The 72089-nt window shown below is 40.8% G+C and overlaps 1 long non-coding RNA gene across 1 annotated transcript; it reads right to left on the bottom strand.

Moving 5' to 3' along the window:
* Positions 1–2139: 2139 nt before the first annotated feature.
* LOC136791804 (uncharacterized) lies at positions 2140–36670 on the bottom strand. Its single transcript, XR_010834598.1, has 4 exons — positions 36473–36670; positions 5432–5481; positions 3989–4078; positions 2140–2185 (listed from the first exon to the last, which is right to left on the bottom strand). It is a non-coding gene; the product is annotated as an uncharacterized lncRNA (long non-coding RNA).
* Between the last annotated feature and the right edge of the window lie 35419 nt (positions 36671–72089).

The raw sequence follows: 72089 nt of genomic DNA on the forward strand, positions 1-72089 counted from the left end.
CTGCTTGGCCACACAGAGATATGGATGGAAGTTAAACTACAAAGGGATTAAATTTAAAACCAAATCCATGTCTGTTTTGAAGCCTGTCTGACCCTTTGCCTAGTACCCCTTTGTTTTTTTTTTTACTGAGGGGGTCCCTGGGAGCAAGGAGGTTGAGGCTGTGCCAGGGCCAGGGCCTGGTGCTGGAGGCATAGGGCCAATGGATTATTTGCATGTTCCAACTGGGAACCATCTTTTAGCTTCACTGACAAGGATCCAAGCATCCTTCTGCAGGCGCAAGGAGGGAAACAGTCCAGAGCTGTCCATCAGTGCAACCTGTTATTAAGTAATCTATTGCACAACGCTCCTCCTGCCATGCAGCTCATTTTCCTGCCTCTAATTTGCCTTTCCCAAACAGGCTGAGGATGCTAAGGAGTGGGCACTTTTTGATTTGACCTGTCTCCTTTCACCCCAAAGCATTTCTGCCATTGCTGCTTCCTCTGCAAACCCTCGCCTCACTCATTGCAGTGGGGCAAACAAAGCCAGACCCGGCTGTACTTGAGCGACTGCTGCCTCATCTTGCTCTGATCAACCAGTTGTGACAAAGCTTCACCTGGAAGCAAACTGCTTTGCTGCAACAGAGACAGCCAACGGTAGTCAAGAAGAAAAATTCTGGCTGCCTTTGCTGCCCCGGAGTTTGTTTCCATGAGCTACAGCAGCAGGTCTCTGTTTTGGGACCAAGTCCCAGCAGAATGGTGTCTCTGCTACCAAGGTTAAAACAGACAAAAATAATTCCCGAAATTATTTTTTTCTTTGTCTGTCTAAGCCTCTTTTTCCCTTTTTAGTCTATTATTATATCCCATCTACATCTAAACTGTTCCCATCTTATTAGATTCCCTGATTTCCTTTTCCCACAGTTCAGGATGGGAGGTGAATAATTTGACTTTACAACACATGCCTCTGCTGTTACAGACCCTCATAATACAAACACTCAAGGGAGCTGGACGTTAAGTAAGAATTTGAGGCAAGAATTGAAGCAGAAATCAAATACAGTCTCAATGGCAGTCTTTATCCCTCATACTTAGCCTAAATCAAGCAATGAGGTTAAAGTGACTCGAACTGTGGCATACATTTTCTAATAGCTCTGCAATACATCATCCTACAGGTTTGCTCAATAAACTGAAAAAGCTGAGTAGCATCTTATATGGTATTCTGTGGTAACAATACATGGATGCCCCTTTGAAAATGTGATATGTCTTCTTCAGTCATTCTAAGAACAGTAAATGTTTCATGTCCCAGGGTATGAATAAACTATTTGCATAAATTAAAAACAGACAATTAAATAGCTGGATCATATTCTGCATAGATTTCTGAGGCTGAAATCAGTGCTTGAGAAATGGTCCAAAATTCCACGATTGTTCACCAAATGGCTGGAGCTTCAAACATCTGGAATTTAAAACTTTTAACGTCTCTTCTCCATAAATTTTAGCCACCTCAAGGTCTTTCCACCACAACTACAACTTTCCTGACATGTTTTAGTGCTTGAGGTTAAAAATCACACTTTACCTCAGCTCTGTCAGGGTCAGATTTGTGGAGGGTAATTCTGTTGGACAAGATATCTTTGCGATTACTTAAAAATCTGTCACTTGGGGGAAGAAATAAGACTTTTCCACAACCCCTTTGAAGAAGAAGCCATTTAAGTGAACAAAAAGGGCTGGCTCAGCTTGCAACAGGGGAAAGAAAAAGTGAAGCTAAATTACCTAAACAGCATCTCAGCTCTTTGCAGCACGGCATTGTTTTGCAGCCAGATTAAGTGAGTAGATTAGAGTACTTGCCAGGGTTAAGACCAGTCACATCAAGACTTGAGCAAAAATTAGTGGGTAAGCCAATTTTCCCAGAAATCTCTAAAGACTAGCTCTAGGAATGATGGTTTTTCCATTCTACTTAGCACTCCACGGCACAGTTTCACAAAGCTTTTCACTCCCTCCAACATTTAATGGGTGGTATTTCCTATTTTGACTGGTACAGAGCTCATCTATGCATCTATTAATGTGTGCAAAATGTCTTTTGCCAAAGCCTCCTTTTCTCTCACCCTCTTCATGAGGCTGAATGGATAGAAGAAACGTCTTTGCTCTCACGTCGCAGTCAATACGCCATCTTTGCTTTTTTTTCAGCATTTCATGTGTTTCTTTTGTGAAGCTGCAGCCTATTTAAATTAAAGCAACAAGGTGAAGTGTTGGCATCTTAGTTCATGGTTCAAACACCTGAGTTCTTAGTATATATATATATAAAAAAAAAAAAAAAAAAAAAAAAAAAAAAAACAGCCCAGCCCCTAAGGAAAAAGATTGTTCTTAATGTAGCTGAGTTCCAAGAAAAAGTTGAGGTGTGGTCTTTCTGCAGAGAAACACTCAAAAATTATTGCCTCTGAGTCTGGTTAGGGTCAAATTAAGAGCTGCCATAAAATATGTTTGCATTGGTGGAGAGACACCCGGTAGCTTGTGCTTCTCTCATGTGTTACAGATGGCACGAGCCCAGAGATGTCCCTTACGTTTATTGAAACCAAAGTTTACTTTAAAGAAAACTTTGGTTATCTCTTGGCCGTGTAGAGTTTCTTTAAATTCTCCGTTGTGTTTGCTGTGGTGTGGGATGCTCATGGGCTGCAGCTGTGTCTGCCTTTTTTACTCCTTACCCTCATGCTTTCTCATCTCAGAAGGTGGACTACCCAAACAGATGCACACTGTCGAGAAGAATGACAACTCTGTGGCAGAAGACCAACAGCCCTGGGCTGAAGAGCAACAGCCTTGCTGTTTGTTTATTTGATTCTGGCATGTCAATGAAGACGTATCAGGTCTTGCTCCTACCCATTTTGTTCCTCCCTGGCCTTGGCCCGGGCGAGAGCTTGCATGTATTGCATGTGATGGCCCAAGCCAGGAGGTTTCAGGGAAGTTCCCTGCACGTCTTCTCAACTCAGAGAGATCCTCAGCTGCTTCTGAAGTCCTTGTGAAGTTGTGATGTTAACCTCGATGTCCTGGACAAATTCCAATGTAAGTAATTACAAACTGCCTATCTCATTTCAGCCTCTTATGTCAACTGCATGTAGTGTACTTTGGCTCTGAGATTTTTTCTCCATTTTTCAGTTCTAAACAGTTGCATAGCACTGCTTTGTGGAATTACCCTTCTTCCACCTATGGTGGCAGTTCAGTTTGTGATGCAAACTTTACACCATAAAGAAACAAAGAACAGATAAGTGTCTCCACATTCTCACAGTATATAATGCTCTTCAGACAGTGGATGGATGACTTCTCCACTAGGCTTCTCCCTCCTGACAGAGAATGGATGGGGGTGGGAAGCTGGCTGTCATGTTCCAGCTATTTTCATTTGATGGATGGCTCTGTAGTGCTGTTAGCAAAAGCCATCATTTAGACCTTCCCAAGAGTACATTATAGCACACAGTTGCCTCCACATCCGTGTCCAACCATCAGTCTTCTGCCACCAGATAACTCACAAAAGAAAAAGTCTGTCCCCTATCTGTTGGTGAATCAGTGTTTGTGATGTTCACCAAGTTCCCAGGATGAAGGGTGCAAGAGGGCATCTCAAATAGATTATGAATATTGATTTCCTGCAGCTGTTCAGCTACTGATGGATATACATACAGCAGCATGGTGAAGAAGTTAAACTGACTTTTTAGTGGTCCAAAAATTGGAAAAAAAAACACAAACCACTCTGGGTAGCAGAGAAACCTTCCATAACCCTTTCTGCTCTGCGTAGCTAACTCTGCCTTGCCTGCAGCAAATGGGCCCATCAATCTGTTTTATCACACCCCGATCATGCAGTGCTCTCAAATTCAGATTTCCCCCAGCTCTTAACATCTCTGACCCTCCACCAGACAGTACAGGAAACACGTAATAAAAAAGTTACTAGAAGCGTTCAGCACAGTAAATGTGGGGACATTTGTGCACCCTGAGAAAAACCACAGGCGCAGCTGCCTAAAGCCAAGACATTTACTCACCTTCAGATATTTATTATTCCTTTCTTCCAACCTACTTCCTCGCTGCCATCTGTCTCCAAAGCAGGAGTGCATTCCAGATTATCCTTGATGCTTAAAACACAGAAAGACAATGACACAAATGGCAAACTGTCTGCTCAGAGGTCATGGGCTTTTCTGTACATCTCTGCCAAACACCTAAACTCTCTGCCAAACACCTACTCCCAGTTTTGTAACATTTTCATAAGATTTCTTTAAAAATAAGAGGATGCTACTTCAGGCCTGCCTCTGAAAGGGAAGACTAAAAAAAGCCAAACATATTTCTGGTATTATACCACTAGAGCTAATGGTAGGTGACTTGGTAGGCAGGATTTGGTGTTGCTTGTGGTTTTGGTGAGTGAACACCTTCTTCAACACCTTTTGTCTCTGTTCTGCTGTGACAACCTCCATCCAAGCACATTGAAGTCTTCAGGATGTTTCTGCAATTGTACATCTTGCTTCTACTTCATTCCTTTCTGCTCTTTTTTTTTTTTTTTTATTATTTTTTTTCTGATTGATGTGAATCAGATCACCTTATAAGGTGTTAGTAAGAGCTGGTTGCAGAAAGGTTGGATTTCCAATTCCAGTGTAGTCTACTTTTGAAAGCTCACCCTGTGCAATTGCAGCTGCCCAGTTGATCATACCTAATTCAAGTGTGTAAATAAGGTAAATACACATACATAAATAGATAAATGGGATGAATTTTTCATCAAGGATGGGCAGCTGTGGTCTTTTTGGGAATCCAAATTTTCCTGATCTGCACTGCCTTATTTTGACCCACAGTGCCCTGACAGTATGACTTCAGTGGGAGATCCCAGAGTCAGAGCAGGCTGACATGTTAATGTCTCTGTGGCTTCAACACTGAAGGAACAAAGCTTTCAACCATGCTCTGTAATGTACTTACATGTTATTGCTGGGTAAGGCAGCACTTGAAGTAGTAAGCAATTTTGTTTTGTTACAGAGGAAATAAGGAGTCTGGATCTTTCCTCTCCCACATCCAGGCACCCCCACCCCTTCTCCCCATTACATTGTTGAGGCACTAAAGGGCATCCACATGAAATCTTACACTGAACCTGCTTCCTTTTTCCACTGCCATGTAATTTGCCACATCAATGCAGCTCCCACCCTAGGATCTGGAAATTCTGTGTCCCTTTTCAGAGATCTCCCTTTGATTTTCTTGGACTTGGCTGTGTTTTTAAGCCTCTCTAAGATAGCTGTACAGGAGCAGGAAATTCTGTAGACCCCACTCTGTCTCAGGAAGAGGAGAAGGAGCCAAGCTCCTATTAGCTCTTCCTTTTCATTTGCTAGCTTTTGGAAGAAAAAAAAAATTGTCAGACACAAAAGAGTGCTAGACATAAGCATTTTCATTTGACTTTTTTATTCCTTTTCCCTTTCTTATAGTGTTCAGGACAAAGGGTTTCCACTCACGGTCCATGCCTGGGTCAATAGCTGCTGATAGGCAGGCGGAAGGTTTCTTTCTGCAATATGTGGGAAAGCAGAGCATTTGTTAGCTCTAGACAAGTTTTCAACTTCAATGCATGAATCAAATACCTGAATCAAATTATTATTTGCAGCTGTGAAAATTGTGATCATGAAACCTGATTACAATTCTCCCCCCCCTCCCTCCAAGGTCAGTGACAATATACAAAAGACCTTCCCTTCTCTAAAGTAAATATTTCGTGGAACAAACATGACTTTTTCTCCGTAAGCTTTGTATGTCTGAGTGAAGGAGGCTGGACAGTGCCGGCAGAGTTCAGAGCTCATGGGAGGTCAGGACGGAGACGCTTCGTTCTCTAAGCAATTGGTCACTTACTTTTGTAGGCTTGTTTTTCCCTTGGCTGCTTTTCCCTCTCACCTCACTAACCGTTTCAAGACAACTGGTGCTAATCCCTAAAGGACCGTGTTTTGTTTTGTTTTTTAACAAACACACTTTTAATTTGACCGTGAGCCTCTCCACATCCATTTTCCATGCAGTGAAAGCCACATAATCCTCTACCTTCAGAGATTTTCACTTGCATGTAAACAAGCACCGTTGTTTCCTTACACGAGGTATGTTGCAATGATATACATCCCAAATGCAAACAGAGACTGCCTGCTTTTTGTTTAACTATAGTGCATATTTCAGCAGTGTAGGATGAGTTAAACTTTCATTCTCCAGCCAACAACCCATTACAGAGAATGCAATCTGAACCAGATGGGCCCAGGTCATAGTACTTAAGATCCCTCACAGTGAGATCCAATCTTTGGTTGCATCTGAAGTCTTACTTACCCATTTTCTGGAGTCAATGGATCTACTTGTTGGAGTAGAAGCAACTCAGACAAGTAAAACATTAGAGAATTAACTTTTAAAAAGTGTCTGTAGCTGTAAACTGCACTAGAAGCAAATGCTTTCCGTATGCAGACCATCTGCTGCTGCTGTGCTTTCCAGGCGGTCCTTGCTGACACAATGTCAGCTTGGTCTCCTGGTCAGGCTGGTCCACTGGGAGGCTGGAGACCTGGGTTCAACCCTTTGCATGGCACAGACTTCCTGGGTGCCTTAGGGAGTAGTAAAGGCAGATGGAAATATGGGAAGCATTGTAGGGCTGGAATTGCTGGGGCATACACAGGGATGTGTTGTGTGCTGCCACTGCTCGGAGCAGGAACAGCTTTCCTTTTATCCCGTCTGCCCCACAGCTCCCACCACGCGTAGGAGTGGGATATGGTGGCAGTGCTGGGACACAACAGGAAGGTAGAGACAAGGCCAGCATGGCATGGCCTTGACAGATGCCTGCAGGAACTTAATCAGAGGGCTCTGACAGTACACAGGGATCAGCAGTGGAACACATAGGTAGTAAAGCAGCATGATTAAACAGGGAGGAGCGGTACCACCTCCACTGCCCTCAGGGCTTTCTTGTTACAGAATGAAAGCCCCAAAGCTGCTTGTGAACTTGGGCCTTCGGATTGGCAATTTGCTGGGCTCCCTGCCAAGCCACTAGGCCAGATGTTCCTGACGTCGTTTGAAAACCACTGTCTCAGTCAGTAAACATCACATCAGTCCAAGCTCAAACCTGATTAAAGGAAACTTTGGATTTTCCACTTAATGAAGAAGGGGTGAAAGGTAGGAATGTACAAGAGATTGCTCTTAGCCAAGAACGAATCAAGAAAGTCAGTGTCTTTATTTCACTGACTACAACTACTGTGTAACTTCAGACATGGGGCAGCTTCAGTATAACGCGGTCACCGGCAAATCTAAAAAATGCTAGGTTTCAGTCAGAGGATCCTCCCAGAGTTCATTTGGTTCCTGAGGCTTATAAATATTCACATTTCTTAAGTTCAGAAACCTGGGCTGGAAAATTGCACCAGAACAAGCTGTCTGTGGGAAATTCCTGCACCTTATTGCTTCCATTTCTGATGCTACAAAGATAACTGCCTTCTTCATTGTCTACTTGGCATCTACTTGAGCCCAAACACATGCCAGAGAAAGGTATTGAAGTATTTTAGAATGACATAAAGGTTAACTGCTCTTTCTCCTTTGAAAACCTACATCAACCTACAGAGAGCTCTTGTTGGCTTTTGCCCCTCTCCAGCTCTTTCTCCTCTGCCTGTATCAGAATGACAGGGACTGGACATCCTTTCATGACAGCATTACTCTGAGATGATGTTGAGGTGGGCCCCAAACTGTGGCTTTTCTCCCATTTTTATACAGTCAGAAAATTAACACGCTATCAGGAGATAGAAGGCTACTCAAGCATTTGATATTTTTCCTGCTGTTGATGATATCATCCAGCAATAAAAAAAAAAAAAAAGACAGATTATAATTTTCAAAATAAGAACTCCATTTGAAGCACTTTTTCCCAGCTTATACATGGACATTCAAATTGTTTTCATCTTATATGAACATAACAAACTTCCTTTGTGTAGGACTTCAGGCATGGCTGCTAGGACACAACAATGTTCTTGTGATGTGGATCTCATGGCCTCTCATTGTGATACAAAAGCGGTGCATCAGATGGGGTGGCTGATCTGAAGTAAGACTGAGCGTCTTCATCAGATACTGCCTGAGAGGACACACATATATGCATATCCACGAAACACTCCCAGCAGCACTGAACGAGTGTTTACGAGTAGTATGCATTCTCACTAATCTGAGCAATGATCTGGAATGATATTGCAAGTTTGACTTTCTATAGGGCATTTTTTTGGTTTTGCTTTAAAGTGTATTTATAAATATGTCCCGGACATGGTATCCTCTATTTCTGAAAGACCATCAAGAGGGCTTTCCAGCTCTTTGCTGAATTGCCAGCAAGTGCAGGGGAAGTGGATTGTTAATGTTAATATTACACCTGCTGTCTGACTGAGCTTGCTGTGTGATAAGAAGTAGGGCTGCTTGACAGCAGCTTGGACCATATTGAAACAGCTTCAGTATTTGATGGGCACAGTGGGGAGGTGAGTAGCTGGGAAGGGCAGAAAGCATTGCTTCCCTTTGCTCTGTGCTGAGCTGAGACATCAGCTCTTCTCTCCTGATCTCTTAACTGTGAGCAATAGGACATGACAACGTGCACATGATTAACTGGTTTGTAATACGTGTCTCAGGTGCAAAGGGGGATGACTTCATCCACCTGACAAAAGCACAAATGTCTGGTAAAAAACTGAGGGGGAAAATGTCCCATGGGAAAGCTGAGGGAGGTGGGAAAAAAAAAAAAAAGAAAGAAAAAAAAGAAAAGTGTCATTGCTATGTGCTGCAGGGGCTCAGGAGTCACCACAGGAGCTGGTGTGAGTCAGGATAGGCTGCTGGGTTGTGAAAGGAAGGCGGATCACAGGGCCTGCCCATCTCACCGTACAAAACCAAGGAGATATGAGGCTTTGAAGCCCCCAGCACAGAGCCCCTGTGCTCTACCTCAAGTTGTGGCAGCTCAGGATGTGGCTGTCTGCTGGGAAGGTATCTGCAGAGACAACTGGGGGAGAAGATGGGGCTGCTATAGTACCTTGACCTGGCTCAGACCAGGCTGTGGAGCATCTCGGTGGTGATGCTGCTTTGAGAAGTTTCCACCCAAACCTTTATTTGTGCAGCTCTCCAGGGGCTTTTCTGCAGAGAGCTCTGAAATCCAGGCCAAAACAAAAGCTCAGAAGTGTCTCTTGAACTCAGACCATCTCACAGATACTTTTTTTGCCAGTTGTTTTGCTGAAGAATGTGTGTGGTTCCTGCTTGTAGGCAGGTACACAATTAATTTGGTAATAGCTCCACTGAAAAGTGTGGAGCTGGGAGAAGAGGCTAGCGATTACAGCTGTTTAGGTTTTACTCCTTTATAGAGGTAGATCATTGTGTAGACTTGTACTAGAAAAAGATCCTCAAAGAGTTGACTTGGCAGGAAAGCCAGGGATGATGATGAGGTGTGGGAGGGATGGGATGGCCAGGGCTCAGGAGGAGTGGGCAGACAGACTGTCCCCTGCCACCAGGGAAATCCCCATGCCCTGCTGCAGGCAGCCTGCCTAAGAGAAAAACAGCAACAGTGGCATCCCAACGTGGACTTAAACCATGAAAAAATATAAGTGATTTCCAAACACTCTCAAGGCTGGTAAGATGGCCAAGTGCACGTGACTGTGTTTGCACAGTCAGGCAGGTGCTGTTAGTTGTTATTATAGAGAAAAATCCATTTTCATGCTATTTCTATATATATTTTGTTTTATTTTATTTTCCCATGGAGGTGTACTTCAATACAAGAAACCCAGAAATGGAGGCATTAGGTAAATTATTGAATAATCAATTAATTAATTATTAAATAAGGGATTAATAACTTTACCAAATCTTGTGGAAGCCACAGGCTCTTCCACGGCAAGAATTCACATCCTTAATATCGGATAGCCCAGTGCAATATGTGAGTCTGTGCCTATATATATGAACCACTTTAACAGTAGAAATAATCTAATTCACTTTTATTTCACTACATGCAATGTGAAAAAAGTTCTTGTCCTTAAATGAAGTAGAAAAGCAGATGAAATCAGATCAAACACTTTGAGAGAGTTAAAAATTAGTGTAGGAACACTGGAAGACATTCGATGAGCCATTAAATGATTTTGTTCCTTCCAGTCTGTAATGGCCAAACTGATAGCAGAAAAGTAATTTATTGAACTACTTTGTCCTCCACTTGCACATGTGTGATATAAACAGAGAGATAATAAACAGCAGCTGGGGATCCCTTTTTTCATGCAAAAGGGAACTTGTTTGAAATTTTTCTTGCTCCCAACTTTAAAAACGTTTACTTTTTTCAGCTTAGGACAATTGCTTTCATAGTGCAAAACAACGTTAATCATCCTGAGTGATGGCACTGAGCTGGAGAGATGAAAAAAGCGTGGAAGCTCGAGGCATTTGCGATGGTTTAAACCAATCACTTGAAATCAGACAACGTCAGTTCAGTTTACTACACATTTTTATGTAAGTAGTCAACGCTGCTATTAACAGCTGGACTTCAAAGTTCGGATGGAGCGGGAGTCTTGAGGTCTGTGTAATGTTACTTCCCCCCCACACTCCGTCCATGTAGTCATTAACAAGAGTTGGTTTACATGAACATCAAGTGCTGATAAGGATGTCTGAGTATTGACACAGAAATTGCTCAGTAAAGAGAGCAATTTATAGGAAAGCCAAGTGTAAGACATTAGTCATGCACTATTAGGGGACAGCTAAGTTTTACAGAAGGATCTTTTGAACTCAATTGGACTTGAACTTAATAAAAGCAAATTCCAAAGGAGAGGTTTGCTTTATGTTGGCCAAACATATTAAACCAATATTGCTCTGTAGGTAATAATAGCAGTTCAATTATCCTAATTCTACCTTCATTGGAAATACAATTCTGAACAATGAGAGTTTAATTGCAAGCTTATAACTATTAAAGAAGGTTGGAAGTTGAAAAAGATTGTTTGTTAATATTTTACCTGCAGATAAATGAAAAATTGCAAAGAATAACTGTTATAACAACAAAGTGATTGCAGAATGCTAATATTTATTATATATAAAAATATATTTTATAAATTATATATTCTAATATAAATATTAAATACACATATATATTTAAAATTGTCTTCTACTGAGAAAAAAAAACAGCATAGAATTAAAGTCACATTTAATACTGAGCTTTAAAACAAGCTTAAGTACTTTTCACACAACAGGTTATTAACTTGTAGAACTCATTGCCACAGGATTTTATGGAGACCAGGAAAAAAAAAATAATTTGAAACTAGGAAAAACCATCCATTGGTGACTATTAAAGTCCAGATACAACCTCTGGAGCAGGAAACCCCATACCTGCCAACTGCCAAAAGCTGAGAAAGTCCAGAAGGGAAAGATCATTTAATATATCCTGCCTATTGCAATATTTTTTTTCAAGCATTTGCTGGTCTTTGGTAGAGCTGGGGTGGCAGGACAGACAGACATTTATTCTGACCTGGAAAAAACAGTCACTTTCCTATCACATGATGAGTGTTGGACTTCTCTTTTCCATGGTGTGAATAATGAGAGTGGGGTTTGTGCGTTATTTGGATTCAAGAAAGCTTTCCACCATCCGTCACCACAGGATGGACTAGTTTCTGTGATGGCATTTATTCATGCAAAGAGCAAAATCCACTGCTGCAAATGACTTAAAAAGAAGCTAAATCTCCTTGGCTCCAAGGGACATGGGAAAGGGATGAATTTCGGAGAGGGACCTCAGGCTTCTCGGAGCTGGGTACCATGGTACTGGGATGCTGCTCGCTCACTGCTGCTGGCAGCATCAAAGTGTGCATGAGTACGCAGGTTTGGCTTTTCAGTGTGACAGCACCTGTTAATTGTCCAGTTAGGTATTACCTATTAAACATTTACTGCCTATTTCCTGTACATGTCTGGTGGGGCTAGCAGGAAATTTAGAACAAATTAAGCGGCAGCTGTAATCCCTCAAACATCTAACAGCCCCTGATATTATAAAATATTAGAAATGGATGTCCCAAGGAACAGACACTTTTAGGGCAGCTAACTTCCCCTGTGTCCCCAGCCCGGCCAGCCCAGGAGGTTAAATTACTCAGCTGGTATCTCTCCGCTTACGCTCCCTGTCTCTCCACCCACACTTTTGGTACGTTTGATGGGGCTCTTTCATCCCCCCCCACTGTTCCCACACAATTTCACATGTGGTCTGAGTGGGGCACTTCCTGCCGTTAAAAAAAGCAAAACCAAGACCCCTGCAGAAACAGCCTGCATGCAGAACACCCAAGTTGACAGAGTGTGAGAGAGAAGGCCTAATCCATACCAGATGAGCAACAGCAATAGCCCTACTGAGCCAGGCCAAACACAGAGCAGAAGACAGAACAATCCTTTTCTTCCCCCCCTCCCTGTTCCCTCTTCAAGTGGACACTTCAAAACACTAGGAAAATATTCCAAGGAGCATGCCCCTAACTTTAAACCGATATTGTTTGGGTTAAGTTGCCTACCATGCAATGTTCTTTCTTCACTTTCAAAATAAACCGTAGGAAGCATTAATGCAAATACTATATAAACACACATTCATTCCTACATTTTAAAATCTGCCCTAGTGCTCAGGCTTTAGTTGCTGTTTAATTTGATGCGAGAACCAGATGTATCTTGAAATTGCAGATCTTCACAACCTTCTTACATGTAAACAGGAGGAAATCTGATCCATATCTGAGACAGAGACCTCCAGAGAGCAAGCTATCGAACCCTGCCGCTGGTCCCTGGCTTTTGGATGTGCTTATCGGTTTGATTTCATTTTAATTTCATGTTATCAGACTGAAGAAAGGAAGTGCACCAGGGCAGATTTTTTTGGATGCAGCTCAGTAAAAGCTTGTGGATTTTTTTTTTTCCAAAAATTAGTCAATTAGTTGGGACCCGTTAAAAACTCAATTTTTTCACATCAAAAAAGGAGAATTAGAAGTTAACCCATATTTCAATAAAAGAAGGGAAAAGGAGTGATCTGAAATTTAAAACTAGTTCTGATGTTTTCTTTAATGAATTTTAAACAAGATTTGGATAAATATAAACATGTAAAATGAATATATTTATTAACAGATATAATTATAATTATTTTAATAAAAGTTAATTTTTATTTTTTAAGAACATTTTCAGCTCAAAGTATTTTTTACTTCATTGAAAACATTTTTTTTCCTGTCAAAACATCCTATTTTTTAAAAAAAAATATTTTTTTTGTCTTCAAACTTGGACATTTTATGCAGCTCCAAAGTGTCATATTTTGGTTATAATGTTTTATGACATAAAATTCACAGATGGAATGGAAAAGTATCATTGGAAATTATTGGGGAAAAGGCATTTTTAATTGAAAGAAATCTCCTGAAAAAAATCCACCACCTTCCTGTTATGCTGTAAATTCAGTGCTGAGTTGGACATTTCAGACTTTCTTTAGTCGTTTACAGATGGATGTGTGGCTTTCAAAACTTTTCCTCCAAGCACAGGGTAGATGGGCAAGGCAGTGCATACCTCCTGGCACCTCTGGCACCTGGGGCTCTCTGGGGCCTCAGGGGAACATCTCAGTGTCTGGCCCCATAAAGAAGCTGTGGAGCAGCACTGTGGATCTCCACGAGATCTTTTACTTTTTGAAGACCCATTTAAAGCAAATTCAGGACTCTCCATACTAACACGGAGTGCAGAGATTGTTTTCGAGGATGCAGCATCCCGTTATTTTGTTAAGGGCAAATAATACAATGAGCATATCTGAAGGAAAAAACAAAACAAAACACACACACACACACAAAAAACTCAACCCTCTCTTAAGACATTAAGCCTCTATTTTCTGCAGTGGGTCAGAATTTCACCTCCTTCTCCAGCAAAATCCTGGCCTCCAGATGAGGCACGTAACATCTCTACGTCCCTCACAGGCCCTTACTTCTACAGGGCTGAATCTACTTTGATTACTCATGGATATGCCAAAAATGATGCATTCCTGCAGTCACCAGAAGGAGCTAAATAAAGCCTATTGGGTCACATATCCACTTCCAAAAGAAGTGCCTGAATATATATTTACACAATACTACACCCGATGACAGCTCCAGAGCTATTACACTCTAACAAGCAAGCGGCTCACACTGAAGTACAGCTTCGCTGTAAGTTCTTCACAACAGACCCAGTAACGATCCAAAATTCGCTTTCCCTTTCACATCCCTTTTCTGCTTATAGCCAAAAGGAGTATGAAAATTCCCCAGAGGAAGATCAGAAGCAGAGGCAAACAGCATTAATCATGCATAACGACGCCTGTGAGATGAAGTCAGCATGCTCCCTGCTCTCCCTGCCTTGAGGAGGACATTACACAAATCCGACCCTTCGGCATTGTAGCAACTCACTGAAGTGCCCCTCAAGGCCAAGCACTTGATTTATTTCCTGTTCTTGCTGCCTCAATGCTGGCATCTCGTGATGGCTCACTGCAACACTGCATCATTTCTTCTTTCCTCCATATAGACCTTTCCTCCTTCCCCTAAACCGCCCTTTTGATAGGGGAAGTCTTCCCCAGCCATGGGAGCACAGCTGCAGGAACGCACTGGTTCAGCCTGCTCATATGCCCATCAAAGTCATGTCTATTGAACAGCAGGGGTTACCGAGGTCTGTCCAAAACAGGTGGCCTCTTCGGGTGACTCGGTCATCCAATTCTGGCTCTGCCAGGGTTTGGAGGTGGTGGGAACAGCTGGGACGGGGAGATTAAACAGAGGAATTGGAGAAGATAGGACTGGCCATTGCATAGAGGAAAGCAATAGGTCTTCATTGATTTCAGTTTTATATCCACAGAGAAACAGGGTGATTAATTTTTTTTCCCCATCACCATTATGGAATAGGAGTCAGTTTCTTAATGATGAAGCAGTGCTTCAAGAAATATGTTAAAAAAAAGGGGTATGCAGATATTTGCCTAATATGCTTCTCCTATGTAAACTTGCAGCATGTTTGCCCCAGAGAAAGAGCATTGGTTTGAGGAGAAGGGGAGAAGGTCCTGTACATAACTGATCTATGTGGAGGAAAACCTAGAAAATCTCAGTAGTTCCTGGTCCTAGGAAAAATATCCCTTAAGTAAGGATGGACATTGAGCTGAAATCTCCAAACAGCCATTGTCATTGAAATTTTTCCACTTGATGTGATGACTTGTTTCTGTATCTCCTCTCTCTCATCTCTTTTCCCCAAATGTGGGCATTCTCTTGCTCCTGAAATCTCTGAAGACACAACTGTGGTCACTTGGCATGCTTCAGTATGTGATTCACCAAAACATGAGCCATGCATCAGGCCAGATATTTTACTGTAGATTTTGACATATGAAGGGGCAAGTTCTGAGATTTTTAAAGTATATAAGTCACTCACACAAATGGGAACAGATTTGTACCCTGAAACTGGGGCACTAAAATCTGGTCAGCTAAATATTACATACATACATGCATACCTAGAGTCCAACTTCTCTTACCATTGTTTATTGTACTATCCTACTTTCATGTAAAGAAGGAAAAAGTTCACTGGCAGTTGCTCTCTCCTATGAACAAAACCCCTATTCTACATTTTTAAAGCCTGCAGCTGAATAAACGAGAGAACCTGGCCTTTCTTTACAGGCAGGGGCTGTCAATATTATATGATGCTGGAGAAACACAGGGAGAAGTGAGTCAAGGAATGAAACACCAAGATTTTCTGTTTCAAATACCAAATGTCTGAAGCCAGTGTTAGGCTGTGCCAACGCACTGAGGAATGAGTGAAATGTGAAACATGATCTCCCTAAGACGCTGCAAGACATAGAGGCTGGATTCTCAGAGTGTTGCTATTAAAAACCCATTTGAAACTCTTGGTTCTCCTTTGGGAGGATAACAAGCAGAAAGAGTTTGCTGGTAAAGATTATATTTAATTCCATGTTTAGGATGCCTGGGCAGAACATCAGGAACAACAGTATTGCTTGATGTTTCTCCCTTGTTCAGCTTTCTGCAAGATTTTGTTGTTGTTGTTATTGGTTTTGGGGGCAGGGGGTTGCCTTTCTCCCTTGGGCGCAAGAATGGCTGAAACGTCATTAGCTGCAATAATTAATCTTTGCTTCTGTGCAGTTTCGAGAAGCAGTGGCTTTATTGAATAGCCTTCTATTTAAATGTAAGCCAGATGCCGTTCTCGTAGCCATCACAAACACAAACTATTAGTTTTAGTTCAGGTCACGGCCAGTTTAGTTATTTGAACTTCTCTAAATGGCCTTGCCTCCCAGCTCTCTCGTTCAGCGAGGCTGGAGCATGGAGTCTAAATAAGGCAGGTAATAGTAATTATTTTAAACTGAATTTTAAAGCCAGCGGAGACCCACATTACTTGAGAACTGGAGAAAGAACTGAAATTTTCAATTCAATGGTACTGAGATGCCAGACATTTATTTCTAACTTCGCATGTTTTAGCTCAGCACCAGTGTCTGCAGCACATTTACATCCATGGTCAGGTGGAGCAAGTCTCTGTGCTACAAGTGATCCCTCTGAAGTCAGGAGAACAATTTTGGGAGCCAAAAAATACCTCCACATAGTGAAGGCCATCCAGCTCAGGCCCTAGCAGTTATATAGCTGTATTTGCGTATCCCGTAGGGCACTGTTCATAATCCTTCTTAGGGTTTCATATCTGAAATTCACATACCTGATGGTAATTAATACAAACAATTTTGCTGGTCAAGGACCTGCCCCAGCAGCTCAGGGTGGAGCCTGGTTTGTGGGGTTAAGATGGCCAGCATCTGTCACTGCTCTGAAGCCTTCAAAGAGAAGGAAACTTGGTCTGCAAAGTGCGTCAGCAGCAGCCAGAAAAAGAACTGGTGGGGCATTTCAAAGTAGGAGAAGTAATTGCCTCAGTTCAATCTGTATTTTCTGAGTTCGGCTCATAAAACATGTAGTGTTTACTCCAAACTTGCTGCTTGAATCACAGGGTTTTATTTGACTGAGCTCCCGATGCCCCTCATAAATAGCAAGCAAGAGCAAGCAGCTGTACCCATTCATTTCAGCAAGCTTTCTTTGTTACCCAGTTCTTTTTTACGAGGCTGAAAGTATCTGTTTGTGTTTTCTTAGAAGTGATTTGATAAAAGAGAAAATTAAATGTTACAAGAAAACAAGAAGTAAAAATTAGCAAGACGAGCTTAAAACCAGGGGTAACGGATTTTGTTAGGCAGGATAATAGATTAAGCAAAAGACGTATGATTGAGGCACACAAACCTTTCTTCACATATCTAGCTGTTGTCATCCAAGGCAAGACATGAAGGAACGTCTTCACATCTTGCCAATGCAGGCTTGCAGCATGGAGCCAGTAGAGCTTGAAGCATGTGCAATATTTTCCAATTTCCTGATGGGTTCCATGCAACGCAAACAAAGTTTAACTTTTTGACTAGATCGTTAAAAGTGTTGGCAAGAAGGTGTCAGTCATGTCACTGAGCTGGTTGCTGCATCACTGTAATTGCTATTAATCGATAGCATCTTGGAGCTGTTTTGCTCAGCTAACAGGTTCCAAATGGCTTGACACTGAAGTGAAAACAAAGAGAGTTTTTTTTCCTTGTCTTCTTTTCACACTTTATACTGCACATTAAAATCTACTCTCTGGATCCTGATATCAGATAATCTGGGTATAATTAATGCCTGAGAACATTTGCCCCCTGCCTTAGTTTTACAAGAAGAAAATCTGATATTAAGATTCTTTTTGTTATTAGAATAAAAAAGAAAATATATTAAATTTTAAAGTCAATAATTGGTGGAATTGTAGTTATCTGGGTGTCAAATTCTATGGAGGATGGGAAGAAAAGGAAGCCCAGGGACTCTATCCTTAAAGCAGATTAAAATCCAAGTGTTCAAACAGTTACTTAATTGCTGTAACCCATTATTGAGATGAAGTGATTTCATCCTTGCTGTCCCGTGAAACAAGACCCTCAGCAACTGAATGGTGAGGAACAGATGGAGGGGTGTCAAGAATGATAAAAAGTTCCTGAGTATAAATATAACAAATAGGTTAACAGAAAGGAATGGCGCCATGCATATCATAAAACCCTGCTAGGCTTATCATGTTCAGATAAATCTTGATTTTGTAATGAAATAACATCAGAGCCTTCTGCTTTGGGTTTCACAGGTGATTAGATCACTGATGTATGTGGCAGGGGATAGCAGCAGGGAGGAGGAAACATTAGCAGGAGCCTTAAATGACCTCTTCTAGCTGCTCTTTGATACTGTGAGAAAAGCCCAGCCAGATCATTGTTATTTCATTGCCAATTTTGTGGTGGTGTCCTTCCAAAATTAGTTCAAGTGGAAACAAACTCACTGAAGCCTTTGCAAGGAGACCTGGTGTTGGTCCTGAAGGGGTGAGGAGCCTATCAGGAGAGTGGTACAGCAATGCTCATCTGTTGATTTTCCTGCTCTCTTTCCTGAGAGCAGGACTTTGCAGACCCTGGGAATTGTCTGCACAAAGTTCCATCTCCATGAGGTCCTCCAGCAGCATTGTTGAAAGACAGAATGATTCCCCCATCATTTCTGAGCTGGAACGACAGTGGCAAGCTGCCTTCTCATGGTGCTGTGGATAGGGAATGGCATGGTGAGTTCAGCACTTGCAATTCATTTCTAAATCCCATTTTCATCCTCCTTTTTTTTTTTTTTTTCCATTGTACTGCAAGAGTGAAACATTTTCTCAAACGAAAAATCTCCTGAGACAATGATGTATAAACAAGCAAGGCCTCCACGTAACAAGTGAGAAAAACATTAAATTTCATTTCCGGCAATGCACCTACCTATTTATCTTTCCTCGCACTGTTCCTTTTAACACAGAAAATACCCCTGAGCTTTTGAAATCCTCAAGGTATATTGGCAACGCAGAGGTCAGTAACCTGATCTCAGTGCTAAAAAGACACTAACAGTTCTTGAGGGTAAAGGAAAGCTCTTTAATGATTTTAGCAGATGAATCAGAGGAGAGGGGGAGGGGTCAACTGGTAAATCCCATACGACCCTACAAAAGATAACCTTTGACTTCTCCTGACTCTCTGAACTGCAGTGCCAGCAAAATCCTGAGTTCTTGTGGGACCAATAAATCCTTGGGTGTTCATATCAGAGATCCTATATTCCGGCTGTAAAACTTGAGAATCCCAACACAGCTCGGTAGTTAAAAGTCATCACTGATAAACCCGCTGGGCTTCATTTACCAGCAGACTGGTCTGTGGCACTGAACGGGGAGGAAAAAATCCATTTCTGCGCTGGAATTGCAAAATAACCAAAACAACAAATCTGTAGGCCAAGTTCTGCCCTCAGATATGCGCCAGCAGCTTGTGGAGAAGTCAATGAGCGTTGAGAGTGTTTATTTGAGGGCAGAAGCTGGCATCAAGCCCCCTCGCTCCATTTATTCAGGCATGGAGCACGATGCTGAAGGCAACCGGCCTGAACCATGCCCCAGCATCCCTCAGAAAATGAATTCTATTGAAAGGAAAATAAAGACTTGAAGCAAGTGGTGTTTGGGTTAGAAAAATCAAAAGATACTGCTATTTTTATTTTGAGGAACAGGCTGCATCAGCAGACAGCATGAGATGTTGCTATTTGGAAATACGTGTTTAAGATGAGTTTCCCTTTCCAGAAAGAATCCGTTATGTGATGCAACTATTCCGACCAGGGAGCACTTTTGCGCCAATAGCACAACGTTTCTTTTGCAGGATGGTGAAAGTGCTTCTTCAGTCTCTGGCTGGCTTCTGACCAGGGCTGAAAAGCCAGTCCGAGACAGAGACCTACCACTTAGTACTGGCTGCTCTCCTCCCTATCTGCCCGCGACTTTGGTGGATGATCCTCTCTGTCTTAGCTCTCCTTAAAATAAGCCTAAAAATCATTTCCCTTTCTCAACTTCTTTTATTACCTCTGGGGTTTGGTGGACAGATTCAGGGGCATTTCCACATTCATGCCTGTGGTTAGTGCCTGGTCCATGGCTTGTGTGCAGAAATGTCCAGGTGAGCTGGGGTGCAAAATCAAATCCTCACTTATTTTAAGATGAATCTCAATGAAGTCGGTGTGCTAAGCTTTGATAGCAGGCAGACAGATTTAGTGATGAGGTCTTTTCAGCCTTACGCCTTTTGCTCACATTTGGGTTTTTCACTCCTTTAATTGGATTGTACACACACATGCCCAGTTATGTATACGGAAGAGAGATAGTGTGATGGGTCTTGCAGGTAATGCTGCATGAATTAGCCCAGAGTTCCTCTCTTTCCTTATTTATAATTGCTAATGTAACAGTGGCAGAGTTACAACTGTGGAGAACAGTCCTATTCACTTTGCAGCTATTTTACTTCACCTTTTCCAAACAACAGTATACCTACCACACTGAAAATTTCTTCTTAAATCCAAGAGAACATTAACAGTGCAAAAATTAGCTGTATGGCAAAGTAAAAGAAGTCATCATTGGGTGTTTCAAAGCTCATAGCTGTTTTTTGTCATAATTTATTTTCTTATAGTTACTTCTGGCTTGGTAAAAGAGCTCAGGTAAAACAAACAGGTAAAAAAAAATTAACGTTACCAGATCACCAGTGGCACTGCTTGTGGAAAAGGGAAAATTAAACTTTTATTCAGCATTTTGCTGTTCAGTAATGATGGCAATGATTAACACTGTTTTAAATCATATAAATATGTCAGATTCTTGTCCAACACATATTTTCCAACAGTTTTTCTTTCCACTTGCCTTGATGATCATCAGCATTTGAATTAAAATGAAATGAAGGCATTAAAGAAGAAAGTAAGTAGTAAGATCAAGGGTCATGAGTATTTGCTCTTGCACTGAACCTGAAAGGAAATCTTCCATAAAGAAGTTTTTCCTGAAAGGCCAGTGGGAAGCTAACAGAAGCATTAAGATGGAAGATAGGATACCTATAAAAAGTTATGTTTCAAAAGAAGGATGTGGGAAGAAAGGGAAGTAGGGAAGGAAATGGTATTTTAAACCATATTAAAGTAAGAAGCAGGTTTCCTAATTCTGAAAGCCTTAATTAGTCCTTTTTTAAAAGTTAAACAAAATGGATTAATCCCCAAACATTGCATTAAATTTGCCACAGTTCCTGCCCTTCTATTTGTGTGGGTAGGAGTTTCACAAAAGACCTCAGTAATAATTATAAAACAAGGACAGCAGCCCAACACACAGCTAAAAGCCCATCAGTAATGAACTGGAGTGTGTAGCTTAAAGCAACACTCCAATAACAAATTAGTTAGTGTGCGTGGCCCAGCGCTGAAGAGCAACCCAACAATAACAAACCAGTGTGTGCAACCCAAAGCACTCAAGAGCAACCCAACAATAACAAACCAGTTTGCATGCCTGATGGGAGAAAAGAAATTCAGCAAGGAAACAGATTTCAGTCTGAATTTTCCAAGGGGTTATTATTATTAACAACAGAGAGTTAAACTATTAATGTTTAAATTAAGAATAATACCTTCTGGAGCCCAATCCTGCTCCCATTGACTTTAATGGGACTAGGAATGAACCCAAAGTGCCCTTAAGGGATTTAGCTAGTGAAGAGAACAAACTTTTACCTGTAACTAATGAGCCCACCATGGCAAATGGAAATTTCGTTCATCTCCGCTGGATAATGTGAGCTGGCCTTTATGGGGAAATGGAAACTATATAAGTCCTGGCACCAGGGCTGTGCTTGTGGTAACCTGCTCTCAGATGCTACTGAGCTGGATCAGGGTTAGATCACCTAAAGTGAGGATGCCTTTTCACCTCGCTGTTTTCCTAACATGATGAAATTCCCAGATGGGTCTTCAGAGGGGATAAAAGGAGGCTAGATCCACTAAGCAGCTGACATAAATCATGCCTTATTGCATGAACCCCCTTCCAGCATTGCTTCACGAACACACACACGCACATCATTATATACCTTATGGTGTAAATATATTATGGTTACATTTTCAAGTTCAAATCCATCATCTGGGCCTCCCTGTGCAGAAACCCTCTGTGTCAAAGCGAGCTCCCTGCATCCCACTGAGCAGTATCTGACTCCTGAGGTCCTGAGCACAGCCCCAAAAGCTCAGACCCAGCCAACCTCTTCAAGCTTCACAGCATGAGCCCATCTCTGATAGAGTTTATACCTCCCAGATGCAACAAAACTGAAACAACAGACATCTATCAAGCCTGATCCTTAAGAGAAGGCTTGCTTAATCAGACAGGGTGTGATCCTGCCTGAAATATGCTCTTTAATAAGTGAAGATGATAGTCATTCCCTTGCAGTCTTTCAACTTTTTGCATCACTTAGTTTTCTTAATGAGAATAAAAAGACTGATTCCATCCCTTACTCTAGAAGGACATCTCAGAAACAGTTCCCATTGTCAGCCTGGGGAGGATGCTGGATGGAGTCACTCAGGGACACAGGGGCAGATCCAGCACCCTGTGACTGAGCTCCATCCAGCACGGCCGTTTGCCTCTTGTGATATCTGCTGATTGAAGGGAGCTGGGAAACCATGTTCATAAAGAAGACACTGAGCTGATGAGGAAGACAGGGAGAGATCTGGATTAGTAAGAAAAAGTAAATACTACAGAAATTACTAGAACTCTTTCTTTTTCCCTTTGAAAGACATAATCCCTAATATTATAAACTGTGGTTTGGCTCTCATATCAATTTTGCCCAGTGAATACTGCAGAGGGTGTCTTGATTTGGACCAGTTTAACTTGAATCAGAATGCAGCTGAAGGTGTTTAGAAATTATTTTCAATCTTCACCACTCCAGAGACCTGGCTGGGAATGTAGCAAATAGATCAAGGAAATTAAAAGGAACATTGGGGTCACTGCTAGAGGTCAGGCGAGAAAACGAAGAGTTGGCCCTGATTAATCAGAAACACGACGCTGTTGAGAAGAGAAAATATTTTGGGGTTTAGACTCCTGGCAAGCAACAGCAAAATACCCATAACTGCCATTGGCTGGATTTTTTCCTTCCAACCAAACCAGAGGAAATTCCTGAACTGACAATGAACAGGAACAATGAGTGAGTCAGTACCCTCAATGCCAGAAATTCTCTGGATTTCCTAGCCAGACTGATGTGTTTGGAAGGTCACAACGATACAGAGATACATTTCTGTAGAACTTGGGGGTTGAAGATAAGCCAAGCCAAGTTGCAGATAATGAATACAGAAATATTCCAACTACCCATAAAACATCATATCTCTTGAGACAGAGAAGACACACTTTCTCTCTCATTCTTTCCATGATTGTTTGCTCATTTATAGCGCTAAGTTGCTGTTAGTTTTAAATGAAAGGTGCTCGGATTCTGTCTCTGTTGATGATCATGTAAACCACAAAAAGAGAGCTGTGGGAAGATAACGCTAAGAAATCCTGACTGCTAGTACTTCTAATCTGTCTAGTCTAATTCCAAGAAGACTTTTTCATTTAGTAAAACGAGGTCTTGGAAATATCTGACACCAAAGATGTGTAAGAGTCAGAGGTAACATTACTTTTGTTTACTTTTTTTTAAGACTGCTCATGACTTGCTGTGCTATGTCCTGGGTCTGTTCATTAATGCTTACCTCTAATACTCATCAACATAACTGCAGATACAGGGTCAGGACTTAGAGTTATCCTAAAACCAGATGCAATACAATCACTTATATAAATAAGTCTAATCAATGTAATTGTCATCAGGGGTTTACAATGCAGACTGTTAGTAGCTCTCGTTGAGCTCAGGTGGATCAATTTGCCTTCTGCACCTAAGGATGGCACAGAGAGACTTTGACATATCAACACCAGCTTATCAAGTGCTCTGGAAGTGATGGAAGCCCAGGAAGTGAGGCAGAAGTGGGCAGTCAGAGGAAAATATTATTTTTAAATCCTAATGGGAGTCTGTCCTCTGAGCAAAAAGTTACTGGTACTTTTACTGTAGGTTACTCATCTGTTTACTTGTTCTTAATTTAAATGGAAAACTATGAATATTATCTGTAGGACACTTTTTTTCCCTTGGTAGCTGTAAAGTCCCTAACACCCCACATCCCAGACCTGATCTCACACTGTTAATAACATTACTAAACACGCATGATAGATAGAGGTTCTGAATATATCCAGACACACAAAGCAGATACACAACATGATATTATTACTGGCATGCTACAAATCTCATTACTTTCAGCAAATATCAATGGAGAAGTGACCTCTGCGCAATGTGAACACAACCAGAAACCACAGCCCCCAGGCTTTTTTTCAAATTGAAATTTCCTAATCTCTCACTACTGTACCAAACACACAAATATGCAACAATGGATGGAAAGAAAATAAGGGTTCTCTGTATGAGTGTTGGATTAGAAAGGAATGGCTGGAAAACCAAAATTGTAGTACAAGAACATTCCAGCGTGGGGATCTGATGACACTGGAGCTGAGCTCTGCTCCTGTGGTTTACAGTACCACCAGACTGTATATCTTGCGAGAACAGTAACCTTGCACTGAACGGCTTCGTCCACATTATCTGTGTATTATTTTTCTCTGTCATCATCAGAGCCATTACTGTTATCATTAGATAAAGATGAAAAGTTAACCTGGGAAAAACAAGGCATTTTTATTATTATTATTTGTTTATATCTAAAATTTCAAAGGGTACAGTGGGAGCAGAAGATATCCTCTGGAACAGGCTGTCAGGAACTGCAAGTTGATACAGATGTATTGATTTAATCAGCCTGTATGACACCATTTATTTATGCAAAACATCTGTGACAAATATGTGGTACTTTGAAGGCACAGTGATATGCGCCCGGTCTTGTCTTACACATGAAAATGTGTGATAAGAGCATCCACGTAGCTCAGAAGGGTTGATTTTAGGGTGTATTTTCTTTATGTACCACCTACATTCATGTTACAGAGAGCAGCTCAAAGCCCAGGCATGTTATAAGAGCCTTTTCAAGAACTGCAGTAAATTTTAGATTTGAATTCAAATTTGCAATCTAGCACAGAACATTGAAATGGGCAAAGAAACTGAAAATCATAAGTGTTTTTAAAACAAACAAACAAAAAGACATTTTTTTTCTGGTATATATTAGATACAAAGCAAAGATCTTTTTAATCCATGGGAAGGCAAAACTTGTCTTACAAATTTAGGAGATTGCTTGATTGAAGAGAATATGGGATTGTCATCTCTTAAACAACAGTATGAGAAAATATTTGGAGTTCATACGTACACCAGCAAAAGTTTACATGATAAATCAGTAGCTTGAGTGCTTCCAGAATACTAGTACATACGAATGTGTTGAAACTATTGTTTCTGTTGTCTTTTTAATGCTACTGGGAAGCTTTTTGTGGTAAAGCAATAGAGTTATTGCCAGATACATTATTACAGTCTCAGTCTAACATCTGCAATTACTATGGAGTAAACGGTTCGCATCCCATATGAAATATAAAAAAAATGAGGAACAGATTTCACTATTATTCTCCCTCTTTGCGAATTCTGTGACATTTTTTACTGTATAATCGTGCCTGGGCAGTTTAAATATCTGGAAGAAATGGGAGACAAAGTGCTCATTTACAATTAGTGATGGCTAAACATAAAAAAAAAAAAAGAAGGAAGAATTTGGTGGTTCACAAAAATGTCAGAAGAGTTCAGATGATTATCAAAAATCTATGGAAATACTCTCTAGAAATCAGACTGAAGCACAATGAAAGGAGGCCCTCATATTCTGTTTTCTGTAAATGCTTCTGAAAAGGTTCTGATCTGAACAGGTCACCCATTTGTTAAACTCTGTTATTGGACTCCCCATCCAACCCAGGGGGTTGTTTCTCCCCTTCCATGACAAGCACCCAGCCCTGCACCATTCTTCTGTTAGCAGCACCATCCACCATAACACTTGCATTTCTTTCTCACACCCTGTTTCTCAGAGCTGGGAGGAGACTCTACCATAAATATCCATCCAGCTAGCTTATTTCCTTGCTTCAAAGCTCTCCTTTAACATTTTCTTTTGCTGCAGTGCCTACAAAGAACAATAAAATCCACTAAAAGTTGGGCTTCCTAGAGTGAGGAAATAATTTTGCCAATGTTTCTGACAAATTCCGGCTTGCCTCTTTCTCTCTGTGAGCCATTTTTGAAGGAAAACCTTCAGTGTGGATACTCAGAGAGCAAAGGGCACTAAGGATGCAAAAAAAAAAAAAAATAAATCTTTTCCCCATTTTAGGTGCTTTTAGGATGGGCTGTCTTGCATAAGGTGTCCAAGAAGCTGGACCTCATGGTGAAGATTTCATCCATGCTGGGATGCTTTGAGCCATTCAGGGAGAGACATGGTGATCACACTCACTTCTTTTGGCACTGTGTGGCCTTGAGGCAAGGTTTAATTTGTGGGAAAACCCTGGCCAGTAAGGGTGGATTCCAGCCTTTAAATATATTATATAATATATATATATATATATATATACATATATATATGTAAAAGGCTTTTATGGAGCTGCCAATCCCCGTGTTTCTTCTGAGTTACCATCACAAGCCCGGATAGGCATTAGACAGCAAGCCAGCTGCACGATGCAATAAGCCCCGATTCCAGATTGGATATTTCTAATGCCAAAAACTGCTGCAGAAGTAACCAACGCAGGCCTTAATATGCACAGGACTTCCAAAACACTTTCACATCTTCAAAGCACTGTGCAAACAGGAACTAATTAAACTTTAATTAATGTCTTGACAAGTAAAAGGTTTTTCATTTTACTTTTACCTAATACACATTCATGGTAAACAGGAAGCATCTAAGACCCCAAACAAAATACTCCCAGGGTAAACAGAATCTGATTTGTAGTATTCGTTTAGCTAAGAGTTGCAAACACTGTTTTATAAATGTGTTTACTTATCTTTTTTTTTTTTTAATATATATATAAAAAAGTGATTTCCTTTTTTTTTTCCTTCTGCACAAAGATAAATAAATAGCAAGCTGGACTGAAATCATAGAATATATGTAAAGCAGAGGGGAAAGGTTAAATCCCAAACTGAAATTGGGCATTAAAACAAAACTCCATTTTCAGGGTGTAAACAAAGTGTCCAGTCCTTTCATCAAAAGTGTTTACAGCTTATTTTTGTAATTTGAGTCTAAGTGGATAATGTAGCACACAGCATGAGTCTGTGCATAAATACGTTCCTGTTTGTGATTTTAAAAATCATAACATTCTTTGAAATATGAAAATCCTGAGTCTTGATACAACCCATATTATTGAACTGATGCCAGTTACCAATATTTATTTGATTGGCTTATGGCAATCCAGGGTTTTGATAAAGACCTGTCTTAAGAGCACAGCCTCTAGGAAGGTAATGGGGTGACTCAAATCATAAACGATAAATTGTGCGGTGATTCACAGAGGTGTTGAGTGCTTCCTTCCTCCCTGTTTAAACACCAATGGAAATGCTCAGTCTTCAAGTTATTTGGAAAATCAAGTCATTTAAGACCAAAGATATGATTTTGAGAAGCAGTCGGGGACCTACGAGCTCAATGATCTCAAAATAAAATCTTAGTCTTGCTGACATCTGCAAGAAAAGGCCCTGGTGCCCGGAGGAGCACCAGATCTCATCTGTCCACCTGCAAGCTCAGCACTTTTTAGTTATTCAACATCTCAGCATCAAGAAGCATCATTCAGTTGTTCATGGCCAACGTGAGATCATAGCTCAAGAGGTTTGTCAGAGACCTCTCCTTCAACCTGCTGCATGGCTCCTGTTGGAAGAGAAACCCCCAAGGACACCCCAATGAGATGGTCTTACACCCTGCAAGGATCATGGCTGCAGCCCCTGCTGTAGCACAGAGCTACTTGCTGCCTGCCTCCTGTAAGGGAGGTGGTTTTGTGGCAGGAATGTGGGCCCCAGTGCCAGGTATGAAGTCCATGTTATTGCCTCCTGCCAGCTCCAAACAGCTTCCAGTTAGAAAGTTAAGCCATATGGTCATGTGGACAAACCCCAGTACATATAGACTCCACCTGTGGTTTGGGCATACCACAAAGACAACACGGGAACTGGTGCCCACGTTTGGGCACCTCATTGGGATTTCTGGTCGAAAGCCACTTCAAGAAACCTGGACCTGGACCAGCTCGTCCTCCATCACCTGGTATTGGTGCTGGGTGTGTAAGTCACGCTGCTTTCCTCTTTTATCACAGCCCTCCTGTTCTCCCAATTACAGCACATGAGCAGCGCGCTCTGGCAGGGTTTGCTGAGAAATATTTTCAAACCCTGGAAGGAGGGATGGTGCAGCCATAAGCCCTCAGAAACCCATGTTCATTTGTGACTGAGAGCTTTTTGGATGCGCTTACTACATTTTTAATAATAAGCTCATTGGCAGAACTTTCTGAAATCATTGGTCTCCTGCAACAGAAAACAAAGAGAGCCAAATCCTTTCCATTGAGTTTGCTGTCGATTGTTCTTGTTTCTTGCTTTGCTACAGGAAGCATTAGAATCCGATATCTTTAATAACTCGCATCCAAGCAGCTTTCTCACATCTCCATGTGTTTTTTTTTTTCTGATCAATTTATATTAAAATATTTAAAAAGTCTAATCAAGTTTAACATCAGGAAAAATTCCTTTTATTCATTCAACATTTTTCTTTGTTTGATTTCTCCTAAATTTCTGCTTATGTTAATCAAAAAAATTATTTTCCTTTCTTAATAGTTTACAGCCCTCATATACATACAGACAGTTATCGTTTCTTCTCTTAGTCATAATTTAGCCAGTTTATACATATTTTGATCTTTTAATCTTTTCTTGTAAACCAGTCCCTCTGTCTCTTCATTATTTTTATTACTCTCTCTCTCTCTCTCTTTCTTTACTGAGATTCCCTGGGTGGAACAGCATTCAAGAATTTAGAGCATCACCGTTACCACACTTAAGAAAACTGTTCTCTCTCTGGTCAATTAAGCTTCATCTCTCTTTATGGAGTCCTCATATGTGACAGGTTTTCTGCTGCCATATCATAAAGCCAGCAGAGATCAAATGTTCAGCCCTGTTGGTGGTCACATGTAGTTACCCCTACATGCATGTGGACTTTTTCTGCTGGAGATGATTTAGCCTGAGTTATTGAGGACTACTTGCCAGTAGTTCAGTTTCAATGTTTTTCACAAGTGTTTCCCATCCATCTGCAAACACAATGAGCGATTTGTTTGCTTCTTCTTCCAGTTAATTAATGAAGACATTAAATAAAGTGAGGCTTAACTCCTGTTCCTCCCCCACCAGAACCTCCCTCATCTCCTCAAACCTGACATGTCAAAATTTATCTTTGGTTATGGTGTTTCAGCCAATGCAGAGACCACAGACAAGTACTTACATCCAGGCCAGTTCGACTAAATCTTTCAAATAAGATTTTATGAGACTATCAAACGCTTCACTAAATTACAGATATATTTGCCCAGAACCTGATGTAGCTATTTTAAACTGCCTGGCCAGGCAATTAAATTTGGAGTAGCTGGCCATAAGAGTGTCAATACCTTTTATGGAGATGTGCTAGTTTAGAGCCAAAAGTAATGTTTTCTAAACTAGCTTTCCTCCCTGCTAAAACACTCAGAGCTCCAACTGCCTGTGCACCAGCATGTCAGAGCTGCTTTGCAACAAGAGCAAATTTGGGCACATCTGCTTGACCAGACAGAACCAGCTATTGCATATGCAATCCCAGAGCCAGACTAGAAGCCACATTTACCTTGTTAGTGTCCTGCTGTGCATTAGCTAAATCACCCTGTCTCTTGGTTGCTCTGCCATACGCAGGTGGTGTTCAGACTGGCAAAGTGAGCTGATGTCCACCCATGTGGACATACCCCTAATGTACCTGTGAGTTGCTCTGGGTTGTATTAACCCAGTGCAAAGGAAACTAGGAACTGGGAAAGGAGAAGACCTGAGGCCACTACTCATTGGCCTGTCGTCACCTGACTTAATAGTTAACATTACAATTAGATTTAAGAGAGAACATAAGGAATACATTTGTCTGGAATTACTTATCACTTCGAAGACTAGGCTCACAAGAAGAAGACACGAACTGCTTTAGCAGGTCAGACTGGAAGTCCATGCCAAATAACCTCCTACCTGCAATAGTAGCAAGAGCCCAGGAAAGAATACAAATGTAGGTCAATTATACAGTGATACTTCCCCAAAATACTTGCCCAACCTACGGTGGTTTCTGGCTCAGGCACTTTCTGAACCAGACGTGGCGTCTTTCTATTTAATACAAAACCCAGATGGATTTTAAAAACCTCAGATGTTTTTTTCTTTGCTGAATATATCCAGTAAACTTTTAGCACTCTGAGTATCCTGTGGCAAGGAGTTCCACGATATGACTAAGCATGGTGTCAGGAAGGATTGCTTGTTCTCAGTTTAAACTGCCAGCTACCAGCTTCATTTCATGCTTCTGAGTTTTTGTATTAGAAGAAAAAACAGTGAACAGCTGCTTGCTATTCTCTCCTTGTCACTCATAACTCCAGAGTCCTCCATCTATCCTCTCAGTCATCTCTTTTCTGGCCGAAGAAACCTAGTAGATGGAATCATTCTCAAACGGAAGCCTTCCTAAGTCCCTGTCTATCCTTTTCACCCTCTGAGCCTCATCCAGGTTAACTAGTTCCTTTAGGAGTTGTAAGATTTGGGGTATTTCAGGTGGAGATGAGATTTATAAATACTTATAAAATATTTATAAAATAACACCATCATGTTTTTGCTATATTGTTAATAATTTCTAACATTCACTTTTGCGACAGCTACAATCTGTTTCATGGGATAATCATTTTTACAGGTTTCTTAATTATAGCTCTAACACTCCTCAATCATTATAGTTAGTTTAGAGGATAGGTAAAATAAGAACCCTACTCTCCCATGTATATCACTTGACATTTACCTATTCTGAATCTTACTCGATATTTATCACCCAGCCATGCACTTCCAGATGGATTTTTGGCACCTCATCACAGTCAGCCTTCATCTTTAGCCCCTGAATAATTCACTGCTATCAGCACTGTGTTCTCATAAGTCTGTCTCCATTCTCATATTGTGATTTTTCATTTTTTTCCTGGGATTGATGTTAGATCCCAATCCATCTGTCGAGTGGATTGACCCATACAGATCTACAGCATTAGTGGCTGCTGAAATGCCTTGGAAAGTATCTTTCTCTGCTAGGATGAGTGATGTGGGAAGAGGAGTAGAAAGAAATTTCCTCGTATTCCTGGAAATAAATTACAATTGTTCTTAAAGTCTGCAGACGTCTGCCTATTACATCATCTGAGGTTCTGGTGTTTTTAGCTAACAATCACTAACAAAGGAGATGCATTTCCTTCAACGAATTTTACCATTCACACATCTGATGTTAATTCTCGTTGGGCCAAAACAAGAATAGGAATAAGTGACTTTTTCAGTTTATGTTTACTTTTTCCCAGGCCACAAAATATCCATTGACTATGAAACTTAAATTTACTGCAAAACAAATGCCCACTTTCATAATAAGTTAATAAAGCTGTTTCATAAATAACAGCACGAGAAGCTGCAGATGCTGACCTAAGGAAAAAAATAAAATAAAAGCAACATTCGGTTTTAATCCAATTCTTTATTAAACATTTATCACAGTATCTGAGAACTGAAGACACTTAGTTCTCCATAGTCAGTTGTTCTGAGATGTATCACACATTGAAGTCAGCATGGGGATGGCACGAGGGGTATCTTCTGCCTCCTGGGAGTTATAGATCTCACTTTGAGACTGTAATTTGGTTGTTTGCTCCCATTTCACCATCTTGCTTGCTCCTATTTCACCATCTCTAAGGCAAGAAGGAAGTTTCTCACTTAGGTGGGAGAATGCTTTATGGGTTATATCTATAAATAAAGCAACCCTGGAGCAAATCTTGTGCTGTGGAGTGGCAGGGCTTGCAGCCCTATACCAGTCGGGCCATTGGGACTATCCCTGCGACTGCTTTGCCCGGCATTGCCTGGAGCCTCTGTTCAGCCCCACATGTGTTTTGGACACGGCAGATTTTCTGGATGGGTGGAAAGAGTGGCTGAGCAAATATACACGTTGGGTCAGGAAAGGGAATAAAACGCGATGTTGATTACTGTCTAAATATTGCCGCCTTTGAAGTGAGCAGGTCTGTGTTTGGGGAGGATTGGATACTCTTTTCTCACAGTTTGAGGCATATCATGAGCTATTTTGTGTTCTTGCCATTGTGAACATTATTTCATTATGGCAAAAGGGCTAAACAAGGTAAAGGTCAAGGGAAGCATTAGGATACGGACGCCCTGTGGTGGATAGCCCGCTGTCCAGCTGAAAAAAGCCTGCACTATAGCACAACACAGCTCAGCAACTGCTCAGTGGGGAGGACAGGAGGGACAGGGTGCCCTGCATGTCCCCGTTTGCACTGACCTGGCCAGGCAGTGCCAAGGCACCAAAACAGCACAGGTGTGATAAATATCTGGGGAACATCTGTCTGCAAGGCCCCATCACTCCTTGCTCCTCCACTGAGTTCGATAAGCTGAGATTTGAATTTTATTCCTCCCTGGGAAAGGTTTATTCTTTCCCTTTCTCCTTATTCTCCACTGGGCAAACAGTAGGGGAATAAACTCAGGACAAACGGACTTGCACACGAGGAATGTGGTTAATGCTGCATGCAATCTTCCCCACCCAACACTGTGGTGTCTGGTATTTTAAGCTGTGTTTTGGAAATAAACCTCCTTTTTTGTACTATTTATTCAAATTCTCTCCTTTTTCCTAAGCATCTGTTACAAGGAGAAGTCAGTGGGTGTCAGTATCATTCAGGATCAGGCCAGGACAAGCAGGGACTTCCTGCATTAGTGCCTTTCAGAGCTTTACCACGTTTGGATGCAGTGTGGAGTCAGAGATCTGGGGTGAATTGTTCTTCTGTTGTGCCACTGAGATGTAAAACAGAAAGCATCAGCTTGCAATAAATTCACACGTGTGTTAAGTAACACACAATGGAGGTCCTTTCAGCAAACTGTCAAAGAGAAAAGACTACACTGGGAGTACGAAAGGGCAGGCTGCCTCTCCACGGAATTTGGAGGAATTGGTTTTACATCTGCTCTCCAATCTATTACAACCTCATTCAGCAGCTTCAGCCCCACCCCCTGTCCTGGCTCTGCTGCAGATAGTGGCAGTGCTAAGGCAGGCGTTGTCTTCTCCATCGCATGCTTAAGGACAAGGGGCTTACCAGGGGTGCTGGAGCTCCAATAACATCTCCAGGGCTGAGGAAGGTTTTGGAGAGTTTAAGGTTTTTGGCAGGTACTGTGATAAAAAGGAGGGGACTTTCAGATCATGCAAGGGCCGTTTTCTTAACCACAAATAAATCAGAGATTTGGCATTTTCTGAGTTGCCGCCCTCCAGAAAGAACAACATATGACTGACTGGGTCAGGATCAAGTGTAAAGGATAAACGGAAGAATAAGGACATATCTATGGCTCCTAGCCTGCAGTATGCATTTCAATGCCACGCTGAAGACTTGGGCTGTTGCGCCCTCAGCAGAACTACTGAAAGATATGTTTGTTATGGCCAGCGATCATTTTCTTCAGGATATGAAAACCTGTAGATAAAAGGGTCTTTATTTACAAGTGTTGTAGCAGAGGGGTAGCAAACTGCATCTCCGAGCCAGCAAAGTTTTCTGTACTGGGGTGGGAACGTAGTGGGATTTCCATGGTGCTGGATTCATGCCTGGAAACGGTCCATCACAGTTCACCCCAACACCTCCAGCCTGTTTGGAACAGTTTGCCATCAGGAGCTCAGCGAAAGGAGTGCATCTGTGCCAGCTCCCATCTGTACATCAGGAGTGGGATCCCTGTGTATCGCCAGCTGTCCAGGTTGCAAATCCCTGAAGCTTTCTGTGCACATAAATGACATAATCTATCATACATGCAAATAAGTGCACCCGTTGATTCTCCACAACCCTATTGTCACCTGGTGATAAAGGGTAGTGGCTTTATTTATATATTTATTTATTTAAGTAGTCACTTCTTTAAAGCTTTCTGTCTGAAAAATGATCTGAAGGTTCCTTTTACACAAGTGAAACTCCCTAACAGGAGCCTTGCTCCAATTATTCCTACATACTGGGATGACAAATATGTCTAGCTGGGAGCCTTGCCACCTCGCTTCCTCCCATGTAGAAATAAGGGAAAGGTTGAGAACTGAGGTTGTGAATCCCTGCTGTACCCCTGTAAAGTAATAATAGCAGCATCAGTAATAGCTCTTAAATCAGGAGGACTTGCTGCAGCTCGCTCCCACGAGGCTTGCATGACAGCATTTAATGTTCACGGGAATGACATGTTCCCAGCAAGAACACTCTCATTTGCATTATGGCAGGACATGGAGACCCAAGGCAGATTTGAAGTGTTGAGCAAACCTGATGTGACAACATAGTCCTTGTTTCCATACTATGTTTAGTCTAAGCTAACCCTTTTCAGACCCTCTCCCCGCTCCGAATGAAAGCTTTGTGAAAAGGCACGTGCAAGGAACAGCAAGGAATAAAAAGTATAGAAGCAAGAAAGAAAAGGAGGCAAAAAGCATTTGAAGCTCCATTGACTCCAGAATTCCTATAAGCCCTCAGAATTCTCCATTTTCTAATAAATGTAATAAGATTTGAGGCTACCCAGCTAATTACCAAAATTTGGACTGAACTCTTATATGAGTAACCTCCTCTGTTTTTGAAAAATACTAAAAAGAAAGTCTGGGTAAAAAAGCTCATTATGTTCTGCTAGAAAAGCACTATGCCAAAGCACGTCGTTTGTTAACCCATGGGTGAGAAATAAGCTGACACAAGTTGTGTTAGCCACAGAGCTAATGATAAGTCCAGAGTACGTGAAGGAAAATATCATTATCAGACCACACTCTCCAACTATAGTCTAAACTATTACATGGGCAACTATGCCTGATTTTACACAATGATAAAATTCATGTTCTTATGAAAGTACAGACTCCAGTTTGTAAGCAGTCCGGTGTTCGGATCCAAATCCCTTTAGAGCAGATAGAAATGACTCATTAACTTCAACATGACTTGGATCAGTCTCATATCTGGGAAACTCCTTAAAACAACGATGAGATTTTAGACGTGTACAATCTACAGACCTACTCTTTGTGTTTTATTTGTGCAATTGCATAGGTAATAGTTGAAATGTAGGGAAACTGTTCTATTGCAAGGAGATGCAAAAATAAAGAGAAAATTATATCCTAATTAAAAACAACTAATTCTTCTTGGGAGATGAATATTTCAAAACAGAGGATTAACTTAATGCAAAATTTTACCAATGAATCACCATGTTTTTAGGAGTACAAATCCCACACTATATCATAGGACTTCATTTCTAATTTAGCTATACACCTTTAAAAATTCTTACCCTAATTATAAAGTTGTTCTTACAAGCATGAAACATGTATATTTGATATACACAGAGGCATGATATTGTGCTATAATCATTAAAACTACCAGAAAATATTATGCTTTTTAAATACATAATTCAATGTATTTCTTTTGTACCCAGCTCAAGGGTTACCTAACAATCATTTTAACTGTAGGAAATTGTATGTAGGGGTTGTCGTTTGTTTGTAAAGCAAAATAGAAAATTAAGATATGTATCTTTTATTGTAACAAACATTTCATTAAACATATTAAGTCTGTACAAATGAAAGAAATAAAAGTAAGTTAATAATAAAATATAATCCATTTTTTTTGTTGTTTTCATAAATAAATATGATGCAACATAGAACAAGATTTTCACTATTGATGATTTTTTTAAAGTACTCTAAAGAGTTTTTAAAATGGAACTGATATCTGCAGCCTTTGCAGTAACATAATACCTTTACTCATGTTTGCATTGTTTTAACGCATTGGTTGTTGCAGATTTTTTGTACCGAGAAGAATATTTTATAGTGTTCTATTTCTATATTGTGACTGTTAATGTGTTCTGTGATTTATGACTGATTTTGTTTTTCAGATCCAGAGTTCCGTGTTTCTGAGAAATATTTTGCGAATGTTGTTATTCGGTGCTTTTAAATTCCATTTTAATATTAATGTATTTTTAGGAAGTAAAGCTAAAGAAGAGAAATAGAACATATTTTTGAAATCTATACATGCTTGTATAGTTTTCATACACAGCCTAGCATTCATCATGATCTCCCTGTTGCTTTATAACCACTAATGTTATTATTTCTTTCTTTTTTTGCTAGGTAGAATATTAATGAGATATCATTTCCCTGCTTTGCAAAATCTCTCTCATGTTGCTTGTTCAGTGGATAAAACTCAAAAGTCAATAAGTAGTGAGACCACCACTGAAACTTCATACCCTGGGTTTCAGCTCTGTAAACTCACAAAACAAGCTTCACATTTCACCCTTGTTCCCTGGTTTTGCTTTAAACTGCATTGAATTTCAGAAGCGGCTGTAGAAAAATTCTTCCCATCCCGCACATTCACCATCAAAGAATCCAATATGTTACGACGGAGGCAGATCACGAAAAACACAAACAAACAATCCCTACTGTACACCCAGCAAAATGATTAAACACCAGAGGAAAAAAAAAAGAGTTCTTAGACATCACATTTCCTGCGCTTTTCCCCTCTCTCAGTGCACTACTTACTTGTAATTACGTCTGGGGCCATTCCTTCCTATTCCACAGGATAAACTGGAATATACTGCTCGGCAGTTTTGTCTCTAGCTCTTTAAACACTAGAGACCTTATAAGCAAACAACTTTTTTTTCTGCCTGTTATGAAATTTTAATGATCTTCCAGGGCTCTCAAAATCAAACCAACTTTCTTCCCTCCCCCTGCCCAACAACTTGGAGTCTCTATACCTTTTGTTTCAGAACTGTGCCCAAGTTAAATACACCGAACTGGGAGGGAATTAGGGCTTTGAAAATGGGTTAAAGCGCCCCTTGTTTTCCTGCGTCTCTCAGCGTTCCCGGTAAACTGTGGGATTAGGCTTGGGGAGTGCTGAAAAAGCAGGTTGGAGAGTGGAAAGGCTGGAGCGGAGATGCGGGCTCTGGACTGAGAGTCCTCAAAAGGGGTTTCAGGGAGGGGGTGAGAGTGCCAGCACTGGCGTATGCCGAGCAGCTTTGTGATGGATGTGTTTATCCTTAAAACTAAGCTCCCATTCAAACCCATACTAGCTGGGCTCAGGCAGGCGGATGGCAGGAGAGGTGCGCCAAAGCAGGACGGGTGGATGTTAGGGGGCCTTGTTCAAGCACTCCCTGATGTGTCAGTGCAATGGTTTATATTAAAGGTGACCTGGAGACCTTCAAGATCATCTTAAAGGATCCCAATGGGGACAGCCAGACTCTATTTTGCTGGGATAGACAGCAGCATTCCCCCCACAGCCTTCCCTACCTTTGGGCACAGTTGGGCTCAAAAGACAGCAATGGCCAATGGTGGGGCTGAGAGGCAAGGATAAATGCTGTAAAATAAGTAAAACACCTGGTTAGTCCATGTTGCTGGAATGTATTTTCTCAGTTCTGCTCTTGCCTGTTGTCTAAACTCTGCAAAATTCTGCAGTTTTGTTAAGCTGCCCTCATCTTAATAATATCAATTTCATAGTGCTTGGTAATGAGTCCTTTAAAACATGTCCTGCTCCCAATCCTGCATTGCTCAGACTTAGCTGAAAACCGGAGCCTACCTGAGCCTTTCCTAGTTTATGGCAAATACTTGCAGCCAGAGGAGCTGTTTGGAAAGCCAGCTGGGAATCCTTCAAAACATGATTTTGCACAAGAGGAGGAGTACAAAGGTTGCATCCCAGATGGCTTCCCTTCACAGTCTGACATCTGAAGAGTACCAGCACAAAATGGTACTTGGCTGGTAGGAGCTGAAAACCAGGCAGAGTCCTCCCTACTTCCAAAGGTGGGTGTTGGAGAATAGGGATAGGTGACTCTTGATGTCATTACCAGAGATAAGGTAGGAATTTCACAACCTTGGAGAGCACTGCATTGTCTCAAGATGATATTTGGCTTTGCTGTGCCTGGTTGTAGAAGAGGAAGATGTTTGGTAGCTGTCCTATCACTATATATTGTCCCCATCAGTCCATCGGTGTAGAGATGGGGAAGAAAAGAAGAAAAAGCTGTAGGAAATGTCAAGAGAAAGCATTTGAGGTAGGGAAGTGAGGAAAAATCAGAGGTGGGAAGTTAGGTCATGGGTTGGAGAGTGGGGATTTTTGGGGCTTCAAGAGGCCCCGATACATGCTTGTTTACAACAGCTCAGGAAAACCCATGTCCCCATAAAGGGGGGAAGAGACTGTAGTGCTGAATTACCCCCGGTCCCTCTCGTTGAACATTTAACGTGCCGCATGGGGACAGCGCACAGCTGAGCACCGCCGAGCACTGGCCTGGGAACAGGGTCCGGGTTAGGATTCGCACACATCAGTAACTGACTCCCACGGCCCTGGGCAGCATTGTTCTCTAAAAGCAGACATGTTTCCTTCCAAGTAGCAGACATGGAAAGAAAAACACACACAAAAACAAATCATCTTGTCCTTCCTTCTCCGGATGGCGAGCAGCCCACTCCGGCGTGTCACTGAAGCTTGAGGTGGACTCGATCCCAGTCTGACAGAGGAGATGGGGGGATGAAGAAGAAGTCTCCCAAGACCCTTTTCCCTGGAAATCCCACTCCTGAGGATGGCTGACCTTAACAAGCTTTCTCCTTTGCCTCTTCTCTGCACACCTCCTTATTGCCAACCCTTCTGAGCACATCCCAAAGGCAGGCATGGGCTACTCAGGGGGTTTCTGCATGTTAAACTCCATTTCTGCTCTGTTGGGAAGGATCTGAATTAGCTCATGGCTCTGTCAGGCATCTTTAATATTCACCCAGCACAGTTCCCTGCTTCTCTGTAAGGCCTGGATTTTCCCTAAGGTCTTTCAGGGTTTGGGGTTGCAAGGTTGAAAGCAGAAAGATATCACTGCAGAAAGGAGCAGGAATAGTCATGGGATATTGCACCTCTCCTTCTGGGCTGCATCCAGTCCTCATGTCCTGAAGGTATTCATCATTGGGTAAAGCTCTAAAGTAAAAGGATCCTGGGTGTTTTGAAGGGGATAAACCCATCTTTCATGATAGGATCTCAGCTACTTGTTTCCCTGGCTCTGTCATCTGTCCCTATTTTTTTTTAAGCCTTCCCCACTTACAAAATAATGGGTAAATCATAACAGGCTGAAAACATCGTCGGGCATCTGTCCTGCTGCTCAGGGTTTTTGGCTGCTTTTGGATCATTAAACAGTCCTGGCTCTACACAACTTGACAAATACGACCTGAACTTTCCCCTCGGGTCTGCCACCTTCACACAACAAGGGCACATATTCCACAGCTGGGGAGCTGTTATTTGACTCGGACTGTACCACAGGTCAGAATTTATGACTTTGTTATTATTATGTTTGTGAGTTTTACAGCCACACGGGTCCCGCGGGAACCTGGAGCACTTTCGCTCGGACATGTCAGTCAGACATTCATAACGCACCGCAAAGGAAGCATTGAAAATGCTGGGAATATCCTGTGTAACACTGTCTCTCATCTCTCTGACCCTCAGGTAAGGGCCAGACTTTGTTTGCACCCAGCGGCGGAGGAAGCTGATAAAGGGCATAAGAGGAACATTGAGGGGGAGTGGATGGCAACGAACACTCGGCAGCACTGCTGCCAGACACCTCTGCTGCCCTGTTTGTTCCCTGTAATGACACATGTCCCATATTTCCTGATCAGAACAGTCATCATGTTGCACTCGGTGTTTTATTGCTCTCTGATGTTGAGCCAGGAGCTTCACAATGGGAGTTAACCTAATGTTAATGAGTTTAACCACTCCAGTTCATCTGCTGACTCCTCAGAGTGTTGATGGTTTTTAGGGGGGCACAGAGATGTATTTTTACTCGGCCACAGTGTGTAAACACACCACACTGCCCATAATTCACTGCAAACCACTGACAGCAACAACAACCCAAAAAAGTAGGGTTTTGTCTTGCAGATAGTTTCTCCAGGAGGATTATCACCAGTGGGGTGAAGCCTCTGGGGTGGGAGCCTTTCCCCCACACATGGGCACTAGTGAGCATCTGACAAGCTTCTTGCTGGGGTCTGAATCCTGAGCTAAATTTCCTGTTGCAGTCTAGAACGCTAGGTCACTGACATGGTGGCATCTCCTGCTGGTGCCCAAGATGTCCAAGGGACCTTGCTGCCATAAATGCTCCTGTTCGGCCATCTGACCTGCCGGCAGCAGCACGGTCCTTCTCCACCCAGCTCTTTGAGGAATCTTCACTCTTCAGAAGAGTCAAAAGCTTCCCAAGGCCTCCCTTGCTGGGGATGCTGGGGCCAGGGACCAAGGTATTTGATGGAGGTGCTTCCCCTTCTGGGCTGCCTCTGCGTGGTGTGGGCCCTTATCTGCCCCAGCCTCTGGGCTCTGAAACTGTAAAACACCAAGGCCAAACTGTCTTGAATTCTTCCCTTTTTTTGCTCTTTCTCTGCTCCCTCTTTCACCCACTCCTAGGCAGGGCAGAAGCACTCAGATGTCCAGGAGCCACCTCTCTTGAGAGGCATCTTGCTAAATGCAATAGTGGCACCGTATTTTACAAGATGTGGGTTTAGACGTTCCTTGCATTTGGAGGCAGAAGTTGTCCAAGCAGTGTTACCCTTATCCTTTCATAGCCTGTCCATCCTGGACAGATGAGGATGTGCAGATATGTGTAATTAACTATTTGGATACAAAAATCTTTCATTTGTGCATGCTCATCTGTGCAAGCTAAGCTTGCAATCATACAACAAATTTAGAAACTATATATAACCAGAAATGTGTAACCCCTGATATCCATTGATATGGTTATATAGTAGTAGAGGATGAACTTTCAAACCACTTTTTTTTTTTTTTTTTTGTCTGAAGAAACAATTCCCTCCTCCACCTGTCCACAGAATATATCATCCTAACTCAGCATACCTCAGCACCTGCTGGGCAAGGGGAATGGGATACCCAGAAGCAAAGGCAGATCCAGGAGTCCTTTAACTTAATGAGGCAGGCAACGCTACAAAAGCATCTAAAATTCCCCCTGATTTTTCTCTTGGGAGGCAGGTGCTATCTATCCATGAGGAGCACAAATGTCGGACTGACACAGCTGTAGCTGTGTGTGGAGCACGTTGCACATTTTGGCACTATGGAAACTGCTGGCTCTCCCCTGTAGATGCTGAGACCTTTGGCAGCAATTCTCCTGAGCAGCTACAATGCTTGGGGCAGTGTAACCACCACCCACCTCCCGTCTGCAAGTCTCATCTCTGTTCTTGGCTGCCTGTGTCAAGGCTGACCCTAAAAGCCATATTGCTGCATGCACCAAAAATTATGCATCACCCTAGGAAGCCAGGAGTGACCCACTTGTCTTGTGTCACCACCTGCACATCCGAAGCACCACATGAGACTGAGAAAAACATCCAACAGGGGAATGGAGTTGTCACCAAAATGGGGATGGGAAGGATTTGCTGAGCACTTAGGGCCATAGTGGTGGGAGAACAGAAGTTCAGCATCCCCAGAGTCTGCGGGGTGTCCCGCATGTGCTGGCAATTCACACCCTGGCTTTTAGGAGGTGAGAGGAGCTGCTTGCAGGCATTTCCCCAGCTTGTCAGGGAGGCTGATGCAAAGCCTCCTTGGTGAGGAATGGCTCTGCAGCCCCAGGCATGCGGGCCAGTGGTCAGCAGAGCTGCTGGCATCCCACACACCCTCAGACAGGAGAACAGGCATGGGAAAAAGGTCAGCAGTGCTGTCCTAAGAAACATAACATCTGCTTCGCAAAAGAAAAAAAAAAAAAAAAAAGCTTATCAGTGCTAGGAGAATTTCTCTTTTTCAGAAACTTCTGAATGAGGAAGCCAACAACTCGTAAAGACAAACAAAATAGAAGGAAGATACAAATAAACCCTGCCTCGCTCTGATGCTGCAGGCAGCAGTTGTACTAATGAAATCTGCATTTCTGACACCCAGCAGAAAGACAGACAGAACAGAGCAGGAAAAAAAGGAGGAGGATCTGATTTCATGTTTTTAATCTTAATGAGCCCAATATCACATGCACCTCTTGCCAGAAGAAATACTCTGCAGGCACTTGAATGCCTGCATCTGGACTTATGCATATATGTGACATACTGAAGGACTTCAGGGTAGAGCCTCTTTGTTGAAGCACAGCTCCCCATATGGGCATGTAAATTAATCCTTGTGGGTGCCTGAATTTGCACTTCACTCTCTCAGCGAAATGTTATACATCTGTGTGCTGTGTGAGAGGGGAAAAAGGCAGCGTGTTGCCTGGCAGTTTGGGGTGACCTGGCGTTATTTCGGTCCTGGCACCCCCCAGATCCACTCACATTTTTTTATTCCTCATTACATCCTGCACAAATTCCTTCTGGTCTGAGAGTTTCCATTCTTGATCCCTGTCCAAAGGTGAGTGTTCACTGCTGAAAGTTTGCTCTAAATTGATTTAACTATTTTTAAAAGTTACTCATTGCTGAATAAATATACCTTTCTCCCTGCAAATGTATTTCCCTGGTTTCCTCCTCTGAATGGAGCAGCAGGGATATAGTAAAACATTTTGGAAACAATAGTCTGGGTGATACCAAGGGAGCTAAATGAAAGAGAAACAAAGAAAGCAAACAGGATATTTATGGCAACACTAGAGAGGTCTCTGTGAGCATTCATCAAATATAGCCCTCGAATGGACAATATTGGCTTTCTGCTCTATCCTTAAGTACTGAGGACAACCTTTGAAAGACTTTGAAAGACTCATATGTACATCCAAAATGTACATGGCTGAGCGTGGATTGGTAGGCGAAAAGAAATAATTCTGAGCAGGTTCTTAACCTGTGTAAAAAACATTCTGACTCATGCACAGACTGGGTTACATGTACTGTTTTCTTTTCATATGTGGCTCGATCACTGACTACGTACTTCCTTGGAGAAAACTTGCAATCCTTTAAGGGAGAGCAAAATGTAGCAAAAGTAGGTAGCTCCTCCGCCTTTCCCTGCTTCATAAATGAAGTTGCTATGCTTTCTTTTTAAAAAGTGAGCAACTGAAATAGTCGCAGGAGAAAAAATTAAAAGTAGTTTTCATTTTCTAATTAAATATATGACAAAAACCATAGAAGGTTCAGGTAGCTTATAAGTGTCTCTTTAAAAAAGAAAGAAAGAAAGAAAGAAAGAAAGAAAGAAAGAAAGAAAAGAAAGAAAAGAAAGAAAAGAAAGAAAGAAAGAAAGAAAGAAAGAAAGAAAGAAAGAAAGAAAGAAAGAAAGAAAGAAAGAAAGAAAGAAAGAAAGAAAGAAAGAAAGAAAGAAAGAAAGAAAAGAAATCACAATATCTTCCCAGTTTAGGCATCACTAATTTACAGTGAATAGGTCTTGCTGCATTAGCAGTTTTCATCTCCAATAAATTCATCTGAAAGGGTTCTACACTGCCCAAATGTTCATTTTTCTGCCAAAAAAAAAGAAGCTGCTGTTTCCTTTTTTTATGTGCAAACATTTGTCATTGATACAACCCTCAGGTCTTCCACTGTCGGTCAGAAACATGCTGAAGAAAAGTATTGCCCAAGCTACATCTTCCTTAGAAAGCTTTGTCCTTTCTGCTCTTTTCTCCAGCAAACATATCAAATACTGCTTTAGAAAGCTGGTTTGAACAAGTGAGCCAGTGTTTCAGCAATCTTTCTATTTTTCCAGCTGAATTTAAATTTTTTTAACATAAATGGCTTCATTAACGTCAATTTGTGGATCTGTTAAGATGTAGGTGGTCTGATGCCTTAAATATGACTGTACATTTGTTCCACTCCACCAGCCTGAAAAACGCTTCAGTGGGATACAGCGTATGGGACTCGGCATTACCATCCAACTCCTTTTTTCTTTCTGTTTTCAAAAACAGCTGTGTCACAGATAGCCCTCTCCTCCCTTTGCTCCTCTGACCTCTTATTCTGAAATCCTCTTGGATTCCCTCCAGGGAGGGCAAACATTCTCTCCACCGTCCCCCAGAATTGTATGTTCCTTTAACCTTGGAACAATCTTTAGCCACTAAAAATAGACTCCCAACTCCAAACTTTGTCGACTCTTCTTGTGCTACAACTGTGTTTTGACATTCTGTTCTCCTCGGTGGATCACATGAACTGTCCCTGCCTCTGCCAAGAGTGACAAAAGCACAACGTGTCACCAAAGTTTTACGCAGGAATTGCAATGACCATATGCGTCTGAAAAACTGGCATGTGGAGAAGCTTTCTCATATGCAGAACAACAGAGACAGAGAAAAAAAAAAAAAAAAACACCAAACAAACCACGGAATTACAGAATTGTGGAAACTAGAAATGGAAAATTGATTAAAACAAGAAACAATTTTTCCCCATTCCATAGAGTTATTTCACATCCTAGATTTCTAGATATTCTTTTCTATAGGATTTGCTGACTTCTGATTTTGTTTTTCTGAGTTTGTTCTTTTCTGGACACTTTTTAAATTGCTTTGAACAACGGGGTAGTGAACAGAAACCTCAGGTAAGGTGTGGAGCCTAAGTTCAAGTGTTTAGTGAGACATGGGAGGGCATGTGTAACCCCTCTACTCCAGAAATTCATCTGTGACAGCACAGTCAGAAGTCTGTCATCCCTCTAACATTTGGGATGTATAGCTGAAGAAGGCTGTAACTATAAAATTTTTGCAATGTTTATTACATGAGAATTTCTTTATTTCTTCCAGACATAGCTTCCAACCATGCAAGGACACTCATGAACTTCCCTGTCTCCTTTCGTTCTGTTTACTTCTAGCTGTAATTCAGTGATGGTTTTGTGCATAGACACAGTCCTGGTCCCCAAGACACACCTTCAGGTTTCTTCATCCAAGGACCTGTCCAAGAGTCTCTGTGACAATTGTGTTTATCTTTGTGTATGTGATGGTCCTGTTCCATGCTGGCCCAAGGACCAATCTCATGAACTACCTGTGAGCACGAGCTTTTGCAGGACTGACAAATTATCCTTCAACCCAAGATAACAGGAGCAAATATGCATCTGAGCTATCTGTCTGAGAAGAAGCTTTAATTGTTGCACAGCCATAGGGTACCTATCAAGCATAGACATACAGGAATATATTTTGAGAGAAAATTAAATTAATGCAGGGATAACCCCCTGGATTGTCCAGATTTGAGGCAGGGAAAGAAGGTGAAATTGAGCTTCAGAAGTGTTCCCTTTTGCATCAATATTATTGTACCCAATCTCACTCCATTTCTGCTTGAAATCAGTCATGTTGACCCAGCAATTGCTTGTATTTCAGAGACAAAAAAATACTTGAGTTAATTAAGAGCACCACAGTGAAAAAGGGGTTGAAGAAAAGCAAATGTGAAAACTTAATGCAATGAAGAGCTCCAACAGGTTGGTGGTCTGGCATGGTTATAATGTTCTTTTTCTGGGTTTCCTTGCAGGGAGAAAATCCTCAGGGCTGATGGCCCACAGCTCCAAGCAAAACTTTTTGCATCAGCGTCCTGGTAGTACCATATATCACTTTCATTTGAGAACTGTCCTCACAATCACTGCTTGTTCCTGATCAATACTTCACTATGAATAAAAGTGAACAGAACAAATGGAAAAGATTTATTAACCCTGCTGATATGTTAAAAGCATTCTGTCAAAGAATTTGAAAAATGCTTCTCATATTTAGTGTTCAGAGACAGAAAATCCCTTTTGAGAAAGGAAAGGTATGTAAAATACATCAGTACCTCTGTGTGGAAATCCAGACCTGGCTCACTATATACATTACTGATGAATAGGTATTATTGAAAACTGCATGTGGTTCTTAGCAAGGAGAGCAGCTCCACGTAAGAATGAGAAAGCAATTGTCAGCACTCAAGGAGAAACACTGGTCACATCTTTAAGGGAGTTGAGAGAATGGGAGGCTTTAAGATGGTAAAACACAAGATTAATGGAATTGGGAGAAGCTGTTGACAGAATATCTTGAGGGGAATGAAATTGGAAAGTGATACTTGTTGGGACGCAGCCCTTGGAAATTTGCAGCAGTCTAAAGCTATATACAGATCTACTGACTGTAATAAAAGTATGGTCTAAAAAGAAATGAGTATTTGAACCGCATGTCAGAAAGTCACTGCTGGAGTGTGATTCCAAAAAGCACGTTGCAATGCAGTGAATGAATCACAGACCACAGGGTACATAACATACACTAAATGAATCCAACATGATACACTGTACTACAGGGCAATCATCACCTTCAGCATTATCATCAGAAAGCAATAACCAACTTCAATACACCACCTTCTTCCAAATCATTTTTCAAAAGTTAGGCCAACATGCAGTGAAATTAGGGATGTCTACAGAGGAACAAATCACACCTCCAGCCAAATCGCTTTCCAGTTTGTGCCTTTGGGGTTTACTGGACCAGCATAAAAGAAGAGGGGAAGCATGTAGCCCAGATCAGACTAATGTGCGGCTACTGAGGGGGGAGGAAGAAACAGGAAAATATGTCAAAGAACATACTGGTTTTGCATGCAGATGATATTCTGGTAATTTCTTAGCAATGTTTGCAGTGAGAAGGAAAGGAGCATGGCAATGCTAAAACATGCAACAAGTTCGTGGCCAGGAGTTTAAAGGCAAGTCTTTTTTCTTCTGTGCCTGGCAAAAAGAAAGGGATTTTTATTGGAAGTAGACATAGTTTCCATGCCTTTGTCAACTCCAAATTAGACTGTTCTCCTGGAGAACACCTTTAATCAGCTGGAAGCTGGTCAACCCACTTCATGGGTTGGGTATGTCACTGAAACAATATAGTATCACCAGAGGCCTGTGAGCTGTGCTCAAGCTGGAGTTCTAACTTTTAAAGCTCTATGTAGATTAAGCAATGTTTTTTCTTTTTTCTTTTTTTTTTTTTTTCTTTTATTTCTTCATTATTTCTGAATAAAGGGAAATGAGTAAAACTTTCTCCATAATGAACTTTCATCTTTGGAAATAACTGTCCCTATTCTGGATGGAAACAGCCTCAGATGCTGACAGGATATTGGAGTGAAAAGACACAATGCTCACATAAAATGATTTGGCGAAAGAGTGGTCAAGATCTTAAGGGCACTCAAGGAAAGCAGAACTTCCAAGGGCAGATTCCTCTCCTGAGACACTGACTCAAGGCCTACTTGGAGCTGAGAAGCCATTTTCTAACTGAAGAGACAGCATTCAAGCTGATCCTAGGAGGTCTTCCCTGTGAGGTCTTTCAAATCCCTTGAGGCCATGTTGATTGTACCCAGACTGTGAAAGCCAAAACCATTTCAGGCAAAGTGAGTACAGTAGTAGGAAAGTCAGCTGGAAACAAGATTTTTAAAACTTTCACAACATAAAACGAACAAAATTTGGTCATTTCTTCCATAGTACTGGCCTGGAATTATCAGGGATTATAGCTAGATACAATGTGAAAAACATTTTATTGTCATTTGCATCTTTTTGTCCTCTTTGGAGAGCGGGATTATGGAGAACACAGAAAAGATGTAAGTTTGAAATAGTTGACTTTCTTGCAATGACCTGCTCAGTTTCCCAAAGTGGCATTGGAACACTTCACAATACACAGCACTTTCTGACTTCTCGTTGATGTCAGACCCACAAGTATGTCTTTACTGTCTGTTACACGATAATCCAACACCCAAGTATCCTTAGCCATCTGGATCATTTGGTGGGCCTATTATTCCATTACATCCCTCTAAAACAGATATCAAGTCTGGCATTGGAAGGGCTGCTGACGACCTCCTCGTCATCATTGTTAGAAGAAGAGGTTGTTTAAAACAAAACAGAACAAAACAAAATTGTGTTAGTTTGTTGTTGTTGTTGTTCTTTGTTTGTTTGTTTCCCTGTTTGATCGTTTTAAATTGGAGCTAAAATAGATGAACCAAGTGACAGAAGCTGGAGATGCATTTGGTGATCTGGATACTTAAGTCTGAATCTTAGAAAAAGATCCTAAACCTGGTCTCCAACTCTCAGTGTATGGCAGATAAGGCAAAAAGTGCCATGGAAGAAACCTCTATATCCTTTGAAGAACAGGGATTCATTTTCTAGAGGTTTGATTTTTATGAGGGCAATAACAGGTGAGAGAGTAAAATGGATAAGAGAGAAATTCTCAAGGGAGTATCAAATATTCAAGGGACACTTCAATCCCCCATCACAACTCTTGACTGCCAAGACAAAATGAATTAATATCAACTTTCCAAGAGGTTTTCCTAGAGAAAGCTGGGCTAATTTCATACAAGTTGTCAAAGTGAGGGTGTGAACTCTCTTTCATCTGCTCTCACCAGTTACTAGGGGCTGCTGTGGTTCCACACAAGGAAATATTAATTACTTTATCACACTGTGACACTGTGGCTTTTTTTTTTTTTTTTTTTTCATATAACACCCTGCTTCATTCAAAGCCTCAGATGGAAAGTAAAGTGAGAATGAATCCAGTTTGTGCCTCAAAGTGGACTAGTTTTTGCAGGTCTCTCATCTTTTTTTTTTTTTTTTTTTTTTTTTTTTCCCACAGTAGTTGGAAGGGGCATGATCTTGTAGCAATCAGATATTTAATAGAATGGGGCCAATTTAAGGTTGCTTGGGTATTCTGGATCCAAGCACTTCCTAATCTTCTCAAAGCTTGACTTTACAACTTAAACATTGTTTAAATGCTGGTTTAAAATTCTCTGCAGAGTTAAAATGAGGTTGGCGCTGTAGGAGATTGTAATTTGGTATTGTGTAAAAATGGCAAAGAAAAAGAGCAATCATTTAGGAAAACCTACAAGAGTTATACCTAATAGTGGAAATTAAGACTGACTGTCTTTGCTGTTAACTCAAGACCTAAGACCAAGAGTGTTTAATGTGAGGGAGATAGGACAGATGACCTGAAAAACTTCAGCGTGTGAAACAGTCCTACAATGATCCCATTAAATGGCAACGAGAAGATGTGCCATATCTTTATTTTCCCTCTCAGTTAAATGAGTGTATCCCCTGCTTTAATCCCCTTGCTCCTCGTGACTTTTTTCCTTCCTTGTAAAAAATGCCTTTCATATCATGGGCACTGAAAGTCCTACCTCATTCAGAGTGTGAAAAGATGTCAGAATCTGGCTCTGTAAGATTTACAGAAGCAATTAATCAATCACCTCTACACTCTTAGTGAGCTGGGCTTACACCAGCATTGCCTGCCAGGTTCAGCCAAACAAGTATTTGATCTGAATATGCTGCAGCAAAACTCAACATTTGTGTATGATTACCCAAATTACAAAGCCATTTTGTAATATGCCCATAACAAATTAAATGAAAAAATATGTACAATAATGAGGTCTTTATTTTCCAACTTTAATTTTCTATAGTAAATGAATAAATTGAATGATTTGGGCACTGAAACCTCCGGTCCACCTTGCCCTAAACAAACTATGGAGTGATTGCAGAAAAGAAGAGGTAATTAACTGGGAGTTAGCTCAACCAGCTGCTCTCTGTATTACTGAGGCAGACTAAGCCTTTGGCAACTTGGTTTGGTAACACCCCTCAGCAATTTTCAGCATGTCTTTTCTCAGAGTCTTTAACGTAGCCAAAACCCCAGGAATCCACAGGTTTTAAAATGATCAAATCCACAATTTTGCCTGCCTGTCATGTTCATGCTGCAGACTTAGCGGATCTCTTAGAATAAGGTTTACAGCACGTCTTCTGGATTTGATTAGAAGAAAATCTGTGCTTCATCTTAACTCCTCCACTTTTTCTGCCCTAGACCTGAGGAATGCAATATTGGCTTCTTCCTTGGCAACTCCCACATTTGTAACAAACACTATTGAGCTGGGTTTCTATCTAGATTTTACTATTTAAAATTTTTCTAATTCCTACCTGAACACTATGGCATCTGTAGCATTATATATATATATATATATAAAAATTCATATGTATAATTACCAATGATCTATATGCTAGTTTCCATTAAGTCTGGGAACCTACTACGCTCAAAACTTTGCTCTCTTCCAGGCCACATTTATCAAAATAATTTAGTACACTTAATAAAGAAGTACTGATGGCAAATTCCATTTATATATAATATAAAATCTAGAAGATTAAGTAAAAAAGGCTTACTCCATTAAATTTACTTCTGGAGAATACACAAGACCTTTACAATTTGTTTAACCATGTGCTACAACAGAATATTTTTTTCTTTTTTCTGACACATATATAATCCTAACATACACAACAAATTGATTTGTAATTGAAAATTAATAGCCTATGACAAGTTAACCTCTCCTTGATTTTCATTTTTACAATAATACATACAGCCTGTTTAACAATGAACATCAATGTTCAAAAAAATGGGACTTTCCCCTACTGGTAAACCTCCTCCAAGCAAGTCAAAGGAATGTTTTTCCCAATAGCTGTGGCAATATATTTTGGTGAGTCTCATGTAATCAGATTTTCAAGAAGCTGTGTCATCCTTCATCCTAATGTTTTACCTGTTACATACTTGATCTTAATTAAACTTCCATAATCAGCCCCCATATCACTAGCTTTTGTAAATCATGTCTTATGTGAACGGAGAACATGGGTAAGAAAATTTCCCACATATAAGTTGCAGACACGTTGCTTGGGAAGGATTTCTTTGCTGCCTGCTGATAATAGCCACTGGAAGTGAGCGGAAGGGGATGAGAGGTGATATTAGCAAAATGCAAACAGATAAGGAAAGAAAAATGGGATATGTTTATCATTTCTGGCAGGAATTCAGTGTTCTGTGCTGTGTGAGATGGTTCAGATTCCAGGAAAGCTACTGCATAGGTATAGATTGCCCTAAAAAAAACAGCCCTGAAATATTTTATTTCGGTTTGCAGCATATCCAAAATACCAGCTACATTTTCTCGCTGCAGGTGAACTATCCAACAGGGGGTCCTGAAGTTGATCAAGACTTTGGTAGCTCACCATTCTTTCAAATTAAAATTAGGCAAACGTGGGCTCTTAAAAAAGATCCACACACATCTGCAACAGAATTGCATTTGAAAATGAATCTCGTTCTATTATTCAGTTATTTTAATGCACCCAATTCATGTTGCCTAATGCTTATGAATCTTTCACATAAATCAGGAATTAGCCACTAGAAAGGATGCTAAAACAGAAGAGAAAAAGGTGACTCCCCTAAGGAGTTTTCTAAAACTATGAGAATGAAACGAGGAGGTAGACATATTTATTTCTTCTTCTTCTAAACTTAAAAGATGTTTAAGCTATGCTGGCTTTCAACAAAGAATTGCTGTTCAATGTGATGTATTGATCAGCTTTTCTTCAAGAGGAAGATTTAGAAGAATTAAAAATGGGACAATTGCTTTGGAAAATAGCTAGTACTGTTTGTTTATTATTGTGTCAGGAGGCAGGTTGACTTGATGGTGAATGGTCAGGGTAGACTCCAATTTCCAGTCACGTAAATGACAAAAGTAATGACTTCAATACAACCACAATTTCATTTCTGTGTATGTTGATTTTTTGGGGGTATTAATTAGCCAAGAATGTTTTTTTTTTGCCTAAATCTCATATTGGTTTTGTTACAAATGCTATATAACTTGGGATTTCAGGTTTGTCTGCAAAAAAAGAAAGTGAAACAGCTCAGCCAACATGGTTTCATCTGATTTTTATATACAGGTCGAGTCTCCAGAAAGGCTGGGACAGTTCAAAAACCATTCTGATGAACCCTCATTGACTTTTCAGTTTAAAAAAAAAAATAAAAAAAAAATCCCAGATCAGGGCAATTTTTACCTGGTTTCCAGTTTCATAGGTACAGCTGGTTGAAATTTTTCAAATCAAACAAATCATCAACAGTTGGCTTTTCTCCAAACACTCATATTTTTCACACACACAAAAATTGTTTTTCGACCTCACTACTTTCTTTGGAAAAAATACAAAAAACTCTTTGAGATCAAAAGGGGAAAAAATAAGGGCCTTCTCAGTGGCCTACAAAATATATCTTTTGTTTACCTCTAAGCATTTTTTGGTTTTGTATGGATAGCAACAGCAAGTGTTCTGACTAGTTACCTAAGATTGTTTTGCGCTTTAAGTTTCCTTTCATTCATAGCTGAAACATTTGGGGTCTGATTTTCCAATTATAAAGCCAAAAAAATTCTACTTCTGAACATCATCTCCTGGGTTTTCTTAGGCAATAAAAACTGATTTATCATAAGCCCAAACAGGCTGAAGAACGTTATCATACTTGTAAATGTCCCAGTAAATATATAAAACCTGCTTTTCACCCTTTGCTTTTAAGCAAAACTTTTCTAAATATAAGTCAAGGAGGTCACAGCATATCATCATATGTGGCTTAGACAAAGATTAGCTTCCCCTTCTTGAAGAGCTCATTTTAATCAGGCATTCAGGTTATGTAACAGATGCTGTTGAAAATCCAAAAGGTGCAATAAATCCCTCGGTCCGACACAAGAGAAAATAAGCTGAGTGACCACAGACTGTGGAGTGAAAGGTCTCTGTGTTGCACAGCTCCCTGACTCGAGCCTGGCAGTGACTGCACATTGTCAGGAACAACCTCTCCTCCCATGAAACTATTCCTCCTCCTCCCTCCATGAAGACTGCAGTCTGCAGATTTTACGAGCGAGTGCCTGGACCCCCCAACACGGGACTTGATCTATCCTTCAGGGTCCAGTTGGAACATTTTTCAATTAATGGGTACTTCATAGATGGTTGACACCTCAGTGAACAAGTTCTCTTGAGCTGCTTTTAGCCAGAGACACACAGCTTAAGCTTTTCAACAGCTGCTTTATCTCTGCTTCTCACCCCTGCCCCCACCCCAATTTAAGTTTAAGATGAGCGTCCACCCCTGAAGCCCACGATATCTCACTCCAAAGTCCTGTCAGAGCCACAACCAAGGCCATAAATTTCCCAGCTGGGTCACAGTACTCCCTATTCATTTACTGAAACATTATAAATGTGTCCAGGCTCCAAGCGAAACCTAATCCCAACATTCCCTGCATGGCAATTCCTGCAACTGATGGCAGGGTCATCTGGAATTACCATCGCCTTATCTGATTGGAAACTCATCACCTGCATTTCAACACCCAGGGTTCACTGATGCTCTGTAAAATCAAGCCCTCTGCTATTCGAATGGCATCAGCCATTCAAAGTTACATGGGGTGGCAGGCCCTGATTTTCCAGAGAGCATAAGAAAAGAGCTAGATGAGAGTGGTGCTCTCAAACACAACCAAGGATGGCTTGTAGGGGAGAAAGGATAAGAAATGAAGACAAAGAATGTTTGCAGACGGAAACTTGGCAAAACTAGAGCTCTCGAGGAAGGAGGGAATCTGTAGCTGTTGTGAAACAGCATCATTTCACTGAAATTAATAATCTCTCTTCTGTTTTAATTTGTATGGGACCCTCACCATCTCGTATCTGAATATCTTCTGGTAGTGGTTATATGACATCACACAACATATGTCTTTCCTTTCTCTCATCCTGTTCTTGAGGGAAATTGAATTTGAAGTGCATTGGGTTTTTTGGGTTTGGCAGGAGACAGGCTCAGATATTTTTTCTAGGGTTTCATTTCCATTTCACACAGGGAAAATGAAAAGCCATCAGGAATCACACCTTGGACTTCACAATGCGAGTGCAAAGGCCTGCAGGGCGGCCACATTTTGAACTGTTTGACTTAAACCCGCACTTAAATACTTTAAATGCTTTAAACACCACCCAAGGTCCTGTGCAAGTGCAGAAATTAGCTCCAGGTAACAGCAGATTGAGCTGCAGCCCTTCCATCTTCCAGTGCAAGGCTATCTGTGCTGCTTCCATTGGTAGATATGAAACAGCAAGTGCCTCCGAGCTATACGCTAAATAAACACAACCCAGGAAAAGCTCAAACCAAAAAGCTTCGCTTTCAGCCAACATTCCTTCCCCTGTGCCAGCCATTCATTCCTGTAATATTTAGTGGATTGCAAAGAGATTTTGGATTTCCTGTCAGGTTTCTGTCCCTCAGGGAGTTAATTATGACCTGGGACTCAAGGAATGGTCTCTGCTGCAGTGCCACACTCGTGGCTAGGTTCACACACGTGTTGCTGGTCTGATTTATCATTGCGCCCTTGCTTCTCTAAAAGATCCTGTTCAAACCTCCAAGGAAAATCAATGAATACACTGAGCTTGATTGATTGACTGGGAGACCAGAGTGGGCAGGAGGTTTAATGACTTGGTCTGGACTGGTGGATGCTTCTTACACAACTACAGGGGAAAAGGAGGTGAGAATGAAAAACAAACAAACAAACAAACAAACAAACAAAAAAAAAAAACAAAACAAAAGAAACAGAGCTTTTAGTGCCCTTTAGTACTTTCACCTCATACCCAATTCCCATCACATAATTCAGTGATCCCAACCAGTAAGCCCCTGCCCATGGAGCAGGCAGGAGCAGAATTCAGCCTCAGTGACATGGATCAGCTCTTGGGACTGCCCCAGCTTCCCTGCATAACCCTGAGCGAGACATTCAGACCCTTTCTACCCTGCAGAGAGTGCAAGTAGATGCACTTAAACCTGTTTTCAATGAATTAACGTGGGTACTCCTGGCATTGACCACTGAGCTACTTGCCCAAGTATTTACCCAGCTTCTCAGGTGGGTTTTCCAGCCATGCTGAATTCCGTTCTACTCAGTGACTGCTGTGAATATATACACTTAAGTCTCTCTGTGAGTAACTTCCCCAGCTGTAAAATAGAGACAGTGTATCTCTACGTTGCAGGGGTGAAAGGAAAATAAATACGCTAAAGCTTCTAAGCGGCTTAGGTATTAAGAAAATGAGATACATCTGTGGCTAAAATTTATAGATCAACCATTTGGATATGATCTGATTAGATTTATCCCATAGTAAAGTACTGCAGTTTCTGTAAGTTCAAGAATGTTACTTCTGTCCCAGTGAAGCAAAAATTCCTGCCAGTTCCTAGGCTTAGGCTATGTCAGCTCCTGGGGAGACATCTGAAGGAAACAGCTGATGCAGGGAACCTCCTGCACTCGTTTTCCACCCCTGCTCATGTCCATCTTCAGCTGCAGAAGTGATTTCTCCATGGGGTAGCAGCTCGCTCATGACTGGCCATGGGTCTGCATGTTGCAGATGCCTTCAGTCAGTAGATACTGGCAGCCCCATATAGTCCCCTCCAGCAAGCCATTCACACATATATATATTGCAGCCTTATGGCACGTGGAAGAGCAAGGTGGGCTACCAAACTAGTTGCTATCAGCTCCAAGGACAGGGCTGCTGAGCCGAGGAAAGCCAGTTTTCCAGGAGAATTTCAGGAAGTGTTGCAAGGACTCAGCAGTTTGACTGAATCTGTTGGCCATCACCAGCATGCTGCTGTTTCCTTATACACAATTATTTTTATTAGTGTTCAAACAATGCTTCCTAAACACTTAAAAATCTATTATCTAAAGGCTTCCATCTAGTTGAAAAGTTTATTGTGAATATTATTTTTAGACAATTAACAAAGGAATCGTCATGTCTTTGGGGAAAGCAAGGTGCCATAAAACAAGCAACTCAGCCAGTGTCACCAAGAGACCCATTGTCAACACTGAGATTAAACTTCCAAAGTTGAAGACAGCCTCCTTTTCCACAAGATGAAGTAAAAAGATAGAAAAAGACTTTAGCTAGAATTTGTTTGGTAGGCAGCAGCTGTACCTTTTCTTAGACATGTCCTTGGATCATCACAACTTTAGCAAAAGACCTCTGGAGAGCTAAACTTCAACAGCAGCAGTAGAAGGTTTGAGTGATCTGTGCGTAATCAACCTGGACTCCAACAGTAATACAGTTTACAGGATTAGTCCCTAATTTTTTCACCCTTAGACAATGTATGCCTCTGTCTCAGTCAAAGTCTCAGGCTAATTGATTAACATTATCAATTTAAACTTGAAAAGATTATTTTTCCCAGAAATTAGCATGAAACATTTTGTTTAAGACTCTTAGAAGATCTGGTCTGCCTGATGTCTTTTCTAGCTACATCAACCAATTTAATACAAATAGATTTCCTCTTGCTAAAACTTTGCCTGTCTTTTGTCTTTATTCCATCACAATGACAACAAAATGTCAAAATTTGGTGTATCACAAAATAAACTCCTAATCCAGCTCCTCCAGTACTGTTTGCTTGACTAGATGGTTGAGCAGACACAAAAGTGACTGCTGATCTTAAGGTGTACCCAATATATCTAGGTGTGTGGCCACAGGGAAAAAAAAAAAAACCTGCAGAAATTGCCATTTTATATGAACTTTCACAAGCAGAGAGGCTTTGCCAGTTTTTTTTTTTTTTCCTCACTTCCTTGGCCTGTAACTCACCCACAGCAATGCAGGACATGCATCTTTGCCCACGAGTGGCTTTGGGAGCACCACATGCACCTCTGCCATTGTGATACCTTTGTTTGGACACATTAAATTAATTCATTTGGATGAAAGCAGGGAAAGCCTTTCTCTGGCGAGGTCCAAAGGACCCATTAGGGTTTTTTCAGTACCAAAGGCTTCACTGGACTCCCACAGAGTTGAGCACACTGTAATGAAGGAATTTTTAGCAACACTACATATAAAGTTGGAGCAGGTGCTCTCAATAAAGAAAATTCTTAACCCTGCTCATATTTATTTCAGTTCCTCTCTGTCTGGGCATAAAGCCACTATTTCAGTTTCAAGCTTTCCTGGCTCACTGGAAAGGGTGAAGGATAACCTTTTTTTCATTTCTGTCCTGTCCTGTCATCTCCCTTTACTCCCCCCACCCCAAGGACATGTGGAAACAGATTTTAACATCAGCCCTAGAAGGTTAGGTGATTTGCCAGTAATACTTCTGAAATACACTGCTAGGCCACTTAATTAAACAAACTTTTCCAATGTTTTATAAATTCATCTCGCCCAGAGTGCACAGAAGATCGATTTGTCACTTTGTAGAGTGGCATGAGGAAGGGAAAGAGTGTGATCCTGCTTGTCTCCCAGATATGGTTTTATTTAAGAGATGAATAACACCTGCAGACATTACCCCTGGATCCAGACACTGCATCTTTGAGCATATCCATAAGCGGAGTTTGATCTGCTACTGTCAGAGAGGGATCTTGCGTTTAGGTTCTACTGGGAAATGTGAACATTTCCTATTTAAATTTGGCCAATTATTTTTCCTGTTTATACATGTGCAACACCCGGCGTTATGTGTCCAGGAATACAAACATTTTCCTGTCCTCTAACTTTTCACAAAGAAATTTTGCAGTGAAAATAAAACCCAACAAAGCATCAGCACTCAGAGTACAAGGCAGCCAAGTCATATTCACATTTCCATAATTCATGCGAGCTGCCATATCTGCTAAACTGCTTTGGGCCACTGGAGAAGTGTGGGGTGAAAAAGGAAGGAAAAAAAAAAAGGCTGCCAGGGGAGAGGGAGACAAACAGGCCATTCATAACGGCATCACTGCAGCGCTTTATGGCATTTCACGCTTGCAGAGAGGAGTCACTGGGAACACTGGAAGAAGGCTCCACGTTAACCACGGAGCAGGTCTTGAACTCTCATGCTCTTTAAAAATAGATGTCTGCCCCCAGCCTACAGATGGGCTCTTAAGGTGGACCCCTGAGAGATGTGCTGGGTGGGCATTGAATGAGAAAGTTTTGCTTTTCCCACTTTGCTGAAGTGTCCAGGGCATGTTTGCAGTCAAATCATGCTGTTTTTTTTAATAACTTCTAACTCATTTGAGAAGAAAAAAAGTTAGAGGCAAAACTAAAATAATGTCTATTGATCTGAGGCAATGTATATGTACACTGAACTTTCCTAGCTTAGCTTTTCTTACAGTTTCAGCAGTCACCACATTGGGTGACTTAAAGGAAAATATTTCTTGCTTGAAATTATTATATTTGAAAGATTCCACAGAAACCTTTTTTTTTTTTTTTTTCCCTCTCCCTCATTGGATGGGCAAGTTACTAAAGCAGTATTATCAGCTGGGAAAGAGATGAATATCATTTTAGTCAAATCATTTAGTGAAGACACATTGTAAAATCTGCCAAAAACATTGTCTGATGAATATATTCAACAGATTTCAATCACTGTTGGACCTGATGGCAATTAAAATATTGCAATGCCTTTCTCTGCCAACGAAGCAACTAATTTTTTTTAAACTGTTTATATGCTACTGAAAGTCAGAAACTGCATATCTGTATATATCAAACCCGTCATCTGTAGCAGAATTAACTTACTGCTTTAAAAAAAATCCAGATTAATATTGCATAAGAAATTGAATAGAAGAAAGGCTCAGTTACTTGCTCCTGAACAAAAAATGACAACCTGACACAATTAGATTCAAGTCTGAAACAGAATTAAAAGGATAGCCCATGTCTCTGAAACATCTTACATTCATCTCTGGGCATCATTCAGGTTTACAGATAAGCGGTTTTATTTTGTTTGTTTGTTTTTGTAACTTAACATCACTGAAATATAACTGAACGTAAATCATTTCTTTATTTGTTTTCATTGATCAGAAACCAATGAACTGTATCTATTTTATTTCTCCCTTTCATTTCCATTTCCCCCCTCAAGTTCAGCCCCACTAAGAATGAACATTGTCAAAGTGATAGTTTATTTCTTTCACATGAAGTACAGCTCAAAGGTCTACCGGTAGCCTCTGTCATAGGAGCTACACTTTCAAGGTATCAAATATTTTTCCATTACTTCCTATATAGAAAAAGAATCAAACACCCAAAATCATAATCGTGCAAATATCTGAACTGCACTAACTTTAAAAAAAAAAAAAAAAAGAAAGAAAGAAAGAAAGATTAGTTCCCTAAATCTAACTACCAGCTTCTTAGTAATTACACACCCCAATGGACTTCTTCAACACCCTCACAAGCTGAAGTCTATAAAATTCTGTCCTTTTGGATAGCAGCTACAGTTCTGTGCTTGAGAAAAATAAATCCTGAAATTATTACCTATAATACCAAAAATTCAATATACCCTTTGAATTTCACAGTCTGGGTTTTAATAACAACCAAAACCCACCATTCCTGTTAAGTGCTATGGAACTTGTCTAATTTCAGAGTGGGGGCAGCCTGGTCATCTATTTATAGCATTGAGATGAACATTTGCTGGCATACACATGGAAACAATTGTGAATGCAAAGTGACTCAGGCTGGGTCACAGGCTGACACACATTTGTTAATCCCCAGTTTTACCTTCACCTGAAATTGGAAAGAAATGGCGATCACACTTTAAGCTAAACATCTCCAGCGAGCATTTCAATTAGAGCTGATAAGACACTTGACGTGTTTCAGTTAAATAGTGAAGGCACTGTAAAAAAAAACTAATTAAGTTTAATTGTTGTGCAATGGCTTAATCAATGTGGTTGGTAATTAAGTGCAAATTATGCACATAATATGCTACAGATGTGGAACTCTACTCTTGAAAAATAGAGGCTATTATGGGATGTAGGAGAAGTTGTAGAGAGGGGATGACATTTGTTGTTAAAGTTGCAATAATGAATTTTGTTGCCCAAGAGTAATGTTATATATCTCTATATTATGTATTTATAAATATTACAATTTTAATATTAGAGCTTATTTTACCAAAACTTTGTTGTTGTTGTTGTTAGGCTTTAAACCAGCAGAAAGTTGAATACTCAAGCTGTAAAACATGGGATGCTGGTGAGATTTGTGACGGTTATTAGTTTCTTCAGAAACTGAGTAATACCATAAACACAATAAGCTCAAGCTGAAAGAGTAATTCCTTTCTAACCCACTGTTTTTATACCTTCCCATGTAACTTTCTCAAAAAAAAATCCTTTCTGGTTACAACTTTCTGCATTTAGTTTGAACTTAGAGGTAACTTTTATTTCCTTCAAAGATGAAATAAAATTAGATTGTCTACCAGAAGGTGTAAGACATGAGGTAGAAGATGTGTGGAGTGGAATGCCTTACTGTGTATATGCTGCTGGTGTCGTAAGTAAATAAATAGGGTTAAAAAAAAAAAAAAAAAAAGCTTGTCTTTGAATTCAGCTTAGAAAGCATCAAAAACTTTTTAGCAATGGGACAGCCTACAGGGAGGTGAAGTTTTTTAGATGCTCTGAAGAAATTTAATTGTTCTTAACTGGTTTTAGAAATTTATTTTTGACTGTGCTTTGAACGATGTAGAAGAGAAGCATAGGATTGTGTCAACATGCACAGAGCTCACTCGCTTTGAATCAGTTACCTCTGATTTATTTTCAGCATTTATGACTGAACGTAGCATCATTCATCACATTTCTAAGGCAACAACTCTGAGAAGCACCAGGGTAATAAAATAAAAAGGTAATTATTTTACCAAAGAGGACTGATTTTCAATTTATTTGAAGAAAAATGCACTCATCCCTTTTATAACCCATAACCTGGATTGTACAACTGGCTATATGTTCAGAACTTTTTGAGAAAGTAAAATATGATAAATCTCCTTTTGTAGGTGGGGAAACTGAGGCACAGATAAAAATAATGTGTTGACTATGGTTTCTCAATAAGATTATGATGCTGACAGTCTGACTCAGCAAACTTCTGCCAGCTATTTACCCTCAACAGCTTTTGTCTCCCTCTGTTTTTTCTCTCCCTTTTTACCTGAACAAAGTCAATCAAGTAGCTTACACATAATTTTAATTCCACCTTTGGGCAGCCTCATGATTTTAAGCCTTCTGTCAAGCTCCATCACATTTTTTCGTTGGAATATGAGGTGTGAATAAAAAGAACTGTTAAAACAATTGGGGTCAGAACCTGCCCACTGGATACAAGAACTCCTGTGGACTTTAATGGGATTATTTGCGTCAATAAAAAGAGCAGGGATACCCCATGGCTTCCTCATTTATTTTCAGCAAATGGAAACCTGGTGTTATATGACTAAAAGAAAATGAAAAAGATGTGGTTGGAGTGTGGTAGTTTGCCAGTGATTTTGTAAGCAACTGGAAAACCCTGAATTTCCACAGAAGCCTTCTTGTTTACTGACAAAAAAACCAAACCTAACACTTTTCAAATTTTTTAACAACTGTTATTCAGTTACTTCTGGTTTCTGAAAAGTAAAACATCTTCAGCTGTATTCATATTTTTCTCTCTTTTGGTTTTTAACCACTCTTTTCTTACAGCATCCAATAACTAAATCATCTTAGCAGAAATATAAATTTTAGCCAAAAAATTCAGTTAGAAAAAAAAAAAAAAGCCCTTTTTTGTTCCAAAGAAGTGCTGGAAGGCAGTTCAACTTGTGATAATAATTGTAATATCAGACAAAGGTTCAAGACGAAATGTCACTGCAGCTCAGCCCAGGTAGAGTTGTGCAGATGCCATCAGTAATGTGGATAAGTAACGTACCATGGGCTGCATAGGGAAAAGTTCAGGGGGAAAGGTATCGCCGTGCCCTCTTGGCTCTGTAGGACAATGAGGTCCATATGTTGTGTGTGCTCTCAAGACCGTTGCGACTGGAAGAAGGTCAACAATGCAGAATTATGGGGAGGAAAGTGAAAAAGCAAGAATAGGTTTACAAAGGCCAAAAAGCAAAGCTTTCATTTTATATTCAATTTATCTTTTCGCCTCTGAAAAGGGCACAGGGGTTGGAAATTATGATTGAGTTTTTTAATTTTATTAATGGCAGGCTTTGTGGTTGCTAGGGGAACTTGACCCAACCAAGGAAAAAATGGCCCAGTGCAGAATTATCAGGATTAATCTGCTGCCTTGAAATAGTTGGATTTCTCTCCACTGGCCTCCCGAGTCCTTCCTGCTCTGCCGGTATCTCCACGACCACCTTGTTGACATGAGCCTACCGCTTAATCCTTCGATGGAAACCTAACCCTTGGCCTCAGAGAGATGTCCCCGAGAGAGGGTAACCAGAGTGCAGCCGTGCAGGAGGTGAACCCCACCGGAGATGGCCTCAGGGCGGCCAGTCCTGTCGGACAATAAAGCAGCGAGCACGAGCGAGACGCTAATTTAACGGGAGGCTTGATTACACTGTGATAGGGCCCTGCTGGTTGTTTCCAACAGACCCCTTTATAGTATTAGTATTTATTACACTCCATATTATAAGACGTGGGGATTTGCTTCTGTAGGGCAGTTTGGCTGAGCAATGAAACATAATGTTTCTTTTATTGCTCAATAAACACTGTTCTCTCTTTCACTGCCACTCCAGCCTGGCTTTTTCAAGCCTGTTAAGTCTCTAACACAATAATCTTACAGCACAGAATGGAGCAATCTCAGCTTCCAAGCAATTTGGGTTACTTCTGAGGCCTCACAGGGGTGAGATTCATAGACAATTTCATATTTGGGACTTTTGTTATTGGTAGCTGTTGATTTTTTGGACGGAGTTTGGTGTTCTGGGGGCAGAGGTTTAATGGATTCTCCTCATCCCCCAGAAAAAGGGAAGAAACCTGCAGTAAAGCAGTGTTCGTCTGAAGGACACAGCTGTAGAGCATCTGGCATTTTGTTTGCCTGCTCATGTAAATCCACATGTGGGTTTGCATCCCATGATTTAACGTGCCTGGTCCGTGCCAGGCTAAGTGCTGACAAGCAACCTACAGGCATCTTCCACACCTTTCTGCCATCAAACCTAAATCTTTTCCTGTAACATGCCCACCTCCGAGCTGCTCCCAGCCTGTCCTTCTCCTCTGAGGAGACCAGTGTCTGTAGCAAATTAATTGATAGTGTTATGAAGTGTTCGGCTATCCCAGCACGGTCAAGAACAAGACTTTCCAGTGTCGACTTCCCTTCTGCATTAGTTAATGTTTGGAAACTCGGTACATTAACACGCCGGACTCCTGCACCAGGCTCTCATCACCTTGTACAGCTCCTAATGTGCCAGACCATTATCCCTCATTCTGGATACAGTCATCCCAAATACACCTTCTTGCAAAAATATTGTGGACCACTAGCATTTATAGCAGTGAAACGGAGCTGTTTTAGACTTTGGTTGCATAGGGTAAATGATTAGAGACTTAAACACTAATCAGGCTTTGAGGGAATGACCCAGCATTGCAGACATGGATGACAGTGATTATTAGAAACATTTACAGGTTGCTCAGCTTAGAATAATGATTTTATCATAATTTCATTTTTTTTTCATGAAATTACAGATCTTTGGGTTAGATTTTGGCAAAATCTTGCAGAGGATTGGTGTTTAACTTGATTTATTATGAATGATGATGGCAGCGTGTGCCAGTGGAAACCCTGCTGCAAGCAAGTAGCTCTCACTCTGAAGTTCTCCTTGAAACATAACCTTTATTTTTTCCCTCACACTGGACCATTCTAATTCTCTCCCTGTTTATTTTTGTCATCTTAAATAATTAGTCTTCAATGGTCTTTTTCACCTATTTGTAGATCACTTTAATGTTCCTATAGGTCAATGCCAAATACAACTACAGTTAGCAGATTTCGTCTTTTCTCATGGGTTAGTACATTTCACCCCATGTAGTTACCTCAGCAGGAATCTTGTCCATATGACTGTGTTTTATGGTGTTGTCCTCCTCTTCTGTGAAATGATAGTGGTTTTCTTTTGTTGTTATTTTAATTAAATACCAAAAATGTAAGACAGAATTATTGTGCCATCCGCAATGAACTTCATGGCAATTTTCATATCTGCAATGGAGATGGCAGTATTTTCTTTCCCCAGAATTATAAGGATAATGGATTTCTCTTTAAATGCATGTACACACACATTTATATAAAATTCTACTGCCGTATTTAGCTGTTCCCAATGCTTTCAATAGTTGTATATATCTTTTAAAAACTGTACTGTGGAGGGGGGTAAGGGGTAGAGTATCAGTGTTAGTAAAATTCAGGAAGAAAGGAGACCTATATTTTCTGTTACTTGCTTTCTGCCAAAAGTAATGCGTTTTTAATTCTAAAAAATGTATTAATGAAATAAGAAGTGTCATGTACTTGCTATACCAGCATCTTCTCTGCTCCTTTCTATGATAATTTTGCATTACGTAGACAATTTTGTCTTCGGACCTTGCAGGTGGCCCTGTCCCTTTGACTGCTAAATATTCAAATGCCTCTCTAGGGGATGTTTGCAGTCATTTGTTCCTCTCTGGAAGTAGATGTAGTGGTGCAGCTGGTAGATATGCATTGATTTCCTAGGTTTTGAGGGAGCCTAGGTTACTCTGGAGTTCTTTTATCTTGCAGGCAGATGTCAGACCTTTGGTCAAAGCCCTCAACCACTTTTGTACACAAATGCGACCTCCTGGACTACAGAGCATCATCATAAATGCTCCTGCTCAGAGCTCTTCCCCTTGAAGAAGAACACATCTCTACCAAATGCTGTTTCCAGCCAACAAAGGGTTAAAAAATACACTTTTCCAGAATAACCCCTTTGAATCATGACATGAGAGGGAGACAGCTCAAATATTTTCTCAATGGAGAGTTAGTGGAATTTTCTATAGATCTGGGGTGAAAGAAAAGTCTTCAGAAAGTCTCAGAAGAAAGATCCTTTGAAATGGTCCGACTTGTGTTATGATAAGCAGTTCGATAAGCCCACCCATGGTAAAGTTATTAGGAATTCATATCATATGGATCCCATTAACCTAAACGTTTGCTTTTAAAGTAAACTTCTCGGTACACGACTACCACTAAGTCCAAGCACTTCAGGTTTGAGGATTGTGTTTTTACAAATGAATCTAGGGTTATCCAATCAATTAGCTGAATTCCCTGTGTAATTGTGCTTTAAATGAATCACCTGGTACTAATGAGACTGCTTGCCCATTAAAAAAAAAAAAATCAAGAAAAATCACTACCTTTAAGGGAAACATTTTAAAATTTGTTTTAAAAGTATCACACAGTTTATAGTTAATCTTTGGCACTCACTGCCTTGGGATATAACCAAAGCAGGTAGATTTGAAAGATTAGGCAGAAGGATTTAGGTTATATGGAAGTCAAAATATCACTCAAGCTATTTTTAATTAATTATTACAAGACTATCTGAAATCTTTATTGAGATCAAGGCGGCAGTATTTAGGTGGTAATAAATATGTATGCTAAGAATAAGGTTGCAGCTTATTCTTCATACGCAGGAAGCGCACCAGTGCCATCGAGATGACAGATAGAAGAGGAGGAAGGAACTGAGGCTCACTGAGACTGAATGACTGGTCCTGGTTACGCAAAAATTCAGCTTTAAAGCTTGGAAGAGAACCCAGTTATTTTAATCACCTTGCCTGCTACACTCTGTTGCACTTTGGAAGGGTTTAATGCATAAGATTTTGCCATGAAATAATTTATCTCCATGCTATATTATTGCACAATTTAGACATATTATAAGCCTTATAGGAGCATAAAATATTCCAGACTAACTGGGCTATATGTCTGTCCCAGTCAGGCAATGCATAGCTATCAGTGGTTTAGTGAAGGATTTTATCATTAACTTATATTGTGTTTCTAAATGAATTCAGTTGAGCAAAAAGAAAGAGAGAAAAAAAAAAAAAAGCAATTAGGGCCATGCTATAAACAGGGGAGTCCGCAGGCAGGAGGCTGCAGTGAATTATACGGAGCATACTTCTCCCAACCGCAACTTGATTGAAACAATTTACTGGATGTGAGCATTGAACGACAGCGGCTTTGAATGACTGAATGACTGATGGAAGAGAAACGTCAGCCCTCCTTCCTCCCACCCAGCAAACACTTGATTCTCCCATTGGGAAAAGGTCACCACTTTGTCCTGCTCCACTTTGTCTCGCTGGCCCAAGTGAAGTGATGCAATGCATGAGATCCAAAGGGGAAAACCAGCCTCCAGATCAGATATTCAGCATATTGTTGAAATTATTGCATGGGCTATTTTTGGTTCATTCAGAGGTCAGTGCCCTTCCATGAACAGGGAGCTATTAGATATTCCCCTGGACAAACAAAGAGATAATTACACGGCAAAATAATAGAAAGCACTTGGAAGTTTGCAAACCAGAGAATATTTTTGTTCTAGTTTCGAAAAAGCTCTGATACATATAGCTGGGATTTCTGGCATATAAAAAGAGCCTGATTGAATGTCTACCCAACTGTTTCCAGTGAAGTGGAAAAAAATGAGAAACATGCAAGAAGTACCTACTTTTGATCACCAAGGTGTTTTGATCTCATAAATTATGTCTGAAATTAGGCATGGACTGGAAAATGTGAGTGTGTTTTCTCTCGGTCTGGGAGCTTCTGGTTTTGAGAGAAGGAGCACTGTTCCTCTACCTCCATCAAATACCTTTATTTTTCCACCTCTGCTTTCTAACAAGTAGGCTTCTCTTGCCATTTATCAGACGTGTCATGAGTATAGGATGGAGAAGCACCGCATACCTCCCTTTCTTTCTCCTCTGGGACTTCCGAAGTCCAAAACTCAAGCTTAGATCCAAAGAGACCTGAAAATGTTCCAGTCTAAAGTGCAGGTTGACCTGCAACCAAATCTCATCCCAACTGTCATAACACTCTGTTAGCCATGCACAGCTAATAAATCATAGTAATGCTTGCTTAATGGACCAGGCTTTGACAGTGCCAGGATTAGAAGGGCATACAATAAACAAAGAGTTTCTGAGTAAGGAGGTACAGCAGTGCGGTGAAAACCACTAAATGATGCAACAAATCTTCTGCTGGTATTTCCATGGGCCTCCCCATACATAGTGCTGGGGGGAGCTCAATTCCCTCCTGCAGTCCCTCTTCTTGTCTCCTTCTGCCAGGCCCTAAGACAAGGCAAGTGAAGAAGAGCTCTGGAGTAGGAGCTCAGCCTGGGGTAATGTGCAAATGAAGAGGCAGGATGGGCTGTTCGGAAAGGTATGAGAGAAGGCTAGTGAGTTATCTTGTCTCAAGCAGCCATTCATTCTGCTCACAGGAAGATTGTTCATCAGCAACACAGAGAATTTGTAGCTCTGAAAGGGGCAGCACAATCCTTCCAGACGAGATAAAACACTGCCCTAAGCATACGGCTAGGTCCAGTTTAAATAAGGTAGAGATAACAAGTAGGGAAGGAAAGTCCCATCATAATAAGATGTTCACTTGCTAAAGATTTCAGTATGCGTTACTGGATAGATGTGTGCCCAAAGAATTTCCCCTATAACATTTGCAACTTCTGAAACAAATACAAGCGTAGACAGAAAAGCTGCAGAGAAACAATCTATCTTATTTATTAGAATGTTTTGATATTGAACTGTGCATCTCTTGGAACCTGAAATAGATTTTAATGTTGTTTTCTTAACCCTGTCATGGGAAAGCGGGTGGATATTTCAACCTTTGCTAATGATGGACAAGCCTGAAGACTTTTGATAATTTACTTTACAATGGGTAAATAGCCAAAGTAACCTTATCTGAACTAGCCAGAATCATTTGCTCTGAATAAAGAAGCTGAAAGTCTCATGAGAACAGGATTTCTTACAAGATTTCCATTATTTCCTCTTTCCAGTAAGAAAAGTGACACAAAGAGGATATCCTATCTTGCTGTATTTCAGCACCTCTCCTTCTTGGAGCTGGAACCAAGAAGCTGCAAAGTCATGTGAAACTGGAGATTGGGAATCATTTAGCTGACCTTTTGGAAAAGTTTAAATGTGGCTGTAGGTTTATCTGAACAACCACAGTGGCAGAGAAAAAAATATTTCTTTGATTTTTTTTTTCTGTTAAAGTTTATTAATTTCAGTGGTGTCGTGTCTTCATTTACTTCTTTTGTTAAGAGATGAATCAGATTCTCCTTTGTCCTCTATTCTTTAAGCCAGTTTTTTTTTTTTTTTTTTTCCTGGGAGGAAGGTTTTAGCAGAGGAGAAATCTTAATTCATCTTGGAATCACCAGAGAGGTGAAAGAAGGATCTTAGATTACAAGTTGAAAGAGTAAATTGTCAACTCAGAGGAACTAATCTTAAACCCTAGTGGGCAAAGTATGGTTTAGCTTTCAAACATGAACTTTTAGGATTGCTAAAAACATGTCTTTTCTGCAAATCCTTGGATTTCTAAGAGAAAAAATAAAAAAATCCAAGAGTTAAGTTCTGCCTGACCTGACTACTAATACTGAAACACATCATTTGTAAGAGGTCTGAGCTAAAAGAATAGAGAACCTGACAATAATAAAAGTGTGCACCTCTGGATAATAATGGGACCTTATGTTTTAAATTATGTGTATTCAATTAAAATTAAAAAAAAAAAAAATTGAGAGAGGGAGAGAGAGAGAGAAAAGGAAAGGACACAAAAGAAAAAAAAATAATAAAAGAAGGGCCACGATTTATGCTGATGCCTGCATTTCTGTTATTAGTAGTGGCCCTGTCCCAGCCAGGAATGTATCACGTGCAAATCAAAACTAACCATTGAGTAATACATGGGATTGTTTCATTTTGCTCCAAGATGAGCAGAATGGTGTGATCTGTATCCACCCACGCTTCAGTAGCTCCAATAAAGTCTGTTCACTGGGATTTTGCTTATGGTACTTGCCAATTTGACCCAAAGCTCTTTGAAATTAATGACTTTCAGTGACTTCTTTGGTTGTCTTTGGATCCAGTAATTGAGAATACATTTGACCTGAAATAATGTGGACATCTCAATCAGTACATGCAAGGAATCACCGTCAATGCAATGGCTGCAAAGATTTATAAACCTCTCCAGTTAAGGAAATTGGTAATTGCATTCCCTTAGCTAATACTTCAATTACAGTTTTTTTTTTTTTCATTGAGGGAATTGCTGGCAGTTGAACCCTTGGATTGCCTTGGGATGGTGGTGCTTCTGTAACATCTACCCCTTCTTAGGTCAAAACAGGCATACAAATCAACTCTTAGACATTGGAAGGTGCTCTGTTTTCTTGCATATTAACTTTAGTGTGGGTAAATTTATGTGTTAGCTCCATGCGGAGCCAGAGGGACTCCAGGTTGGGGTTATTAGCCCAGTACAAATCTGCTTCCACTCGGAGACAGTGGCATGGGTAAACCCTGAAGGGTTGAGCCCCTGCAGATGGGTATTTGCACATCTCCCAGCAGTGCCCTCTGTCGTCCATCCAATACCTGAGAACCTGGTTAGTTCATTGCCCAATTTATGAGCTACTGGGTGGATTGGACACGTGAACTAACTGTAATTAAGTTTTTATTGCTAGAATAATACCTCCTTTCTATTCCAGTACTGGGTTTATTGGTTTCTCAATTTTTCATCTTTTGCGCGCGCGCGCGTGTGCGTGTTTGTGCATTTGCTATGATTGTGGGTCCGATGACTAAGAAATAGCAGAGGACACTATGAACTAGGAAGTGTAAAAGGGAAGAAATGTAAATCAGTGATGTTCTGTCCTTACATAAATAAACATTTATATCTCCACCGATAGGTTATCCTGCTTCAGCCTTGTAGATCTACTGTCTCAGGTGGAGGCTGTCTTGATTTTAAACAATCGCCAGATTCTGGAGCAATCTGTTTTCCTCAGATGCTTGGTCCTCATTGCCTCTCATTGCCTGGAATGGGAATTAGTGAAACGCAGCTCCTCTTTGGCACTTGAAATCCATGTCCATGTGCTTTCCAGGCAGTGGGGAAGCTACTTTATGCAGATCCATTTATTTAATATATTCTGAACCTCTGCGGCCCTAGTTTTTGACATTGCTGTCATTGAAAATTTATCTGGGCTATTAAATGAGTCTCTGCAATGTCATTCAGAGCCTCAACACACATCTTTATTTAAGAAATCCCATCCCTTCAGACTCTCCCTCACCTTTCCCTACGATATTTCAGACCAAAGCGAAAGGAAGACTCTCCTCCTGTTGACATTCTGATTTGGGTTGTGAAGAAGGATGTTTTTCTGTGAGAGCTGGCGTTTCCGCAAGCAGCTAGCTGAGCTTGTTTATTCCCCCAGCATTTCAATGCCTGCACTGTCCCACACCTCCACGTCATTAGGGCAGCTTTAGTGCCTGACAAAAGTGCAGAGGAAAACCCCCTTGAGCACTGGATGTTACAACCTTCTCCAGAGGAGTGGCCAACCACCTCTGCCTCCCAACACTTGCCTGCCAGACCACGCAGCACTAAGATGCTCAAATATGTTCTTTCCTGGCAGGGCTTGAGAACTGCCAATTTAGTGGGAGAAGGAAGTTGGCAGACCTCTGTCTGTAGAAGACTTTGAAATATTATGATTTTTATCAGAAATGACAACAACAAAAAGAGCATGAGCCAAGTGTGTTCCAAAAGCTACGTTTTTCTGCCGCCTCTCTCCACTCTAACCAACGTCATGGAGAGAATTTCCTTAGGTTTTCTCCAGGAGACAAGCGAGACTCTGTGTAGATGAGCTCTACTCGGTTAGTGCGAATGTCTTGGGTCCTTATGTTTCTAAGGGACAATGCATGTTTTCAGTAAATTATCGACAAAGCAAAAGTGTGACTCTTCTGAGGTCGTTTAAGTGCATGAGGCTACATTCTTTCTTGCAGAGCTGGTGAAAGTAAACAACATTATTATAGATTTTGGTCATGCCCTGGCATCAGTAAGTATAGTTTCTGTGTTTGCCATATGCTCGCATTGAACTGGAACAGCAATGCGTACACAGGGAAATTGTTTAAAGAGCCAGTTCGACCTCAGTACTCGCTGTCAAAATTATGATGTACACGATTCATTCTGCTAACCACAAAAGAGTTTTTGTTTGTCAAGTGAAATAATGTGTAATTTGGTATATCATTTAGGAAAGCTTTTTTTTTCTCCCTTTTTTTTTTTTCTTTTCATTTTTTTTCTCAATATCCGACCACAGGCCTGGAGACTGCAGCGTCAGATTAGTGGATAGCATCCTGCAGCTCCCCAGGACGACAGCGACTCGACGTGAGATAGGAGACAGAAGACGCATAAGCCAAGGCTTTAAACTGTGATTGCAGAAGGCAGCTTGCTGAGCCAAATAAAGAGAAGAGGGAAAATTGACACCCCACAAGACATGGACAATTGTTGCCACCGGCTGGGAGGCCTTAAATTACAAACCCATTTTGTATATCCAAAAGCTTACACTTTCTATTTATATTTCCCACTTCTTCTGTGCACCAAAAGTTGGATTTGGCAAATGCAGCTATTCCCTGCAGGCATATGGGTGAGGTTTTCTGCAGAGAAAATAAACTTGATTGTTGAAAACCTGTGTTTGCAATTACTCCAAGTTTCAATATTCTGAGGTCAAAATAGATCCTTTAAAAATCATAATGCTTTGAAACAGATTCTTTTTTCTTTCTGAAATGGTTATTGGATTAAAATGGAATATTGGAACATTTTGGGTAAGCAAGTCATAGCAACAGCTTTCACTAGAAATTATGAAAATATGGAAAGAAAGTACACAAATCAAGAGTTTGGGATAAAGAAGAACTTTGGGATAAAGAAGAACATGTCTGTTAAAAATCATTAGTTCTAAAAATGAAAACCAGCTATGTTAATCAGTTCGTCTACATTGAACAATTTATAGCAGGTTTCCAATATGACTTCTGGGAGATCATTCTGAGAGTTCTTTGTTTTGCAAGGGAGCAGGTTTAAAGAGTAAGAAATGTTTTCTTCAGTGACTTTGATACACTGGATGAGAATCTTAGTTCCTAAATATTGTCACAGAAAATTTTGTGACTGTCTTTAGACACCCCTCCACTTACCAGCATCCCCCCCCCCCCCCCCAAAAAAAAAAATAAAAATGTTTAATGTGTCTTAATTTCATTAGGATTGAGGAATACAACCTGGCATTTAAAATTAAATGAGCGGTCCCAGCCAGGAGTGAGTCAGGGAGGTCTCAGAAGCTGGGAATAATTCTTCAATTCTGAAGGAATCATTCAAAGGGACAAACTATTTTTAATCACCTGTTTAAATTTCAATGACATCTCCAGATCATATCACCACAGCTTCCACCTTGGACTACCAGCCCAGTGTGACTTTTCATCTTTCCAGCAATAAAGAATAAGAAATCAAAACCTGAGCAGCAGGAATAGTAAAAGTAATAGTAATAATAAAAGTAATAGTAATATGCAGGAAAAAACAAACAAACAAACAAACCAATCAACAAAAACCTGTAAGTAATTATTTAGGTCCTTTAGGCACACCAGTGCAGTGCAAAAGATCTTCAATAGCACTGCGAGCCGGAGCCTTTCTCCTCCACCTCGGACTAGAGCTACATCTGGCATTTCACCCCTGTAAGAAAACAGTGAGGGGCTTGTTCCAAGGAAGGTGCAAGGAGGGCAGCGAGAGCCCGCTCTGCATGCTCTTTCCCTTGAAATATTCCTTCACTGCATGCCCACTTGAAGGCCCCTTTATGCTAAGGAAACGTAGTGTAAATAAGAATCAGACTCAAAGAGCCTGAAAGGCAATAGCACGAGAGTTCAAACCTTTTCACTTCAAACCCTTTCAGATCAGAGCAGCCCTAAACCTCCACCCAGATTC

This window comes from Anser cygnoides, chromosome 12 (assembly GCF_040182565.1).
Source record: "Anser cygnoides isolate HZ-2024a breed goose chromosome 12, Taihu_goose_T2T_genome, whole genome shotgun sequence".
NCBI lineage: Eukaryota > Metazoa > Chordata > Aves > Anseriformes > Anatidae > Anser > Anser cygnoides.